At 41.0% G+C, this 72,089-nt stretch overlaps 1 protein-coding gene across 3 annotated transcripts; it reads left to right on the top strand.

Annotated features, from left to right (window-relative positions):
- Positions 1–29,366: 29,366 nt before the first annotated feature.
- On the top strand, positions 29,367–33,987 carry LOC145159355 (bZIP transcription factor (DUF630 and DUF632)). 3 transcript variants are annotated; one of them, XM_079078299.1, is made up of 8 exons: positions 29,367–29,621; positions 29,981–30,051; positions 30,351–31,450; positions 31,549–31,620; positions 32,240–32,472; positions 32,674–32,897; positions 33,046–33,467; positions 33,546–33,987. In XM_079078299.1, exons 3-8 carry the CDS (start codon positions 30,415–30,417, stop codon positions 33,725–33,727), a joined length of 2,169 nt encoding a protein of 722 aa, XP_078934425.1. In that variant the 5' UTR covers positions 29,367–29,621; positions 29,981–30,051; positions 30,351–30,414; the 3' UTR covers positions 33,728–33,987. The 3 variants fall into 3 exon arrangements, with proteins under 3 accessions (XP_078934425.1, XP_078934423.1, XP_078934424.1); XM_079078297.1 differs by having other exon boundaries at positions 29,368–29,621; positions 33,046–33,987; XM_079078298.1 differs by having other exon boundaries at positions 29,368–29,594; positions 33,046–33,987.
- The last annotated feature ends 38,102 nt before the right edge of the window (positions 33,988–72,089 follow it).

The raw sequence follows: 72,089 nt of genomic DNA on the forward strand, positions 1-72,089 counted from the left end.
ACCTCCAAGGCGTGCCCAAACTGACGTAGACTCTAGATCCGCACGAAATCCTTGATGCAAGCCTCTTGATCTACAAGTTTCCTTCACAAAAATCACTTCTCAAAGCTCCAAAGCACACTCCAAGCCCACACTCACGGAAATTAGGGTTTCTGGCTCTCAAGGGGTGATAGAGGACAGTGGGAGGCGCTAATGGTCCAATATATAGGGTGCAAAAAATCCTGAAATTTAGGGTTTCCACTGTCAGCTCCTACTCGTCGAGTCCCCCATGCCGACTCGACGAGTCACTCATTAAATGATGTCTCCTGGCCCGCTGCTACTCGACGAGTCACAGCGTCAACTCGTCGAGTAGACCTTAAAACATGAAATCTAAATGGAATAATAATGATACCTGATGGTTGGGTTGTTACAATTCTCCCCCACTTAACTTAGAATTCGTCCTCGAAGTCTGCTGTAGCGAATAACTCCGGGTAATGCTCCCGCATCTCCGCCTCTGGCTCCCACGTCTACTCGGACCCTCTCCGATGCTCCCACTGTACCTTCACCAAAGGTATCTCCTTGTTCCTCAGAATCTTCACCTTTCTCTCCAGTACGGCCACAGGCCTTTCCACGTAAATCAGGCGCTCATCGACCTGAATATCATCCAGCGACACCACCACCTCATGATCCATGATGCACTTTCGCAGCTGCGAAACATGGAAAGTGTTGTGGATCCGACTAAGCTCTTCCGGCAGCTCTAACCTGTAAGCCACCTTGCCAACCCTGGCAATGATCCTGAACGGCCCAATATCGGGGACCAAATTTTCCCCTCTTCCTGAAGCGGATCACACCCTTCCAGGGCGAGACCTTCAGGAGTACCATGTCACCGACCTGAAACTCTAGCTCGAATCGGTGTCGGTCGGCGTAACTCTTCTGCCGACTCTGAGCGGTCTGCATCCGCTACCTAATCTGCTGAATCTTCTCGGTAGTCTGCAAGACCACCTCCGTCCGACCCATCACCCTATGACCAACCTCACCCCAACAAATCGGGGTGCGACATGTCCGCCTGTATAACAGCTCGAATGGCAGGGCGCCAATGCTGGAATGATAGCTGTTGTTGTAGGCGAACTTTGCAAGCGGTAGGTGGGAATCCCAGCTCCCACTAAAATCAATGACACACGCCCTCAACATATCCTCGAGGGTCTGAATGGTCCGCTCGCTCTGACCATCAGTCTGCGGATGGAATGCTGTGCTGAAGTGCAACCGCGTGCCCAGTTCGTCGTGGAACTTTTGCCAGAAACGGGAGGTAAATCTAACATCCCGGTCGGAGACAATGGAGACCGGAACCCCATGGCGAGCCACGATCTCGCGGACGTACACTTCGGTCAACTTCTCGGCCGATGAACTCTCCCGTATGGCCAAGAAATGGGCACTCTTGGTCAATCGATCCACGATGACCCAAATGGCATCAAACCCCTTCGCCGTCCTTGGAAGCTTGGTGATAAAGTCCATCGTGATCTGTTCCCATTTCCACATTGGAATCTCCAGGGGCTGCAGTTTGCCATGCGCCCTCTGATGCTCAGCCTTGACCATCCTACAGGTCAAGCACCTCTCGACGTACCAAGCGATCTCGCGCTTCATGCACGGCCACCAATAGCTCAAACTCAAATCCTGGTACATCTTGGTGGCCCCCGGGTGAATAGAGAAGTGAGACTTATGAGCCTCCTCCATAACCGTCTGCCTAACCCCACCAGACATCGGAACCCAAACCCGACCGCATTGGGTCAACAATCCCCGACTATCCTGCTCAAACCGGGTATTCTCACCCTTGATCCTCTCCAGCTTCCAATTCTCCGGTCGCATGCCCTCAACCTGGGCATCTCTGATCAGACTCACAAGCGGAGAGTCCACTACTATCCTCATACATACCGCTGGGGTGGAAGACCCAGCTGACTTGCGGCTCAGAGCATCCGCAACCACATTCACTTTACCAAGGTGGTAAAGGATCTCGCAATCGTAGTCCTTGACTACATCCAGCCACCTGCGCTGCCTCATGTTCAGGTTCGGCTGATCCATGATATGTCCCAAGCTCTTGTGATCCGTGTAAATGGTACAGCGGACCCCATAAAGATAATGTCTCCATATCTTGAGGGCGAACACCACCGCCCCCAACTCCAAGTCATGCGTAGGGTATCTCGTCTCATGCGGCTTCAACTGCCACGACGCATAAGCTATCACTCTCCCCCTCTGCATGAGGACCGCTCCCAAACCTGTGATGGATGCATCATAGAACACCACAAAATCCTCAACTCCCTCCGGGAGTGTCAAGACTGGGGCCTCGCACAATCGCTGTCGGAGGGTCTCAAACGCCCTCTGCTGCTCAGGGGCCCACCGGGAGTCCACCCCCTTCCTCGTCAGACGAGTGAGGGGTACCGCAATCTTGGAGAAATCCAGAATGAATCTCCGGTAGTATCCTGCTAATCCCAAAAAGCTTCTGATGTCCGAGGGAGATTTCGGAACCTCCCACTGCATAACCGCCTCGATTTTGGCCGGATCGACCAAAATCCCCTCCTGGTTAACGAGGTGTCCGAGGAACTGGACCTCTCATAACCAAAACTCACACTTCGAGAACTTAGCATACAGTCGTTCCCGTCTCAGAATTCCCAGTAACTCCCGCAAATGCTCCTCGTGCTGCTCTCGAGTCTTAGAATACACCAAGATATCATCTTTAAACATGATGACCGAGCGATCCAGCATCGGTCTGCAGACCCGATTCATTAGGTCCATGAATACTGCTGGCGCGTTGGTGAGCCCAAACGGCATCACCACGAACTCGTAATGACCATAACGAGTCCGAAACACGGTCTTCTCCACGTCCTCCTCTCTGACCCTTACCTGATGATACCCAGACCTCAAGTCTATCTTGGAAAACCATGACGCACCCTGCAATTGATCGAAAAGATCATCTATCCTCGGGAGTGGATAACAGTTCTTCATCGTTAACTTGTTCAACTCCGGTAGTCAATGCACATCTGGTGCGAACCATCTTTCTTCCTGACGAAGAGTATCGGTGCTCCCCATGGAGAACTGCTCGGACGAATGAACTGCTTTCCCAGCAGCTCCTGCAGCTGTGATGACAACTCCTGCATCTCTGGTGGTGCCAATCGGTACGGCGCCTTGGCGATAGGGGCCGCACCTGGCACTACGTCGATCCTGAACTCGAGCTGCCTCTCCGGAGGCACTCCGGGTAACTCCTCCGGGAACACATCAGCAAACTCCCTGACCACCGGAACCTCTGAAACTGGAGTCTGATCCCTGACCCGCGTATCCACCACATACGCTAAATAACTCGCACACCCGTGCTGAATGTACTGCCGAGCCCTGACAGTTGAACAAAACCCTGAACCCACTCTGGTGCCCTCGCCATAAACAATTAGTTCTCCTCCACTTGGGGTTCGAACTACAACTCGCTGACCCTCGCAATCTATCATGACACCAAAACGGCTAAGCCAATCCATCCCTACGATTACGCACACCTCCCCCATGGGAATCGGTATCAAATCTATCGAAAAGGATACTCCGAAGATCTCCAACTCGCATCCTCGGTAGACCGAAGAAGCAGAAATTCCATGTGTGTTGGCTATAGAGACTCGCAATGGACACTCTAGCTCGCCCACTGGCACTCTAAACTCCCTACTAAATGTCTGAGATACAAAAGACCGACTCGCCCCCGAGTTAAATAAAACCAGTGCAGGTAAGGAGTTCACTAGGAACATGCCTAATCACAAGTACAACATATAAGCATATAGCAGATATAGTAAATGAGATAAAGGATAGAAACATACCAGCAACCACATCCGGTGTTGCCTTGGCCTCCTCGGCCGTAAGCTGAAATGCGCATTGTTGGAACCTGAAAGTGAACCTCTAGCAATCCTAAGTACAGATTCCGAAGTGTGTTGGTTCCGAAAGGAAATGTGATCCAGAACCTGTCCGGAGCTGGAGAAAAGAAGAGTGAAGTATTTTGAAGAGGAACACATTCCAGAGCTGATCCTGAAGTCCAGAATGTATGCTGATCCGGATCAAACCTTCATCTCCGGAACAATACTTGTCCGGATTGAAGTCTTTGTGTCTTTAGTGCATTTATTACTTTTGTCTTGTATTTTATGTAACGTTTCATAGGACTTAGTCTAAAGTTACTTTAGGACAATCAGAATGTCAGACTTATGTCTTTTGTCCGGTCCTATGTAAACATCAGGGTTAATTCGTTGTAACATTCTCTCCTTTAAATAGGTGCTTTTAATACAAGTCAACGACGGATCTTTCACTCACTTTTGGCATTTACTCTTATCACATTAAAAACATTCTTCTTGCTCTTCATTTATTAACTTTACCTTGATCATTATCTACTTGTTCTCAATTAATGTCTTGATCATTTGTTGAACTGATCATCTAAGACTTGACTGGTCTTTCCAGTCTCGACTTGAACATCCATTATCAAGCAGACATTGATCTCAAGCATTCACTCAAGGTTTGAGTTCTCAAACCTTGTCCCTGCGCATAGATCTTGTTCTCACAATTGGTATCAGAGCTCGAGTGGTTGTCCTTTGAATCCATAAGATCAGATTATAGTTGGTTTGAATTTACCTTGGTATTTCAACCATTTATGTGTTAAGGATAAAAGTTCTTCTATATGCCACTTAAGCTTGAAGATATCTTGACTTCAATGGCTGCTTCAAATCCTCGGCAAATGATTTCAATGCAAATCGCAAATAGCGTGGGTGGCCCTACACGTGCCCCATTGCTAGTTGTGGAAGAATACGATCATTGGAAAGTTAGAATGGAAAGGTTTTTACTAGCCAAAGAGAAAGGTGAACAAACTGGAGATCCGTCAAAGAAGGCCCTCATGTTCCTGTAAGAACAGTTGTAAGAGATGCAGCTGCTCAGCTCATGCGAGAGGATGAAGCTCGTCCAGCCCCTCTAACTGCAGATGATATTGAGAAGCTGCATGCTGATCAAGTTGCCTTCTCAGAAATGGTGTTTGGTGTTCCTCCATCACTTTTTGAGCACATCAAGCTATGCAAATCAGCCAAAGAAATTTGGGACACTCTTCAGGATCTGATTGAAAGTTCCGAAAATATGAAGGACAAGCGCCTCACCTCGGTTGTCAATGACTTTGACACCTTCACCACTACTCCAGGTGAAATTGTAGCCTCAGCCTCCAACCGATATCGAATCGTTGTCAACAACATGACTGCTCATGGGATTGTTCGAACTCCTCTCGAGTACAATCTCAAGTTCATTAACAGCCTTGGTAAAGGATGGGGAAATGTTAAGTCCTGTCTTCAAAGCAATGGTTCTTTAAAAAAATTGAAACTCTATCAACTTTTTGATGAGCTTCAAGGACATGAATCAAACGTTGCTCAAACCATAAGGGAACTTTCCGGAGGACCACTTGCTCTAGTCAGTTCTTTTGAATCAACCATTCCGAACCCACCTACTCCGGAACCTTACAAACCCACTGTTCCATTAACTCAGTCATCCTTAACCTCCTTACCCACACACATCTATCCTGACGATGATTCCGAAACCTTGGATTCTGAACTTCGTTTCCAACAAGAATTTGCCTTACTCTCAATAAAATACAAACGACCTTTCAATCCCTCTTACAAGCCATACCAAAACCGATTCAGTGCTCTTCACCAAACCCATCCTCAACCATATTCCACTCCGGAACCAAAACAAACCTCTGAAAATCCTCCTGCATATAAGCCCAACCTCACTAAACCAAACTCCGCTCAGGAATCTTCTCAAAATTCCAAATCAGACAAACCAAAGATCTTGTGTCATAAACATGGTCATGCAAACCACTTTACCAAAGATTGTCTAGCTGATGCTCCAAAAAAACCAAAAGTCAAAGATTCAGCTTATTATGTCCGAAGAGCACAAGAAATGGCTGAAAGTGAGAAGGCATTTGTTACTACCGTTTCAAGAGATGTCGAAGGATATTGGTCATCCGGAGATGATGACGATTTAGTGACTGGAAGAAACATGTGTTTGATGGCAAGACAAACGGTTGAATGTGACGAAGGTTATTGGTCTTCTGGGTTTGAAGATGAAGATGATGTTGCTGAACCTCACTACTGCTACATGGCCACTAACGATCCACCAGGTCGAAGCATTGTTCAGTAGGTAAAATCCATGATCTCTGATAATAATTTTGATTTGACTTTATGTGAACCTTATCTGACCCAGATCCAAACAGATATGAACACCATCTATAAAGCCTATGAGTCTGCCATAGAAGCTAGTGAGAAGAAGGACTGTAAATTAAGTCATCTTAGATTACGTTTTGAGGATAAGAAATTGAAAATCGAGTCTCTAGAGCATGAACCTGTAATGTCAAAAGATGAATGTATCATTTTGAAAGATAAATGTGAAATCACTTATTCTAAACGAAATATTTTCATTTCTGATAACAAACGTTTCAATGCTAAAATAGATGCTTTGCATAACTCTGTAGACATGCTTGAAGCTGACATTCGGATGACTCATAACTTTCGTCATCCATCGTCTCGGAAGCGAGTTTCCGAAACCAATTGTTAGTCCCCTGAAGGAATTGCAAAATTTGACATTTATGGGAGAAGTTCCGAACATCAAACATTCGGACAGCCCTGTTTCTCCCTTATCACCTCTTCCAGAGGCTAAAAGACCTTTTGAGTCCCTAATTCCTGAGTTCCAACCAATAGTTGTCAAGTGTCCTGATTCCACGCCTCTTCCGCCTCTGATAAACCTGGACCTGAATCGGACCACGGAATATCATTATAGTCTTCCAAATTGTGTAGACTATGTTCCTAAAAGTAATCACGTAAACAACTGTGTGATTGAGGAAATTATTCCGGAAACAACTGAAATCAATGCCTCGGAATTTGTATGGGAATCTCTAGATGATAAAGTTGAAATCTCAAGCCATATGTCCTCTGATTCATGTGAATCTGACTCCTTAGTGCTTTTAAAGACCAAATTGGTTCCCATTACTCCTGAGTTTACAAATCCATCCAAAGGACAAACTTCTAGATCCTCTCCTCATCCTAAGAGAAAACCGATGTTGAATAGAAATGATGTTGTAGATCCCAAGGTAGAAGCTAGAAATGCTTACAAAAAGGAAGTTAAGACTAGACAAAATTCTAGGTTCCTTGCTAACTCTAAACCAAATTCATCCCGGAATTCTCATGTCTCCACTCATAGTCAAAATTCTCTTGTTCCCACTAGGATACTAAAAAGACCTTCTGAACCTCTTGTTCATCCGGAACCTAAGGAAGTCCTTAACTCCAAATCACCTTAAGCTCATGTTAATGTCAATGTCAAAACCATCCGAAATACTTCACCAGCACCTCGAAATGTTTCATCTGTCTTTATTGCAAAATCTGATGGCACAATTTTTAAACCGAGAATTTCAAAAAACAATGTGTCATCAAACAAATCCACAAGTTCAAAAACCACTGTTTCAAAATCTTCAAACAAAATGCGTGGAAAATCAAAACATCTGTTAACAAAACAACAATCACGGAGGAAACAAAAATTGTCAATTCTTCGGATATCAAAGGTCCGACGATGTCAACTCCGATCCCACAAGTAGTTGAATATGACTACTGGATAGATGAAAAGACATTAGCATTTTGTCTGTTTCCAAAGAATTCCAGTAATATCACCCAGAAACACAAAGTTGTTCCCAAGTCACAATCAAAGTCCAAAGCCCATGCCTACGTCCCAAAGTCTAACTCGGAGCCTAAAAACTCCGTTGCTCACTAATTTTGCAGGCACTTTGTGCTTCGGAGCAAGAAACAATATGGTATATTGATAGTGCTTGTTCCATGCACATGACGGGGCAGAAGGATTTTCTGCGAGATTTAAAGCTTTCTCCCAATGCTGGTTACGTAACATATGGCAACAACTCCAATTCTCAAATTCGTGGTTATGGAACTCTCACCAATGGAAACTTCTCTATTTCACATGTTGCTTATGTAGCTGATTTGAAACATAATTTGATAAGTGTTGCTCAGCTCACTGACTCAAGTCGACGTGTGGAATTTTGCAAAAAGTATAGCTATGTGATGACTGAAGACCGAAAAGAATGTTTGATAAAGTCACTTTGCAACAAGAACATTTACCCGCTTGACATCAACAAGATTATTGGCAAACCGCAACTCTGCCTTCTCTCCAAAGCTGTTCCTGACGTCAGTTGGTTATGGCACCGAAGGCTCGTTCATCTGAACTTTTGGTACATGAATGATCTTGTATCAGGTGAAATGGTAAGAGTTTTACCTCTTCTCAAGTTCGAAAATGATCATTTATGTGCTGCGTGTGAGTGTGGTAAGCAATCAAAGAAGGGTCATCCTGTTATCATAGAAAAGTCCATCTCGGATCCACTGGAACTTCTACACATTGATCTTTGTGGACCATCCACTATAGAAAGTCTTCATCATAAGAAATACATTCTTGTGATTGTTGATGACTTTACAAGGTTCACCTGGGTTTTCTTCCTAAGGCTGAAATCCGAAACAGCCTCTGAGCTCATCAATTTTATCAAAGGAATAGAAGTTCTTATCAAACTCCCAGTCAGGAGAATCCGAAGTGATAATGGTTCGGAATTTGTTAATTCCACCATTGAGAAACTTCTCACAGAAAAAGGAATCGATCACAACTTCTCAGCTCCCTACACTCCACAACAAAACGGTGTAGTTGAAAGATGCAATAGAACACTTGTTGAAGCCGCTCGATCAATGCTGAACTATGCAAACTTACCACTCTATCTTCGGGCTGAAGCTGTATCCACTGCTTGCTTCACTCAAAATCGAAGTATCATCAATCGACGCCTCAACATGACACCATACGAAGCAATGAATGGTCGAAAGCCAACAATCTCATTCTTACATGTCTTCGGATGTAGATGCTTCATCAAAAACAACCGTGATCAGCTTACTAAGTTCCAACCCAAAGCTGATGAAGCCATCTTTCTTGGGTACTCTTCAAAATCAAAGGCTTACAGAGTTCTCAACCGAAGAACTCGTGTTCTGGAAGAAAGCTTTTATATTACCTTTGATGACAACTTCATTCGGAATTCCGGCCCCACTCACATCACAACTCACATCATGGAGTCTGATGCTCCTCCGCCAGGATGTCCGAACCCTCAAACCATTCTTGAGGTTGACTTTGAAACCCTCTTTGGTCCTTCCGAAACCGCTCTTGATTCCAAATCACGATCGAGACCTTCTCTAATTCCAATTCCTCCTTCGGAAGCCCCAGTTTCTCACAACCTCTCCGGTCCACTTCCGAGCCTACCTCCATTTGATTCCGAACCGTTTCAACCTTCTCAGGTTGAGGGGGAGAATAATGCAAATCCATCTCTTGAATCAAATGTGGATGGCTTCCAAGATGCAACTGCCGATTTCGATGACTCTAATCCTCTCAACATTGATGAAAACGAAAATTTCTTTGAGTTCCCTTCTGATGATGATGTCAACCTCTCCGGTTCAGAAGTTCAGGGGGAGCAAATCAATTCCACTGTTGATGTAGGATCTTCGGTTGCACAAGAACTCCCTCGATTGCATGTTTGGACGAAGGATCATCCTCCGAACCAAGTGATAGGCAATCCGAATGTTGGTGTACAAACTCTCTCAGCTACCAACATCCAAAATGAATGTCATTTTTCAGCATTCATGTCCATGGTTGAACCCAAATCCATCAAGGATGCATTAGTGCATGTTGATTGGATTACAGCCATGCAAGAAGAACTAGCAGAATTTGACCGAAATGAACTCTGGACTCTCGTACCTCCTCCTCAATATCACCCCATTGTCGGTACAAGATGGGTGTTTTGCAACAAGCTAGACAATGCAGGAGTTATCATCCGAAATAAGGCAAGATTGGTAGCTAAAGGTTTTACTCAAATTGAAGGTGTTGACTACGACGAGACATTTGCTCCTGTTGCACAACTTGAAGCTATCAGAATCTTTCTTGCTTATGCTGCCCACAAAGGCTTCAAAGTTTACCAAATGGATGTTAAGAGTGCCTTTCTTAATGGTGAACTTGACACTGAAGTATACCTTCAACAGCCCCTCGGATTTATTAATCTTTCCTTTCCAAACTACTGTTATAAACTCCGAAAGGCTGTCTACAGACTCAAGCAAGCTCCTCGGGCTTGGTACGAGACTCTCACCAATTTTCTCAAACGCTCAGGTTTTCAAAGAGGTATACTTGATCCCACTCTATTCCGAAGATCAAATGGAAAGCATCTCATGTTGGTACAAATTTATGTGGACGACATCATTTTTGGATCTACGGATTCATCTATGGTTGCTGATTTTGCCAAACTTATGGTCAATCGATTCCAAATGAGCATGAATCGAGAATTAAGCTTCTTTCTTGGCCTTCAAGTCAAACAGACTAATAAAGGTATTTTTATTCACCAAGAGAAGTATATTTCTGAACTTCTCAAGAAATACTCAATGGACACCTGTGCCTCAGCCAAGGTACCTATGGGCTTCGGTCACAAAATCTTTGCCGACCCTTCGGGTGTTTCCGTTGATGAAAAGAAGTATCGTGGAATGATTGGATCCTTAATCTATCTCACTGCAAGTCGCCCGGACATTATGTTCTCAACATGTTTATGTGCCAGATTTCAAGTCAATCCGAAGATGTCTCATCTTTTGGCTGTGAAACAAATATTCCGATACGTCAAAGGTACAAAGAGCCTCGGAATCTGGTATCCAGCAAATGAAAGTTTCCTTCTGCAAGCTTATTCTGATTCAAACTATGGTGGTCTTCAACTCGATAGGAAAAGTACATCAGGAGGATGTCAATTCCTAGGTGGTCGATTAGTCAGCTGGTCATCCAAGAAATAGAACTGCATTGCTCTCTCCACAGCTGAAGTTGAATACATTGTTGCTGCCAGCTGTACCTCTCAAGTTCTTTGGATGAAATCTCAACTCTTGGATTATGGTTACCGATTTCAACGCATTCCTATCTACTGTGACTCTCAAAGTGCCATTGCAATCTCTCATAATCCAATTCAGCACTCCATGACGAAGCACATTGACATCCGTTCATTCCCTTCATCACGACTATCAAGATCAACCATCATCCGAATCTCTATTTCGGAACTCTCTCCATAAAGGAATTCCGGAAAATCCTCTCCGGAAAGGCGAATTTTCAAGTTGCTCCGGAATTTCAAATTTACTCCGGAATTTTCAAATTTGCTCTGGAATTTTCAAAGTTGCTCCGGAATTTCTAAAATGCTCCGGAATTTCAAATTTGCTCCGGAATTTTCAAAGTTGCTCCGGAATTTGAAATTTGCTCCGGAATTTCCAATCTTGATCCGGAATTTTCAATATTTGCTCTGGAACCTCTTTTTTATCATATATGTTCCGGAACATATCCTTTATCCTCCGGAATACCAAAAGGTAATAAGGCGTCAACGGTTACTTTTCAGGAAGATCCTTATCCAATCTTCCTCGATTTGCGTGACACGATTGCACGCCCTCTAAATTAGAAATCGAATTGACGGTTACATTCTCCTCTTTTAGCCCCAATTGCCTTGCCCTTTCACCTCACCTGTCTAATCTCATTTCCCAACATTAAATGCGACCCGATGGATCTCAAACCCTCATCATTACCTTTTTCGACCCGACCCATCTTTCTATACCTATAAATACTCTCTCGCATTCACTTTTACCTCTTTACGCTCTCTTAACTCTCAAACCTCCAAACATCCCTCACTGTTCTTCGTGTTCATCAAGCTTCTTCTTTGTTCATCAATGGAGTCTTCAAAGAACCCAACTCAATCTACACCACCTCCCAAGAAATCCATCGCCAGAAAGAAATCATCTAAAGGATCAAAGGGATCATCCTCATCTGCCGATCAAGAACCCTTTCTTAGGGACACAACTCAACCGTTCTCCTTAAACCCTCTTGACTATGATGAATCAATCAGAATAATGATTGAGTTCCTTGTAAATCATCCTCTCTCCATTCCACTTACCAAAATTCCTGATCCTCCACTCCCACTCTCTCATCTTCATCGTGCCTTCACTAGCATCAAACTCGAAGATGGTGTTCTGTTAACCACCATTATCGGCGATCGCACCATTCCTGTCTACAAATCGACATTCCTCAAGGCGATTGGAATTACCCCAAATCCTACTGGTTTTGAAGTTGTCGAACCAACGACTGAAGAGTTTCAGACGTTTCTGAACTTCATTGGGTACACGCAAGACTATAGAGCAAAGGATTTCAAGAAGACAGCTGTTTCTGGGCTCTGGACCGTTCTTATGCATCTAATGATCCGTGGGTTATCGGGCAAGCATGGCGGTACCGATACCTTGAGCAAAGATTGGCTGAATGTGGTTTTCAGCATTTACTCCGGACGCAACAATGTTGTCGATCTTCCGAAAGTCTTGTGGCAATACTTCTGCAAGTTCGCCATCAAAAGGAAGCCGAACGAGATTTCGAGCCCTAGATTTTGGGCTCTGACGATTGAACAGATCTTCAAGGAACTCAACGTACCCATTCCGGTTAGCACTATTCCTCCGGAGGTATGTGTATCTTTTAAACTTGTTAAGTCTTACAGAATTCCGGACCAATCATCTTTTGGTCCGGTCAGACGTCTTCCGGACAATATGTTGGCCATCATTCCTTCCGACTCTCCCTATTTAAAACACCATATTGAGACTTCGGTTGTGTTCGACCCAACACAACCTGCCCCGGTCTCAGTTGAGCCTACTCCGGAAGAGGCCATTCATGCTAAGTCCGGACCTAAAGTTAAGCAACCAGCCAAACGAAAGGCTTCACCTACCAAGCCTAAGGCCAAAAAGAAATCCAAAGTCAATGCCCCCTCTCAACATGAGGGCACCCATGACATTCTAGTTGATTCTGGCCGTCCGCACACCCCTCCTGCCCACTCATCTGAGGTTCCCCTCAATGTTTCATCATCACAAGCACACACTCACGAGGAGTCTCCACATATTCCACCCTCACCCTCCTAAAAGGGTGATGCCGGTGTTGAACAAAGTTCCTTGCAGCCCCGTGGAACACACCCACGTGTCAAATTCGATATTCCCATTATCTCTTCCACACGCACACACTCCGGAACCATTGTTCCGGAACCCAAGCATCCGGAAGGAGGAGCAGTCTCTCCAACTTTCGATGCCACAACTGGTCTGATACCCGAAAGGCATACAGGATGACCAGGCTCTAATGATCCTTTGTGGGAAGATTATGTGAACAGGGCCGCATCTCGACGTCCAGATCTTTCTCGAGCTCAAGTGGAGTCCACTCTCATCTCCATGAGGAACAGGGCCATCCAAAGCAATCTGCCCTTTGTCCCTCCCACTGACGATGACGCCATCAATGAGCTCACTACGGAGCTACCCCCAATCACCACTCATCAAAGCATCTTCCACACTGATCCGGAAGAAGAAATCTCTGAAGAAGTTATGTTGGAGGAAGAAGCAACAACTGTTCCGGATGCTCATCTCATGACCTCCATTCACTATCAATCCAAAGCATCCGTATCCAAGTCTGCCTTTGACTTCGGATCCTCCTCCACTACCACTCCGGACGACGGCTCCAACTCAAACCTTCAAGAAGATGATGATGCTACCAAACCGGGTCCATCCTCAAATCCGGACGCTCACCAACCTCCTCCGTAACACTCTGATTCTAATTCAGAATCCTCAGCTGGTGACCACGTTGACCCGTTTGCCCTTCTGGAGATCCGCAACAATGTTTCGGACACTATGAATAAAGTGTCAACTGTAGAAGCATCCGTAACAGAGCTGAATTCTAAATTGGATCAAAAAGTCTCCGGACTTGATTCGAAACTTGATGCCATTCTCCAGTCCCTCTCCCAACAATCCAGACCATCAGTGGCAGAAAGGGAAGCCCAACTTGATCAGCTGATTTCCATCCGGCTGAAGCACACTGTTGAGCAACTTGACTCCAAGTATGACGTTCTTGTTGAAAACTACCTCAATACCATCTCCTCAATGCTCAAGGTTCATGACGATCTTGTGTCTGCCACTAACGACCTAATCAAGCAGACTCATGTTCGTCATGAGAAACAAATTCAAAGACTGGAGAAGGAGATCCGGAAGAAGGATGAGATGAACCTCATCATTCAACAAGTCCTCATCAAACTCCTGCGCTCAACTTGGAACATTGTTGATGTTCCGAACAGGAAGTTTGATGAGATGATTGCCATCCTCAGCAGCACATTCAAGCATCTATCCGAACAAGCTCCCACTTCCGAAGCCTATGACACTCTTACTCTTCAACTCTCCACAGGTCTTCAGAAGGTGTTTTCCAAACTTGATGATATCAAGGAAGACTTGACGCTTGCACCGGTCTCAATGTTCTCCGATGCAAGAGGGGGAGAAGGCCCAAGTAGGAGATGGCAACTAGCCTCAAAATTCACTCTTAGGGATGAGGACCTCGATTCCGAAGATGAAGATGTTCAATTTGTCTCCGGAATCTTGGGAATCACTGAAGGGAGCGAAGGTGATGAAGACTATGAAGCCTATATTCTGGATGAAGCTCCCAAAGGAGTTCTTGGTCTTCAAGCTCCAAAGCTGACTACTCCAAAGGTGTTAACAGAGGAACAAAAGAGGATCTGGCCCGCTGTCTCCTGGCCATCCTCTCTTCCGGATGCCTTTGAAATGGCCGTCAAAATGGCTAAAGCAAAATCATTCCTTACAGCTCAAGCCTTCCGAGCCACTCCCTCTGTGCTGTCCCCCACTCCCATTCCGGAACCAAAAATAGCCCCAATTGATCAAGGCTCTCCTCTCCGGACTCCATATGAAATTCCGGAAGAACCGCTTCCAACTCCCACTCCGGAATTCATCATTGATGAAAATATGAAGATGGTCATTGATGCACTTCCGAAAGACAAAGGGAAGAAACCAATGACTTCCGAACATCAAGCCTTCCACTCCGGACCTCCTCTCAAACAAAAATATGGATGGTCTGAGGAGGAAATTCACAAGGCACTGGAGGACAGCATCCGGATTTAAGCTTTAAAAGACCATCCCGATCCGATGCGTGGTATCTCTCCTCTTTGCCGTGAAGGCATCCTTCAAGCAAAGGAAATCATCCCAACTCTCTACTATGGCCTTCCCTCAAACGACACTGATCAACTGGATCTTCCTCTCTCTCCTTTTAGCAAATTCTACACGAAGTTTGCTCCGCTCCACCCAACCGATAATCCGGAAGTGATCATTCGGACAGAGCGTGAAAGGCTCAAAACCTTCTATGCTAAAAATGCTCAACCCTTCAAGGAAGTATGGACAAGAAAGAGGATTACCAAAGTTCATGGCTTTGGAAGAAAAATTTTAGTAAAATTTGAGCTGAACTGTCCTCTGTTCCGTTTCCATCTCCTCCGGAACAAGCCAACTCCCCGGACCGTTACTGATGCGGATTTTCCTTCAATGAATCCGAACGACATCCTTACCCTAGCTGCTTACTTCAGAGAAAATCAAAAGGATGACATCAGTATGGGTGCCTACCACGCAACTCTCAGCTTTCTCAAAGACTATGTTGCTGAGTTCTGCCGCTGTGATTACGAACTTGCTCACCTTTACGGAACCGAACAATTCGTTGCTAAAATAGACTTTGTTCTTCCGGAAGCTGAAATTCTTGCAGATGGTCCGATCGAAGAACCGGTTCTAGGGTTTGTCTACACCACCAGAAGAACAAACAAGAAGGACTTCTTCCGAGTCCTTGACAAACACCTAGTTCCTACCAAAGCTCTGCAGAAGTTCATATCCCGGGTGTCCAAGTCTGATGCTCCGGAACAGGTTAAGGCAAAGTTTGTAAGTCAACTGACTTGGTACATTGCGGTGCGTGAATGGTTGTTCCGAGCATACTTTTATTAAGGAAGAAATGAACTAAGCTTGTTGGATTGCTAAGTTCACTTAGGGGGAGATTGTTGGAACCTGAAAGTGAACCTCTAGAAATCCTAAGTACAGATTCCGAAGTGTGTTGGTTCCGAAAGGAAATGTGATCCGGAACCTGTCCAGAGCTGGAGAAAAGAAGAGTGAAGTATTTTGAAGAGGAACACATTCCAGAGCTGATCCTGAAGTCCAGAATGTATGCTGATCCGGATCAAACCTTCATCTCCGGAACAATACTTGTCAGGAATGAAGTCTTTCTGTCTTTAGTGCATTTATTACTTTTATCTTGTATTTGATGTAACGTTTCATAGGACTTAGTCTAAAGTTACTTTAGGACAATCAGAATGTCAGACTTATGTCTTTTGTCCGGTCCTATGTAAACATCAGGGTTAATTCGTTGTAACATTCTCTCCTTTAAATAGGAGATTTCAATACAAGTCAACGACGGATCTTTCACTCACTTTTTGCATTTACTCATATCACATTAAAAACATTCTTCTTGCTCTTCATTTATTAACTTTACCTTGATCATTATCTACTTGTTCTCAATTAATGTCTTGATCATTTGTTGAACTGATCATCTAAGACTTGACTGGTCTTTCCTGTCTCGACTTGAACATCCATTATCAAGCAGACATTGATCTCAAGCATTCACTCAAGGTTTGAGTTCTCAAACCTTGTCCCTGTGCATAGATCTTGTTCTCACTAGGAGATGGCAACCAGCCTCAAAATTCACTCTTAGGGATGAGGACCTCGATTCCGAAGATGAAGATGTTCAATTTGTCTCCGGAATCCTGGGAATCACTGAAGGGAGCGAAGGTGATGAAGACTATGAAGCCTATATTCCGGATGAAGCTCCCAAAGGAGTTCTTGGTCTTTAAGCTCCAAAGTTGACTACTCCGAAGGTGTTAACAGAGGAACAAAAGAGGATCTGGTCTGCTGTCTCTTGGCCATCCTCTCTTCCGGATGCCTTTGAAATGGCCGTCAAAATGGCTAAAGCAAAATCATTCCTTACAGCTCAAGCCTTCTGAGCCACTCCCTCTGTGCTATCTCCCACTCCCATTCTGGAACCAAAAATAGCCCCAATTGATCAAGGCTCTCCTCTCCGGACTCCAGATGAAATTCCGGAAGAACCGCTTCCAACTCCCACTCCGGAATTCATCATTGATGAAAATATGAAGATGGTCATTGATGCACTTCAGAAAGACAAAGGGAAGAAACCAATGACTTCCGAACATCAAGCCTTTCACTCCTAAACTTTTTCTACTCCTAACCTGTTCCACTCCTTACCTTTTTCAGCTTAACTCATTTTCCTAAGTAAATCCATTTTCATTATGGATCCACCTCCTAACCCATTTTTTTTACTCCGATTTTTTTTCTCATTCCTTTTAAGTTTTTTTTAAACCAATTTCCATTTTTTTGTTATAACAAATTTATTCCTTCATTTTTTTTAAAACCAATTAATTTTATTTAACACCCATTACTTTTTTTAATACCAATTATTTTTTTAAAACCAATTATTTTTATTAAAACCAATTATTTTTTTAACACCAATTTTAGTCCCATGGTTCAAGACTTCATTCTTCTTGCTGATTATTAGTGACGACACAGTTGATTCAGAGATTATTATTTTTGTGTCTCACTTCTACCGAGCTACTCGCATTTTTACTCCCTTCGGACTATTTATATATGGTTTCGGACCATCATTTGGGAGTTCGAGTTTGCATTTCGGTTATCGGCATTACTTCGGTTTAACATTATGATTTTTCAGCAACGAGTTTTATGATATATTCTACAGTGTTTGTTCAGTTCAGCAATGCATCACCATGTCTACCCATGACCGAAAAATAATATCCTCATTTTTACGGGTAGATGCTCACATCAAGGGGGAGCGTGCGATGCTCCATCATATCCGACATATTTTCTTTCCCGGTTTCATGATTATTTTTGATCTTTATTGCATGGTCGATCAAAAATAGGGGGAGAATCATGAGCATCCATTCTGGTTTATTATTGGAGTTTTGACGTTAGAGACATTTGAAGACGAAGATTTATTTAGTAGTGTGATGTGGCACTGATTTTTGGTCTTCACGGATCAAATTTTTGGCATTACTTGATGTTCTTCGGATTATGATTATTTATCTTTAGATCTACACTTTGGGATGTCTCATTTGTGTTTGCATCCGGTTCCGATCTTATGATTGCTCGAGTTTGGATTTGCGATATTTTGAAGACGATGATTATTTTAGCGATGCGGCGTGACACTTATTTTTGATTTTCCAATCAAATTTTTGGCATTGCTAGACCATGTCTTCGAATTCACATTATTTATTATTCAGACTTCACTTTTGGATGCTTCACATTTCAGCAGGTTATTCTTCAGAGATTATTTGGTGCATTATTATTCGATTTCGGAATATTGAAGACGTTGTGTGATTCGAGATTGTGCTCTTCAGTTCTACAGTCGAGGGGGAGCCTGTGAACATGATTAGTTTTGGGGGACTGATCACATTCGAAGATTGGGATTTCATACTTTTATTCAGAGATTGGGGTTTCTCTGTTTGTTCTTTGATGCTAGAGATTCCATTGCCAGATTCCGAGATCACGACAGCTTCAACACTTCCGAGACGCTTCAGCACCAGACCTACCGGACCTGCCTGTCGAATGTTCTGCCTTTTATCACTGCTTTACCCTCACCATTTCCGAGCATTTAGGGGGAGATTGTTGGAGCATGAAAATGCTCTACAATGTTGAGTGTTTATTAGGTTAGAATATTCCCTTGTATGAAAAGCATATTCCCTCCACTAGTATATAAAGTGGAGGTGATGGTCATTTTATTGGTAAGAGTGCACTATGTAGACTTTGTAGTTTAGAGAGAGTGTGGTGGGATCTCTCCCACCATGGGAGAGTTATCTCTCCTAACCCATGAGTGTTCTTGTAATATTTTATATCTCTCTATTTATCTACTACAGTTTTACTCACATATATTGTTCATCATGTTCATACACGATTATCTTCTTGGTAATATATTCCGCACCGATCCAATCGATAAAATGGGAACCTACAAGAATGCGCATCCCTGAGCCTTCGGAGGCTCTGCTCTACCCTGCCTCCCATCGGTAATCCTCAACGTAGTCGGCGCAGGAGCCTGTGCCGGCTTGGCAACAAGTAGTGGACAGTTGGCCCTCATGTGGCCAACCTGATCGCAGTGATAACATAACCTCATACCCTGAACTGGGGCAGCCTGGCGACAATCCTTCGCGTAATGCCCCTCCTTGCCACACCTGTGGCACCCACTACCAACTCGACACGCACCAGAATGACCCTTGCCACACTTCCCACAAGCGCGACTCTATTGACCCCCGGTCCTAGTATCAGCGGTCTTAGACCGCTTCGGCGCCGGCTGAGACTGTGTCGGGGCCTGCCGCTGCTCTCTCAACTGCAGCTCAATCTCCAACTCACGCCGTCTGGCGGCCTCCTGCAACTCTAGAAGAGTATCACATCGCTGGGTAGACACAAACTGACGGATATCCGTCTTGAGCATGCTCAGATAATGGGTCATCTGAGCCTGCTCTGAAGCAAACTCCTGGCAAAACATCGCCCTCTCAGTGAACATACGGGTGATCTCCGTCACCGACTCCCCATCCTGTCTCAAACTCAGAAAATCCTGTGCCAAACGTTCCCGCTCAACCCGCGGAATGTAACGGGCGCGGAACATGTCCCTGAACTGCTCCCAAGTAACAGCAGCTCTCTGATCATCAGTGTACGACCCAGTCGCAAGTCTCCACCAGTCCTTGGCCCCGGACCTAAGCAGGTTCAGAGCACACCTGACCTTCTGGTCGGTAGGACACGAGCAGGTGAAGAAACACCCCTCCACATCTGAAATCCATCTCATAGCCTTGATGGGATCCTGCGTCCCATCAAAAGTAGGGGGCTTCGTGTTATCGAATTCCCTATACTGAAAACCCCTACCAACTCCTCCCCCTGCCGTGGATACAGCTGATGCAGCTGTTGTGGCGGCTGTCTCTGCAAGGGCTGCGTAGCACTCATCAAAATACTCCACCATGGTGGTATTAATCGACCCGAACATCTCCGGCAGCTGTGCCCGGAACGCAGCAGCAACCTCATCATGCAGGATCTCCCGAATCCTGGCATCCAACTCCTCTGTACTCATCTGCACCACCGGCTCAGGTGTTGTTGGCCCCTCCTGGCCTCTGTCTCCTGATCCTGACCCCGAACCGGATCCAGCCACAAAGCGTCTCGTCATCACCATTCTGAAACATACCACAAGTTGTCAGATAATCCACATAAATATCTGGGAGCCAACTCCCGACTAACCCTAGGGGTTGTGACTTCCTTGCTACGCGTATGGGTCCTGTGCTTTCAGTAGTATGGGCCCCAACTACCTTCCACACCTACCCATATTTGTCTCAAGTATCACCACAACGCCCTGACTGAATACACGACATGGCGAGCGCTCAATCCTCACTCCTAGAGGAATGCTAAATATCTCATAACTGGCCGCCCGGCCTCTCACATCCCACCCATCCATGAAGCTTTCACCAACCCTGCAGCACTAGTGTATGCTAGCCATACATAATGCTGGACCCTGTAGACTTTCGAATATCCAATCCTACCCTAAGCTCCCAATCAGACAAGAACAGAACATAAGGCTAAATCAAACATTCTCAGGCTATAAGATCTTAATTATGTATAACCATAATGCATACACTGAGCAACTACAATAATGATGTCAATTTCATATAAGGAAAACCCTAGGCTAGCAGGCATCATATAATTAGGCAATTCTATCATGCAATTCCTGAAGATCCCTAGCCTACCTCTAGCATGCTGTTCTAACATATCACATAATCAAATAACTGTATGGTATTTTGGGGTCTACTTACTGGCTCCGGCTGATCGTACACCCTGCATCCTCCTTTACTTATTTTGAAAACCATTTAAAACCATTTTGAAAATCTTTCCTTCATTTGAGACTGGATTCACACGAATATTCCTCCAATTCACTCAAACCAAGGCTCTGATACCAACTTGTAACATCCAAAAATTTCGAACCAATTTAAACTTTTATAACATGTCAAGTTCATCAAAACATTACAACTTTGTTTTCAAAATATTATTTATCAGAGTATTCCCAGAAACATAAATATAATATGAGGAGTTGTACGATCATGCCTTCGCCTTACCTCGATCCCCAGATGTACCTGAAACAATAAACTGAAACTGTAAGCCCGAAAGCTTAGTGAGTTACCCCCAAAATACCGATACACATACAATCCACATAACGATATCAGCAACATCATAACATAACAACCTGAAATAGCATGCAATGGGTCCACAGCTTTACGAGCTGGATTACCCCTGGGCCCTCAGTACGAGTCTGGAATGCCTACCGGGCCCTCAGCTCGTATCTGGAATGCCATCGAGCCCTCAGTACGAATCTGGAATGCTCTCGAGTCCTCAGTATGAGTCTGGAATGCCTTGCCCGGCCCTCAGCTCATATCTGGAATACTCTAGGGTTTGTTGGCTACCGCACGGAGCAGTACAACCTCAACCCATCCCACATAACATGTAACGTATAACATAACTACTGAGCATGCAATAATCATATAACATCATAGGTAGTCCTACAGATCTACCTAACTGGAATAACCACTAACATGCAACACTAACTCATACTCAACATCTAAAACTGCTAGGATGACATATCCAATGGGCCGGCCTTGGTGCCTTAGACCCCTTAGTATAGTGAGGATAACTCACCTCGCAACTGCCGTCTGAAATTAGAAAGATCGATTCCTGGATCACCAACACGAACTCCACCACCTATAGTTACCATACAACCCTTTTTCATAAATTTCCAAATTACCAGAATAACCTCAGAAGTCAACTGGTCAACCCTTGGTCAAAGTCAAAGTCCACAGTCAAAGTCAACAGTCCATGTTGACTCGACTCGTCGAGTGTAGTTCACCGACTCGTCGAGTCCTTCCTGAACTCAAGAAGTCGTGAAATCCTTGGTTGACTCGTTGAGTTTTCCTTTAACTCGCCGAGTTCATACGTGTCCAAAGATTAAGGGAAACCCTAGCCGACTCGCCGAGTCCAAGGCAATCTTCAACGGACTCGCCAAGTTGTTCATCCAACTCGTCGAGTACATGGCCATCTTCATGTGGCTCGTCGAGTCGACCTTGCGATTCGCCGAGTCCCTTCAGTCCTTCATCCATACAGACGCTTTTTAAGCCATGCAGCGGCTCCATATTGTAGATCCAAGCTTCTAAGGCATGTTTATCACGTAAAGTTGCAAACTTTACGTGCATGCAAGGCCCTAGAGACTCTAAATGACCAATCTAAGCTTCCAATGGAGCTTTACACCTTAGGAGAGTCTCATCCTTGCAAGAGCTGGAAACTTTATAAATTTAGGACTTAAAAAGGTTCAGATCTGAAGTTTCAGCTTCAGGTCTAGCTCCCAAACTAAAATCCCTTAATGAATAACTAAAGAAATCCCTAGCCTCCACATATGAATGATTCAAGAAGAAAATAGGTCAAGGTAACAGCTTATTACCTCCAAGGCATGCCCAAACTGAAGTAGACTCTGGATCCACACGAAATCCTTGATGCTAGCCTCTTGATCTACAAGTTTCCTTCATAAAAATCACTTCTCAAAGCTCCAAAGCACAATCCAAGCCCACACTCATGGAAATTAGGGTTTCTGGCTCTTAAGGGGTGATAGAGGATAGTGGGAGGCGCTAATGGTCCAATATATAGGGTGCAAAAAATCCTGAAATTTAGGGTTTCCACTGCCAGCTCCTACTCGTCGATTCCCCCATGCCGACTCGACGAGTCACTCATTAAATGACGTGTCCTGGCCCGCTGCTACTCGACGAGTCACAGCGTCAACTCGTCGAGTAGACCTTAAAACATGAAATCTAAATGGAATAATAATGATACCTGATGGTTGGGATGTTACAATTCTCCCCCACTTAACTTAGACTTCGTCCTCGAAGTCTGCTGTAGCGAATAACTCCGGGTAATGCTCCCGCATCTCCGCCACTGGCTCCCACGTCCACTCGGACCCTCTCCGATGCTCCCACTGTACCTTCACCAAAGGTATCTCCTTGTTCCTCAGAATCTTCACCTTTCTCTCCAGTACGGCCACAGGCCTTTCCACGTAATTCAGGCGCTCATCGACCTGAATATCATCCAGCGACACCACCGCCTCCTGATCCATGATGCACTTTCGTAGCTGCGAAACGTGGAAAGTGTTGTGGATCCGACTAAGCTCTTCCGGCAGCTCTAACCTGTAAGCCACCTTGCCAACACTGGAATATATCAGGGACCCAATTTTCCCCTCTTCCTGAAGCGGATCACACCCTTCCAGGGCGAGACCTTCAGGAGTACCATGTCACCGACCTGAAACTCTAGCTCGGATCGGCGTCGATCGGCGTAACTCTTCTGCCGACTCTGAGCGGTCTGCATCCGCTACCTAATCTGCTGAATCTTCTCGGTAGTCTGCAAGACCACCTCCGTCCGACCCATCACCCTATGACCAACCTCACCCCAACAAACCGGGGTGCGACATCTCCGCCCGTATAACAGCTCGAATGGCGGGGCGCCAATGTTGGAATGATAGTTGTTGTTGTAGGCGAACAATGCAAGCGGTAGGTGGGAATCCCAGCTCCCACCAAAATCAATGACACACGCCCTCAACATATCCTCGAGGGTCTGAATGGTCCGCTCGCTCTGACCATCAGTCTGCGGATGGAATGATGTGCTGAAGTGCAACCGCGTGCCCAGTTCCTCGTGGAACTTTTGCCAGAAACGGGAGGTAAATGGAGACCGGAACCCCATGGCGAGCCACGATCTCGCGGACGTACACGTCGGCCAACTTCTCAGCTGATGAACTCTCCCGTATGGCCAAGAAATGGGCACTCTTGGTCAATCGATCCACGATGACCCAAATGGCATCAAACCTCTTCGCCGTCCTCGGCAGCTTGGTGATAAAGTCCATCGTGATCTGTTCCCATTTCCACATGGGAATCTCTAGGGGATGCAGTTTGCCATGCGGCCTCTGATGCTCAGCCTTGACCATCCTACAGGTCAAGCACCTCTCGACGTACCAAGCGATCTCGCGCTTCATGCACGGCCACCAATAGATCAAACTTAAATCCCGGTACATCTTGGTGGCCCCCGGGTGAATAGAGAAGTGAGACTTATGAGCCTCCTCCATAACCGTCTACCTAACCCCACCAGACATCGAAACCCAAACCCGACCGCATCGGGTCAACAATCCCCGACTATCCTGCTCAAACCGGGTATTCTCACCCTTGATCCTCTCCAGCTTCCAATTCTCTGGTTGCATGCCCTCAACCTGGGCATCTCTGATCAGACTCACAAGCGGAGAGTCCACTACTATCCTCATACATACCGTTGGGGTGGAAGACCCAGCTGACTTGCGGCTCAAAGCATCCGCAACCACATTCGCTTTACCAGGGTGGTAAAGGATCTCGCAATCGTAGTCCTTGACTAGATCTAGCCACCTGCGCTACCTCATGTTCAGGTTCGGCTGATCCATGATATGTCTCAAGCTCTTGTGATCCGTGTAAATGGTACAACGGACCCCATAAAGACAATGTCTCCATATTTTGAGGGAGAACACCACTGCCAGCTCCTACTCGTCGAGTCCCCCATGCCGACTCGACGAGTCACTCATTAAATGACGTGTCCTGGCCCGCTGCTACTCGACGAGTCACAACGTTAACTCGTCGAGTAGACCTTAAAACATGAAATCTAAATGGAATAATAATGATACCTGATGGTTGGAATGTTACATAAACCCATGGAGTAACCCATGGATACTCCATGGAGGTTTTAACCCATGGAGCATGAAGAATATGGAAAGACATGAGTTACATGGTGTAACCCAAATAGCCACAATATATAAGGACCTCATGGCTCAAGAAATTGGCACTAAGGTGTGTACACATGAGGGCTAGCCGATTTGAGCATAAGAACTTCTCTCTCAAGTTATTCCAAGTTGTTGGTGGTGTTGTGTGAACCATTTGAGGTGTCACACTTGAGGCACTAGGCTCTTAAGCTCCATGGAATCAAGATACAACATCAAAAGGTATGTCATTATACTAGATTCTTGTAGTATGGTTGCTTCATATTATGCTAGTTAGGATGTGATGATATATGGTCCATTGGCATGGCCTAGACTGCTCTAGCGCGCCAGCCTGGCCTGGCGCGCTCCTGCCAGCCCTGCCTGGCGTTCCCTTGCGAGCCTTGCTGGGGACTCTCTTGCCAGCCCTACTGGGGACTCTCCTGCCGGCCTGGCCGGGCGCTCCCTTGTCATCCCTTCCTGGTGCGCGCCCGCCAGCCCCGCCCGGCGCCTCTGGGCGGCCTTGCCCAATTCCTTGCTAGTTGGGCCTGAATTGGGCTGGCCCAAGGCCTGCCCTAATTCCCCTTGACCTAATTGTCCACTATAAATAGAATAGTGCCTCCTCCATGAAGGAGGACTCTCTCCCAAGTGGTTCAGCCACCACTAGACTCTCTCCCAAGTGGTTTAGCCACCACTAGACTTCCCCTAAGACCTTTCCCCTAGATCTTCCCCATGGCTCAGCCGCCACTATACTCCGGCCGGGTGGCTCAACCACCACCCGCCGCCGTCAGCCACCATACACCACCACTAGCACCAAGATGGTTCTCTACAGCTATGGAGGACCATCTCAGATCTTCTAGCTGATCTAACTGGACCGTCGGAGTCCGCTCCCGGGGCACAGTCCCTGGGACGGCTCTAACGACTTTGCACTGTGATGTCAGATCTCCGCCGCAGCAGAAGACCAGAAGATATGCCGGAGTTTGATGTCGCATCAGGATGAAACCTTGGAATATCAAATATTTGCATGTATAATAGAGAAAACATAGATCCAAGGTTTATAGGGTTGCATGTACTCCATAGGAGTGTTAGAATGCTCAAAACCCATCAGATGTATTGGGATCTTCGCCCTGTTTATTGGTGGCCCTGCATGAAGCGAGACATAGCTTGGTATGTGGAGCGATGCTTGACTTGTAGGAAAGTCAAGGCCGAGCACCAGCGACCTCACGACAAGATGCAGCCGTTGGAGATTCCCATGTGGAAATGGGAAGGCATCACCATGGATTTCATCACAAAGCTTCCCAGGACTGCACGTGGAGTGGTTTCGATTTGGGTCATCGTAGATCGGCTGACCAAGAGTATACATTTCATCCTGATCCAGGAGAGTATATCGGCTGAGAAGCTAGCCGAGATCTATGTACGCGAGGTGGTGGCACGTCATGGAGTGTCGGTTTCGGTTGTGTTAGATCGAGATGTTCGCTTCACTTCCAGATTCTGGAAGTGGTTTCATGACGAGATGGGCACTCTTCTTCACTTTAGTACAACTTTTCACCCTTAGACGGATGGGCAGAGTGAGAGGACGATTCAGACTCTGGAGGATATGCTACGCGCATGTGTATTGGATTTCGGTGGGAGTTGGGATACGTATCTTCCGTTAGCAGAATTTTCGTATAACAACTATTATCACGCTAGCATAGACCGACCTCCCTTCGAGATGCTCTACGGGAGGAAATGTAGGACCCCAATCTGTTGGGGCGAGGTCGGTCAGAGAGTCATGGTGAGTACTGAGGTGGTACTCAAGACCACTGAGATGATCCAGCAGGTTCGGAGCAGGCTCCAGACTTCTCAAAGTCGGTAGAAAAGCTATGCCGACAAGCGCTGGTCAGACTTGAAGTTTCAGGTGGGAGACATGGTTCTCCTGAAGGTGTCACCCTGGAAAGATGTCATCCGGTTCAGGAAAGGGGCAAGCTGGGCCCCAGGTACATCGGTCCTTTTAGGGTTTTGGCTCGGGTGGGCCGTGTTGCTTATCGTCTTGATCTTCTGGACAAGCTCAGTCATATTCATAGCACATTTCATGTCTCCCAGTTGCGGAAATGTGTGGTGGATGATTCCGCAGTCGAGCCTTTGGAGGATATTCAGGTGGATGACCGCCTGAATTATGTTGAGAGACCGATAACGATTCTTGATAGAAAGGAGAAGACCTTGAGGAACAAGGTTGTGGGGCTGGTTAAGGTAAAGTGGCAGCATCGAAAGGGTTTGGAATGGACATGGGAGCCCGAGGAGAAAATAAGGGAGCATTACCCCGAGTTGTTTGAGGCGACAAACTTCGAGGACGAAGTCTGATTCAAGTGGGGGAGAATTGTAGCACTCAGTCGAGGTATTATTTATATTTTGGTCCCTTAGATGTTGAATTATTACTTTTGGACCTTATGTTTGCAAGTTTGAGGGAAGGAGGGACCATTTCTGCCAATTTTGGATTTTTGGAGGCGGAGCCCGAACGCGGGGCGTTCCCCTGGGGAACGCACTGCATTCACGTGCAAAGTGTAAACCCTAAAATTTAGGGTTAACCCCTATATAAAGAAAATTATGCCCTAAAGTCCAGCCACCCTCTCACCCTTAAGCAGATCCCACGAAACCCTAATCCCTTGTTTGTGTGTTTTGAGCCTAGAAGACCATTTTGGAGTGCATCTTGGTGTTTTGAAGGAAGGTGGCCATTGTTGAAGCATCATCAAAGGAGCGAAGACTTATAGATCTAGAACCTTATCAACATTTGGCACTCATATAAGGTATAAAGCTCTAAACTTGGTGTTTATTTACTTAGATCTCTTGTGTTAGGTTTTATGGACCTTTTTGGTCCTAAGGATGAAGCTTTATGGTCCAAATCCGTTTCCTAGGATTAGGGTTGCCACCCTTGGTGCTATTTGAGTCCCTAAGATAGAAAGTTGCCATCTTGAAGGTCTTGATGTGTTCATGCATGAGATAAGGCCATTTTCATGGAAGTAGAATGCCATTTTTGGAGTTTGGAGCTTTTGGGGGCATGCAAAGTCACCAAGTCCGTGACTTTATAGTTCTAGAGGTCCTAAATGGCTTGGATCTACGTTTTGGGTAGTATAGATTAAGCATTAAGTGCTTAATGGTCGGTTTTTGGAATCTGGACGCGAACGCGCTGCGTAAGGTCCGGGAACGCCCTCGTTCCCGTTGGGGCTCGCGATCTGGACTGGTGAGGAACGCTCAGCGTTCCACAAGGGAACAGCCTGCGTTCGTTACGACAATGTGCTTCCTTGGGCCATTTTCTTGGACTTTACTACTATAGGCCTTAGTGGATCGTCATTTTGGTTTTTATTGGACTATGTCTTATTTTGGGTCTAGGGTAAGGCCCATTAGAGGGGATTGGGACCAATTTAGAAAATTGGGCCAATAGTGGGCCTGGGAAGTTTACCTAGTATTGGGCCTTTCATGTTATGGTTTTGGGCTTTAGGCATAGACCAAATTAGATCAAGGGTAAAATGGTTATTTTACCCTAAGAAGGATTATTTGGTTTTGACTAAGTGTTATTTTATACTGATAGCTCGGGGAGTCGTCGGAGCAACCGTTAGAGATTTCTTACCGTGAGATTCAACATTCAGGTGAGTTACCTTCCCGGTATGCGTGGGTCGAAGGCACCAATGCCAGCCCATTAGTAGTTGTTTGTAGTAGAGATAATTGTCTGGTATGCCACTATCTGATGAGATTTATGTGCTTATATGCTATGTTATTATGTGGTAGTGGTAGGGGGTGAAATAGACCCCGTATTCGGTTGAGATAAACCGAAGGGTAGGTCGAGCACCCAAATATGCTTGGCAGGGTAGGTTAGGCACCTAGATATGTCTGACAGGGTAGGTTGGGCACCCATATATGCCTAACGATATGTTTATGCTATGTTATTATGTGGTAGTGGTAGGGGCGAAATAGACCCTGTAACCAGTTGAAATACACCAGAGGGTAGGTCGGACACCCAGATATGCCTGACAGGGTAGGTCGAGCACCCATATATGCTTGACAGGGTAGGTCGGGCACCCATATATGCCTGACAGGGTAGGCCGGACACCCAGATATGTCTGCCAGTATGTTGTTATGTGGTATGATGAGAGAACTCATTAAACTTCGTGCTTACGGTCTTCAGTTTTGGTTTCAGGTACTTCTTCTTCGAAAGGAAAAGAGTCGGCATGATCGCAACGCATCACACTATGATTTTTCTGCATATGAGATATTCGGGAGTTGTACTCTGATAGTACTCTTTTATGACATGTTTTGGTTATTTGATGACATTTAGTGATGAAAATCACAACAAAAACATCAAATAGACGATCTGAAAGAAAAAAAAATGATAAAAACAAAACTTATATACCAGACAAAACCATATGAAAAATATAATTTTTTTTACTAATTTAATTAAAAGTTAACATAAGTGATATAATTAATTATTCAAGGAATCTTAAATGATGTTATTCTATTTGAAGTTAAAAATCCATTCCTAAAAAGTAAAAGAGAAGCTCCAATCCCACGGCGAACCCAGCAAAGCACCCTTTCCTCCTGATCCGATCGATTCTAATATTTCTTTACGTTTACCAATTTGGACCTTTGCATATGGCGGACCCCACGCTTCACATTCACACACTTTCGTCCCCTTCCTTCTTTGCTTTTGCATGAACGAACCACACTTTTCTCGAATCGATTCTCTCCGCCGCTCACCGTCACTCAATTTCTCTACCCTTCTTCTATAATTGTAACCTATTGGTCAGGTGAACTTCAGTTCTTCTTGGTTTCAGGTTATTCCTTTTCCGTTTCAAGCAAAATATTTAGCTTTTCACTTTAAGTTTGTCATATCTGAATTATGCTGTTCACAGTACCGTGTTCTTACATCTTAACTCGGAAGTTTTCGATCTCTTAATCATAAAATATGTGGGTAATTATCGCTTTATTCCTTTTGTGCTTTTTTCAAAAGTTAAATTCATGGTTGAAGAGCTTCAATTTGATGTGTAGCACGATTCATCAATTAGGTCGCCAGTATTGATTTTTTGAATTTGGGTTTTATTTTGTGTGAAGTGTTCTTTTAATTGGAATAGAAGAACTGATTGGATTTGAGAATCGTATCTGATAGTAAATCCTTGTCTTCCTTTTACTACAGTTACAGCTTGTGAAAGCTCATAGAGCTTGTTTTGCAGCTTGCAAGTCTGAGGTTACTGTGTATCTTCTACGGTAAGTTGGAAAGTTATAATTATATATTCTGGTTGGATTAACAATTTTCTCAGTTCCTAGTTCTGATTGTTAACTAGTTCTTTTTGAGGGGTGTGCATTTGGGGTATCTGATTCAGATTCCCTTTTCCCTTTACCAACTCAACAAAAAAGGATATTGATGAATACATTTACATCTACATGTCAATATTTCTTAGAACATCTGTATCTACCCTTCCAATCTGCTTTCTAGGAAATGCCTGATGCTTCAGTTTGAACAGTGAATAAACAAATCACACTATATAAAATTTGTGAACTTGCAGAAGAAGTCCATGTGATGTGTGGATAGATAAGCAGTAAGGCAATCCAAGAAGAAAGATCGGGTTAATGGGTGCCACAAACTCAAAAGTGGAAGAAGATAAGGCTCTTCAGCTATGTCGTGAAAGGAAAAAGTTTGTTAGAAGAGCACTTGATGGAAGATGTTCACTTGCAGCCACTCATTTTACATACATAGAGTCTCTAACAATTATAGGGAAAGCATTAAGTAGGTTTGTTGAACCTGAAGCTCCAATGGAATCCTCTTTATACACATCCACTAATGCAACTCCTGAGCCACAAACATTCATCGAAAAATCCCTTTCTCAATTCTCTTTCTCTTCAACCATGTCACAACATATAAATGCACCTGGAAACCTATCCCCATCTCCTTCCCCACCATCCTCTAGTAGGTATTACACAAATCATATGAAGATTAGAGGCTCATTTTCTAGAAAAGTTGAAGAAAAGCCAGTTATAGCTGTCATGGGTTCAGTAACTTCTTCAAGTACCCCAAGAAACATCATAGATGAACCTGAACTGGAACCTGAACCTGAACCTGAAACCCCATTTGGTGGTCCTGAAAGTCAACCTTGGGATTATTTTGGTCTTTCACATCCAATCGATGATGGGTTTTCTCCACATGAAGTGAGGGAATTGAATGAAGGAGTGGAAAATTACAAAGATGAAAAGATTTCAGAAATGGGTCAAGAATCAGAAGATGAGTTTGATGAGCCATCAACAGATGGGTTGGTTAGAAGTTTTGAGAATGTTAATAGGGTAGCAGATAATGTTAGTGGGACTGGTAATGGTTTACATTCAATGTCATCAGCAGAAACTGAAATCTTGAATGGGGACAAGTTTAATTCTCCCCAAATTTCACCATTAAAGCGAAAAACTTCTGGTGTTAGTCATGTTGGTATCTCTCAAGATGAAAAGATTGAAGTGGTAAAAGGTCATGAAAGTAAACCTGTACCTAAAGATTTTATTTCAAGTATGAGAGAGATTGAGAATCTTTTTGTTAGAGCTTCTGAGTGTGGAAGAGAAGTTCCTAGAATGCTTGAAGCCAACAAGCTCCATTTTCGTCCAATTTTCCCTGGAAAAGAACGTAAGCTCCACTTATAAATTATTATATTGTGAGGAATTTGAAGATATTATAAGCTTTATATTCAGCCAAGATTTTTTTTATTTTTTTTAATGTGGCAGGTGGGTCATTCAGTTCAAAATTTATAAAAGCATGTCTTGCGTGTGGGGATGATCCAAGCCAAGTGCAGGAAGGTAAGCCTCCCTGTTGTAATAAGTGTAAATCAGCATATTTTATGAGTTATATTAAGAATTTGGTTCATGGCACTGCTGTTTGAACTTTGAAGATACATTTATATAATCCTGTTCATGTTTCTAGTAATTAGTAAATAGTAATTATTATATTTCCCATCTAGTGCTGTCAGGATGAAGTGATTGATGTCTGGATAAAATTAAATGATGCTTAAAAAGTAATTGAGAAAATCAAGGCAAACTTAGGGAAATGGAAGGAAAAAATAAATGAGGGCAGATCTGTAAAAAGTAAGGCCTTAATGCTTAAAAAGTAAGGCCTAGTGATTCTGATCATCCCAATTCTTGAAAAACAGAATGGCTCAGAAAGATTGTTGTAAAACATGTTGTGTTCTTATTTATTTGGCTAGCAGATGTGAGATTTTTGGGGAAGTTGGATTATATAAATTACAGAATGAAAAATAGGAGGTATACAATGTACATAAATAAACAGGGATCACAAGCTATGTTTATTACTGATGGGAAAATGAAATTTTACATAGAATGCCTGAAATATTACATTATAAATCATTAGGGTATATTTATTTATTTAATTTTCTGATTTCTATATTATTTTTTGAGTTAGAACCTGCTCAAAATGACACCAAGTACTTAACATGGCCTCGGACAACATCATCTCGTGGTTCATCCTTCAGACATGATCCGAGTCCGAATGCCAACACGAGTCAAAGTCAAAATCAAAATCAGGAGGACATTAACAGCAGCCTCTTTGATAACTTCTACATGAATGCAGGAAGCCATGCTTCCACTTTGGATAGGCTTTATGCATGGGAGAAGAAGCTTTATGATGAAGTTAAGGTAGGTATTCAATATTCTTCTCTGGACTAGATGAAAGAAAATCGCAACCTATTTTGATTGATTTGGGTGGTTAGTTATATCATCCGACTTTGATTTCTTTCTAGAGATAAATGCAAGATGTACCTCTTATTAAAGTATGAACATTCATTTTTTTTTTTTTTATGATTTATATTTAAATTTATTTATTGACAACACTTGCAGGCAAATGAGATGATCAGAAAGGTGTATGATCAAAAGCGCAAACTTCTACGGGAATTAGAATCCAATGGAGAAAGTAACCGCAGAATAGACAAGACTCGTGCCATAGTTAAAGATCTTCATTGGAGAATTGGAGTTGCTATCCACAGAATCGACTCCATATCAAGAAGAATCGAAGATCTTAGAGACAAAGAACTTCACCCACAACTCGAAGAGTTGATTCAAGGGTATGTTATCTTCCTTCTAAATTCTAACTCACTATGCTTAATTCAAGAGGATGGGAAGGGCATTCACGTCTTTTTTCTTATATCCCATCTTTTTGGACGAAACAAAGTACAACCTATTAATAATTATATATATTATATTTAATGACAGATTGAGGAAGATGTGGGAGATGATGCATGAATGCCATAAGAGCCAGTTGTCAATCATATCATCAATACAAATAAATTCACACACAAAAATCTCACTACAATCAGACTCACATCGCCAGATCACCATCTACCTGGAAAGCGAATTAAGAACTTTATCATCAAGTTTTACGAAATGGATCGGATCCCAAAAAGCGTATGTCCAATCCTTAGACGGATGGCTTCACAAATGTGTCCCACCACAACAATCCACCAAGAAAAAAAGACGACAACAGCCCTTGTTACGTGACTATGGCCCACCAATATACGTCACCCTTGGTATCTGGCTAGAAAAGCTTGAAACTTTACCAACAAAAGAAGTTGCAGACTCCATAAAAGATTTAGCTGCTGAAATTGATCACTTTATCCCCCAAGAAAAAGCCCAGGGTAAATTCGCTAGCCCTTCTTTACCATGGCAGAAGAATGTTGCTAAAAGTGATCATCATCATCATCATGATCCTGCAGGGGTGAATTTGTTAAATGATGAACTTTTGGAGGACCGTTTTGATCGGTTAAGGTTGAGATTGGAGGGGTTTCTTGGACAGTTGAGTAACTTTTCAGGCTTGTCTATGGAAATGTTTACGGACCTTCAGAAGGCGATTCAAGATAGGAAGGCCATGTATGCAAGAGTTCACTCCCTATCATGATATGTATAAATCCTTGGGACAAAATAAGATTTTTGGAGGTTTTGTATATGGAGAAGGAATAATGGAATAAACGTCAAGTGAGTTGGAGTAAAATATTATTTATATAATACTTGATTTTATTTTTAAAATTTTTATTTTCAGCTGTTAAACGTAGGAACTTGTACAGCTTGAATGGAGTCTCGGGTACAATTTCGGCCCTGCCGGTGGGGAACACTTTGTAGTCGGTTTATTTATTATTGCATTTTATCAAGTTTTGTGTATTGTAGCGTCTCAAATTTGTATATTGGAAGCATGTTGCATTATGAGTTTGAAAAGAAAGGACTGAAAAAGGAAAAAGAAAAAGTTTTGGCATTCTTTCAATTTTATTAGTTACAGAATTAAACAATAGTATCTATTAATTTTGTTCCTATTTCTTCATAATCGTACCAACACATTGTTTTTGTTTAAAATAAGAGAAATTTACAAAAATAGCCAAAAATATTAATGACTTTTTTAAAAAATATCTAAAAATTTAGCATTTTCGTAAAATAACCAAAGGAAATCGTAGTTTCACGAGATCTAAATATGAAACGTTAGATCAAAATTAAGTCATTAAGGACATGATCGTCATCTTACCGATCTCATTTAATGTTTAATTTTTTTTGTTATTAGAAGTATTAATAAAATGTTCTAAAAATTAACATAATAAATCAAATTTCAGATTATTTTTTTTTTAAATGGAGATTTTTTAATTTTTTTCAGAAAACATGAATTTTTAAAAAAAATTGAAAAAAAATATTTTTTTTAAAGACTGTACTTTTTTTTTTAAAAACTGCATATTTTTTTTTAAAAAAAACTACAATTTTTTCAAAAAAAAACTGCAATTTTTTCAAAAAAAACTGCAATTTTTTTAAAGAAAACTTCATTTTTTACAAAAAAAAAAAACTGCAATTTTTTTAAAAAACTGTATTTAGAAAAAAAACAGCATTTTTTTTTTCAAAAAACTGTAAATTTTTCAAAAAAATGCAATTTTTTAAAGAAAACTGTAATTTTTTTCAAAAAAAAAACTACAATTATTTTTTAAAACACTGCATTTTAAATAAAAACTGCAATTTTTTCAAAAAAATTACATTTGTTTTAAAAAGTAAATTTTTAAAAATCAATAAAATACTATAATATTCATGAGTAAATCATAAAAAGAACTCATTTTTATTAATTAATCTATATACGTAATAGTACAAGTATTTTATTCGATACAAAATAAAATATAAAAAATAAAAAACATACTACAAATTTCAAAGCGTTTTAATGTTTTCGTGTCAATATTTCATTATTTTCTTCAATTTATCATTTTCACCTCTTCAATATTCACCACGATTTCTTCCAAATCTACAAGAAAATTTTAAAAAAATTATTGATGCAAAAACACTCACAAAAATACATGTGCATAACATATGAATCACATGTGATTCACATATTAATCATATGCGATTCATATATAAATCACATGCGATTCACATATAAATCACATTTACATATGACATTATATGTGAATTACATTTGATTTTCATATGAATCACATATGATTCATATGTGAATCACATCTGATTCACATGTGATTTACATGTGAATCAAATATGATTAATATGTGAATCATATGTAATTTACATGTGAATCACATGTAATTCATATTTGACTCACTTGTGATTTACATGTGAATTAAATGTGATTCATATGTGAATTACATGTGAATCACATGTAATTTATATATGATTCACTTGTGATTTACATGTGAATCACATGTAAATCATATTTGACTCACTTGTGATTTACATGTGATTAATATGTGAATTACATGTGAATCACGTGTGATTTACATGTGAATCACGTGTGATTCATATATGATTCACTTGTGATTTACATGTGAATCACTACATACCTAATATTATAGTAAGTAAGAAAACCAAGTTGTATAAAGGGAACAGAAATATGAAAATAAAACATACTTGAAAGCCAACTTTGTATGTTGAAGGCGATAATAAAACATAACAAGTCACCATAACTTTTCATGGTATCGGGATGATCCATGAAAAGTTCTCTCTCATTGATGTCTAAAGCTTTCTGTTGGTAGATTGTGGCCTGCAATTCAATCCAATGAATTTGAGAGCTTGAAAGACAGACAAAACAGCAAAATAGTATATCTACATTATGTATTAATAAAAATAATAAATCAAGACCTGGTTGAAGTCTCCAATGTGATACAAAACCACAACAAGAAGAATGTAAGCTACTGCAGTTATTCAATGATAATTTAAAACAACTGCAAACATTAAAGTAGCATGATAATGGAAGTAATGAATCCCAAGCCATGAGAAAAAAAAGTCAAAAGTCAAAAATCTAATATTAAATCAAGAAATGAATAAACATGTAATGAATGTAGTCAAAAATCTAATATTAAATCAAGAAATGAACAAACTACATAAATGTTAATGTTGCAGCAATCTACGGTATTCATTTTGTATAAATAAAATCTTGATTTAGAGTTTGAGATCACTTACAAACGTTAGAAAAAGAGGCAATGTCAAATAAAAAAATAAAGAAAGTACATGAAAGAAAGTTTTTTTTGTCATTGCCTTGCTCTTATGCTGCTTTAGCTGTAATACAAGCAATATAGAGCTTTGAAAGCAGACCACATAGTTGAAGATATGAACCAACTCCCTCACAAATCCTCATATGTGCAAATCTAGTTCCCTTCAATTTTTTATATTTTATAAATAAAGCTTTTAACATTTTTAAAAATTGAAGTTGTTACCTTCATAAATTTCGGCTACAAATACTCTGCGATGTCATGATTCTTTATGATTCTGAAAAGGGTAGTGGTGAAATCAGTTGGTGAATATCCCAAATCATAAAGTTGCTTCATACCAGAACAATCATCATTAAATTGACCTTATACAACATTTCATAACATATTCACATGTAAAAGATGAGGCTGATCGCACACCTGAACACCTAATAAAATAAGAATAATTTTTAATCAACATTTTAAAAACGATAAATATGATTTATAGTTTCATTTTTCATGATCTGACTACTATGGCATTTTAGGCTTCTAATACATCATCAATTAGCCATGACATGGAATGTCATTTAATCTCTCTGATTCCTAGTATCATATTATGAACTCCTGTCTCTTTACTTGGATTTCAATTAATATGTATTCCTATAAAACATAAACACAGATCATTGCACATTACTAGAGCTTAAAATTAAAACAACAACCCAGTACCAATGGTTAACATCAAGGTAACGAATCTGAGAAATTTTAAAACATATAATCAAGACACATAGACATTTTAACATCTAAGCTATCGAGTTTTTTCCAAAATAAACTCGATAGAACACAAATAATCAAGAAACAAAGACATTTTTACAGTAGTTTGTGTATACCTGATGAGGTGGAGCGGAGGAGCAGACGACTGAAGTAGAGGATCTGGTAGCCAATTGAAGATTCATTCTATGGGGGAAGATGATTGACGACAACGAGATCAAATGAAACTGAAATCATGAATCAATTTTAGTGGAGATATAGAGAGAGATAGAGAGAGAGAGAGAGTTAGAGAGAGAGAGAGAGTTACTGATTTCACTATAGCTTTTCAATTTTAGAGATTGCAGTTGATCTGATCGATGTAAACTTCTGTCGTTCGGAATATACACAAGAGATCATGAGTTTGACCTCGAGAATAACTTAGATCTGATTGCTATAAACTTTTGCAGATCGTTGGATTCTTGTGAACTTCTATTTCTGGAACTACCAAACAAATCCATAACTCGTCCAACCTAGGGTTTGCTGCAACAGATTCCAGTAGGTGAAGAACGGAGGATTTTTGAAAAGAGCTTCTCCGAATAGAGAAGACAACGATGATCAATTCGCCGGAGGCCAAGTCGTCGGAAGATGATGGCAGATCGTGTCTTGAGAGAGAGAGAGAGAGAGAGAGAGAGAGAGAGAGAGAGAGAGTGTGTGTGTGTGTGTGAAGACAGAAGAGGAGATTAAGTGTTTAATCTAATTAAAAGGATATGAATTATATTGTTCCTTAAATGTCCCTTGTGCCATTTTATAAACATAACCCCGTTTCTTTTTTCTTCTATTATTTACAAAAATGCCACAAGACATCTTGACCTTTTATTATTTTGATCTGACGATCCTAATTTAGTTCTCGGGTTCTCATGAATATATAGGTTCTCAAATGATCCTTCCTCTCTCTCTCTCTCTCTCTCTCTCTCTCTCTCTCTCTATATATATATATATATATATATATATATATATATATATATATATATATATATATATATATATATATATATATATATATATATATATATATATATATATATAAAAGGTGAGGTTCAATAGAGAACCATAATTAACCAAGGAACCAATGAACCAATCGTGAGCGTCGGAAATCATAACGATCAACGGCCAAGGAAATAAATGTACACTTTTACATTGGACGCACACACACCAGATTATACCAAAAAATCCACCCTTTACAAAAAAACCCACCACTTTTTTTCGTTTAAATTTTTTTTAGGCTATGTTTTTTATCGGAAAAAAACCGAATATACCGTTGTTTATGATTTTTCGTCATCTTTCCATAGAGATCCATGATAATATATAAAAAACGAACTTTTTTTTTTCGAAAAAAACCCACTTCATTTTCTTTGATGAAAAAAGTTAAAGTCTATTTTTTTATAGAAAAAAATTAATAAATATATCAAAATTCATATTTTTTTGTACTTTTTAAACATAGATTCATATTCATGTTAAAAAAAACGATATTTCAGTTCAGATTCACATTGTGAACCTGTTCAGATTCACATTGTGAACCTCCTCAGATTCACAGTGTGCATAATAATAAGTCAGATTCACATTGTGAATCTGAACTGATTGGAGCTTTTTCACATTGTGAATGTTAAAATTTGAAATATTTACAGTTTAGATTCACAGTGTGAATCTATACTGATCGAGTTATTTTATTATTATTATTTTTTTTGTGAATCTTCTCAGATTCACAGTGTGCATAATAGTAATTTAGATTCACAATGTGAATCTGAACTGTTCGAGATTTTTCATATTGTGAATGTTAAAAATTGAAATATTTACAGTTTAGATTCACAGTGTGAATCTACACTGTTTGAGGTTTATTTATTTATTTATTTTTTATTTTTTTAATCGGTGTTGATGTTTATTAATAGAGTACAAAAAATTAATATTTTTGGTATAATTAGTTTTTTTTTTATAAAAATAAACTTAAATATTGAAAAAACTAAGAAAATTAAGTGAGTTTTTTTCGAAAAAAAAGTTCGTTTTTATATTATCATGGATCTCTATGGAAAGATGACGAAAAATTGTGAACAACGGTATATTCGGTTTTTTTTTCGATAAAAAACTTGGCCTAAAGAAATTTTAAACGAAAAAAAGGAAATGAGTTTTGTTATAATCCGGTACATGTACGTCCATTATAAAAGTTTACAACCATTCCTTTTGCCGTTGATCGCTTTAAATTCCGACGCTTTGGATTGGTTCCTTGGTTCCTTGATTAATAATGGTTCTCTATTGAACTTTTCCCTATATATATATATATATATATATATATATATATATATATATATATATATATATATATATATATATATATATATATATATATATATATATATATATATTGGAAACCCTCATTTTTGCTAGTTTGAAGATTAACGAAAACTCTCTCAACCTCTTAAATGGTCAAAAATATGTACTCTCCCAAAAACTTGGTAAGATCTCTACTTATTTAGTGTTTTAATCATCATTTATTAGCTTTTTTACAATTTAGGATATGTTTATTTGTAAAAAAAATAATAAAAAATATATGATTTTTGGTAGAGCAAATCGCATATAGAGGGCATAGAGAGAGCAAATCGCATCCTGACATGATCAAATAGTAGATCTATGTGTTTTTTTAGAGCATTTCATAGATGGACGTTTTTTTAGAGCATTTCATAGTCGGACGTTTTTTTAGAGCATTTCATATGTAACGCCCTGTCCCGAATCGTTACCCATTTGGGTGTGGGTGATGTAATGTAGATGATTCGGACGTTCAGATTTGGTTTTGGAGCCAAGGGGTATTTTGGTAAATTGACAACGGGCTTTTATGGAAATTGGATTTTTGTTTGGGAAATTTTATAGCAAGTATGAGTTGATAAAAGTGTAGAGCTCCTCGTTACCTTTTCATGGATATAAGGATCATCAAAATCGGATTTATAACGAAGAAGTTATGGCATTCAGAGTATTTTAGGGTTTAAGAGGAAACCCTAGTATGCGGGGCATACATAGGGAGTACGCAAGGAGTACTAGTGCGAAGGGCAGTACGCTGGGTGTACATTGGTGTACACTTAGCTTACCTAGGAGGATGGATCGCGAACCACGGCCTCGTACGCTGGGCGTACGAGGGGTGCTGGAACCCTAATTTTTGAGTTAGTGTACCCTATTTAAGCATCTTAAGTCTTTAGGGCTGGCCTCTTTACCAGCCCCCAAACCTCCTAAAACCCTAAATCGACCCCTTCGCCTCTTGGTGGTGTTCTTGAGCTATTAAGAAGACTTTGGTGCCCATTTTTGCCTTTGTGAAGGAAGTAGAGAAGCTTAAAGTTGCCTTGCTTGGTGAAAAAGCTTTGGATCCAGATTCATCATCTTGTGGGAAAGCTTTCTGAGGTATCAAGATCTGATTCCTAATAGCTTCATAATGGATAAAGTTTCCGACTTTATCCATTAGGATGGTCGAAACCACCAAGATCTAGACTTTAAGTCTTAAAGGGACAAACAATGCATTGGTTAGGGTTTCTCTTAAGGGGTTCTAGATATGATGGAGGTTAAGAACATGCCTTCAAACATGAATCATTACCTTTAAAAACCTTGAAACCCTAAAAAATTCGAGGGCTTGGGCTGCATAGTTTTCACCTTGTGACAACCTGCTTGTCACCTCGTGATGGCTCTCACATCGTGACAACATTCCCGTCACCTTGTGACGATGGGTTTTCACCCAATTTCACGCAAACTTCAAACAATCACAACTTCTTCATTTTAACTCCATTTTCGGAAATCTTTATATGCACAGAAAGGTATTGATGAGCCCCGCAACCCTATCTAATTACTTTTAACTTAAAACATACCGAACTAAAGTCATTAATTCATGCAAGAGGTCTGAAACATAACTTTTTCCATTTTACCCTTGGCTCCAAAACACAAACCGAGGGATTAGATCACTTAACCAACATTATCGACATCCGATAAGGTCAAACCTCTATTTCCTTGAAGCCCAAGGCCTTCACATGATCGAATTACAATCCAAATTCCCAAAATAAGAAACATCCCGAAACTGGATGCTATAACTCTCTCCCACTAAAACTGGATTTCATCCTCAAAATCCGTCTTGGTTAGGATCTCTGAAAACAGCACCAACACAGTCCATATGTTCCCTACAACCATTTTATAAAATTAAATCATCCATAATGAAAACTCGAGAGACTGCTCGGAACCCTACTTACGCCAACAAATAGCCTAACAATTGGAAACACTCAACTGCAACAACTACCTCTTTCTCTCCAACTGCAAGACCCAAATCACAACGACAATCACTCAAGGGGGGAAACTTCTCAAATACTGGAACTAAAAACTAACTCCATCAGTTAACTCCCCAAAACCGGGAACCCATCAGTCTAAACTCCAGAAACCATACCCTAAGACTGATGATCATCTATTAGACGTACCTACCCAGAGTCCCTGACTAGGAACACCACCAAACCATGCAGAATGAATACCCAAAACATCTCGATCGTGAATTTAAAACAAGGCAAATCCGGAAAATTGTGCCGAAAATCTTGAAACATACCCTTGACTTCTTGACAAGTCATTCGAGACATTATCAACGACCTTCATGACCCGAAGTTTCAGATCCAATACCCATATCTGGTAACCAACTCCTAATAATAGCCCACAAGCAACCAAATACCCACAAATGCAAACATTCAACAAGAGACTTCCGATGGACCACTAATACTCCCAACAAACTTTTATTGTCCACATGATCCAAACCAGCTGGTCACTGAGTCTCCCGACTCCCAAAATGTACTAGTACCCAACCATGCCAATAATACGAACGATCCAAGACCTAAGAGTCTCAAAAAAATGACTACCGGGTCCCACCTATATGAGTCATACAACCACTGGTTCACGATACATCCTGACACCCTCTAACCACTAGAATGATAAGCTCACGGTGCTATGCCGATCTTACCATCATTCCATCACATGCCTGAAGACTTACGACCAACACCACACAAGCCTAAAGGTATTAAACCATCAATCCACCGACTTGTAGGAACCCAATCACCATTCCAATCAACACTAACCAACACAACACACACCATACCTTTCTATAATGCATAATTCCTTTCACACTATAGGCTGCTACCATTGTAAAATCAGATGAAAACATGGTCGCACACGACCAGAGAATGAGATAAGCAGTGGTACTCTTGTTCCAATTCAGCCCACATACACCCCTCGTGACAATATCTAATGAATTTACCACAATACACACCCTCAAGGGAACCCATAACCAACCCTAGATCTACTACATTCCTTATTCCTCACATCCTTATCCAAAGGGTGAAGTACCAGTAAATCTAACGAAATGACGAACCTGAACCGTTAACAAAAACATCCTTAAGAACGACCGAAACAAGATCCCATACCTTGATTGAGATTGAACAGATCCCACCAATATGTAACTTGCTAGATAAAACTTCCAAAGTTATCCAGAAATGCTATTAAAACCATGGTCGGATCAATACAAATACCAAACCTGCCGACACGACATGCCAAAATTGGATTCTACGTAGATCTAAAGTCTCACCTGGAGAACTGAACAACGATGCCCTAACATCCGAACTTCCAATAACCAAGGACATCTTCCAAACTTGAGCCTGCTATGAACAATAATTCCACAACCAACAATTAAGGGTAATCGTACCTAGAAGCCAAAATATACAACGTAAAGAACTTGACGATAGCTTGACCCATCCATTGAAATTCAACTGATACAACTCGAAACCTTCGAAGAACCTCCACTATTGACGATGAACGAAATGACCAACGATCAAGAATGCACTGAAAACTAATCCAATGATCCAATACAATACTGAACATAGCCCATGTGGAACTAAACATACCAAAATCTGAAGTTGATTGACCGATCAACAACTGCCATCCTAGAATATAGATAAAAATCTACACAACAAGCTGAAAAATCCCTCAATAACTGATACTCAACCTGAGCAACCCAAATGCCTCTTGACATATTCATCGACGTTTCTGAAAGGAACCACTATTTACAACGAGCTCATTGTCCAACAACTTCCTTCCATGAAGACAATTCACGCATTCCTGAGCACATACATCTGATGGAAACTTGCTCTGCACTCCCATCTTGACCAAATCTTGAACCAAAGTCTTGCATACCCAAACCGCAGATTCCTATGACCCATTATTATGAAATCATAACTCGAGTAGATCGATGATCCTCCATCAGAATACCTAGTTCTCCCTTACTTTGGGTTTGAACTACCACCACCTGATGTTTCAAACAAACCAAATCTTAAACTAGCTCAAACAGATACATACCATCCCTGACTCTTGGAATATATAACACAACGCAAGATGATCTTCCAGATAAAGACCAACGAAACTCAAAGAGATCCCGAATCTCATATGGAAACCCCCAAAACTTCTTAAGCATAACCGCCCCTAACATCAAAATTCCCATCCAGATACACAAGCATTGGACTACCACACACCTTGCCTATAAATCCCAAACCATCAATTCATCGTGAGAATCATTCATAAATACAAGATGCATCATTCTCATAGTTAGGATACATCAAAGACAACAAAATTTGTCATTCCTGATTCCCTTCCCCTGATCACTTTAAACAATCAACTAGCACCTGACCTAACTAAATTCAAAGAAAGCAAAACCTTAATCTCATCTCAAGGCAGCCATACCACAAGAATCCTCTTATGTAATCCCACACTGCCATACTTGCCTCCAAAAACCGCAACCATCTAGCCCCATGTTGGGTCTACATCCCTACTCTGAAAATCAAATATCTGCTCTCTCTTTCCTTAAAACACGGAAAGCTGGAAGAACATAACCCCTATCGTAGATAGTGACATCATAATGCATCTGGCAATCACTCAGCCTCTGGCTACAATCCTCAAGTTGATCATCATAATCTCTTGCTTATTGAGTCTCGCGACACAACCAACACTACATCGAGCAAGGTCCTCACGTCTTTGGAGTCGACTAACTCACACATGTCTGCACTAATCAAACCCGAACTACGACGACCACTAAGGCCTGGATAAATACCAGACTCATTCTGTTTCCGAATAACCAAAACCGAAAGGTCGATAAAGACATGAATACATTGCAATGAATCATGTTGGAAATCATGCCATCTACCCTTAACCAACTCCCTATAATCCCCATAATTTTCCTCGATTCAATTACGGATCTTGTGCTTCCAGTAGTACGGGCCAATTACTACCTTCCACACCTATCCGTACTTTCCTCAAGAATCATCCCGAATCCTCTAAGTCACTTTACCTTAGCAACTCTCATAATCCATATGCTAAACATCATATATGTCCCACTACAGCACTCCCTAGGCTCTCCTAGGAGTCCCCGTCTCACTTGATTCCGCAATACAAGGAACCTCTAGCAACACCGCCGGTTGCCTTATGCATGCAAATTATACAAAATACGAGATCAAATAGACTGTCGAATAAATGATTCTACACTAAGTCCCCAATAAGACAAGGAATATAAAAAAAAGTCTAACTCAATCATTCTAGGGCTATATGATCCTACTCATATATAATTTTTAAACATACACTTAATAATTAACTTCGCCAATATAGATTCCAGGTAATACATAACATCGTATTCCTCCTAGGCTACAAGGTATCACAAATAAGACAATTCTTTCATGTATTTCTTAAAGGTATCCTTATCCCTATCCTAGCATGCAATTCATATAAACACATAATACTCATGTATGGGTATTTTGGGAATTACTTACTTGAGCTCGGTTGATTGCACGTATCACACCACTTTCTTTGTAAAAATCATTTTAGGAAATTTATTTTCTTTCAAAAAGATTATCAATTCTTCAGTTTGAGTTCAGACACACCGAGAGTATGCTCGAAACCCTCCAACCAAGGCACTGATACCAACTTGTAACATCCCAAATTTCAAACCAAAATTTTCATTAAAAATAAAAGTATTTATTCAAATTACAACTTCAAAGATCTAGATAAAATGATTTGATTCAAAAACATTTATCAGAGTATCATCAAAAGTTATTGTGTGCGTGTAACACCCATAAAATTCAAGCCAATTGAAAACATTTTAATCCATTCAAAAACCATTAAGTTATTACAACTTGTTTTCAAAATAGTTTAAACATCAGAGTATCCCCAGAACCAAATCACAAAATCATGAAATATGAGGAGCGGTACGATCACGCCTTTGCCTTGCCACGATCACCTGATGTACCTGAAATAATAAACTAAAAACCGTAAGCTCGAAAGCTTAGTGAGTTCCCCCAAAATACCCGTACACACATAACCATAGACATACAACAATGAACATCATACTATGGGTTCAATCAACCGAAAGGTTGGAATACCCCAGGCCCTCAACCGTCGGGTTGGAATGCCAACATACTACGAGTCCAATCATCCTCGGGATGGAATACTCTCAGCCCACAACCATCGGGTTGGAATGCCCACACACCTATACATACAATAACTACTATGGGTCCAATCATCCCTCGGGATGGAATACCCCAGGCCCTCAACCGTCAGGTTGGAATGCCCACCTACTATGAGTCCAATCATCCTACCGGGATAGAATACTCCTGGCCCTCAACCATCGGGTTGGAATTCCCACCTACTATACATACAATAACTACTATGGGTCCAATCATCCCTCGGGATGGAATACCCCAGGCCCTCAACCATCAGGTTGGAATGCCCACCTACTATGAGTCCAATCATCCTACCGGGATGGAATACTCCTGGCCCTCAACCATCGGGTTGGAATGCCCACATACTAGCAAACATGTGCACCTATCAAATAACCATATAATAGTCTACAAGACAACATACTAGGGCCCATTCATCCTACCGGGATGGAATACCCTCTACTACTGCTCAACACGTGCACATATAACAGGTAATCTCCTACCAGCATACAGACTGTCAGACCAACTATAGGTCACTAAGCATAACCACATCCAATCTACCAGAATACCGATCTAACAGAGCATACCACCATATAGCCATCTTATCTACCAGGATGCCAACTAACATATCACAAGAGTAACTATCTCAAATAACAAATCAAAGGGCCGACCTTGGTGCCTTAGACCCTTGGGTATAGTGAGGATAACTCACCTTGCAACTGCCAAACCGAACCACGAAAGCACAATCCCGAAGCACTGCCCCAAACTCCAACACCTATAGCCATCAATGATCCATTGACATAAATATCCAAATTACCATAATACCCTTGAAGGTCAAATTGGTCAAAGTCAAAGTCCTGGCCAAAGTCAACCTTCCTGATTGACCCTACTCGCTGAGTCAACCCGCTGACTCGCCGAGTTCCCAAACTTCGGAAAACTCTTATATCACGACTCGACTCGCCGAGTCACCCCATGACTCGTCGAGTTTAACAATCTCTAAGTCCTATCATGTCCAACTCACTGAGTCACCACTCAACTCACTGATCTGAGTCTTAACCAGAAGAGGTTGGGGTTTTGCGTTCTGACTCGCCGAGTCCAAGAACAGACTCGCCGAGTCCACGTAAATCTTCAACAGACTCGCCGAGTTGTTCCTCCAACTCGTCGAGTCCATGCCTATCTTCAACAGACTCGCCGAGTCCAAGAACAGACTCGCCGAGTCTCTTCAGTCCTTTATTCATACAGAGGCTTTTCGTGTCATGCAGGGGCTCCAAACTATAGATCCACTCTTCTAGGGCATGGCTCTCACGTAAAGTTGCAAACTTTACGTGGAAACAAAGAGCTATAGGCCCAAATCAATCTAGGACTAAGGTTTAAGACAAGGATGCTTCACCATCAAGCCAAGGGCTGATACTTTGTGAGTCTCTGGACCAAGACAAGTCTAGATCTAAAGTAGCAACCTCAGATCTAGACCCCTAACCCGAAATAGATCCTTAACATGCCAACATGGCCCCAAATCTCATTCTTGAATAGATATATATGCAATCGAGTCAAGGTAACAGCTTGTTACCTCCAAAATGTGCCCAAGCTGAAGTAGATTCTGGATCTACACCAATCCTTTGATGCTAGGCTCTTGATCTTCAAGTTTCCTTCTCAATATTCCTCCCCCCAAAGCTCAAATCTCTTTAACAATGGAAGCTCACACGATTTTAGGGTTTACTGACTCTCAAGGGCAATAAGGAGGCTGAAGGGAGGACATATGGTCCTTTAAATAGGGTGCAACCCTTAAGATTAGGGTTTTCTCTTTTCAGCACCAACTCGTCGAGTCCAGCTGCCGGCTCGGCGAGTTGGTCACTTAACTTGCGACCAGAACCCGCTCCGACTCGACGAGTAAGCATACCTACTCGTCGAGTACCTTCTTCAATTTACACTTAAGTCCTTCAACCATACTTCTAAATTTTGGGATGTTACAACTCTCCCCCAAAGTATCACATCTCTGTGTGGACACAAACTGTCTGATGTCCCTCTTGAGCATGCTCAGATACCGGGTCATCTGAGCCTGCTCCGAAGCAAACTCAGGGCAGAACATTTCCCTCTCCGTAAACATCCTGGTGATCTCCGTCACCGACTCTGAATCCTGTCTAAGCTCCAAAAACTCATGAGCCAATCTTTCCCGCTCTACCCGCGGAACATAACGAGTACTAAACATATCCCGAAACTGATCCCAAGTCACTGCAGCTCGCTGCGCGTCAGAGTATGATCCCATAGTCAACCTCCACCAATCCTTCGCCCCGAGCCTCAAAAGGTTCAGAGCACACCTCACCCTCTGCTCAGCAGGGCATGAACACGTGAAGAAACATCCCTCCACGTCCGACAACCATCTCATCGCAACAATCGGATCCTGAACTCCGTCAAAGGTAGGGGGCTTCGTATTATCGAAGTCCCGATATTGGAAGCCCCGACCGGCTCTTCCCTCTGCCACTGCTACAGCCGCTGTAGCTGCCGCGGCAGCCGTCTCAGTAAGAGCTGCATAACGATCATCGAAGTACTCCCTCATAGCGGACTTAATAGTCCCAAACAACTCCGGAATCTGACCCTGGACAATCTCGACCACCTCCTCGCGGATGATCTCCCTGACTCGATCCTCTATCAACATTGGCCCCTCCTGACCGATAATCTCAGGTGCCACTGGGGCCCCCTGATCACCCTGACCTGATCCTGATCCGGATCCCGTCACGACACGCCTCGTAACCACCATACTAAAAATAGAAGAGGAAGATATCAGACAATCCGCCTAGATAACCGGGGACCAACTCCCTTCTAAACCCTAGGGGTTGTGACTTCCTTGCTACGCGTATGGGTCCTGTTCTTTTAGTAGTACGGGCCCATACTACCTTCCACACCTACCCATATTTGTCTGAAGTATCACCACAACACCCTAATAAAATACATAACATAACGAATACTCAATCCTCACTCCTAGAGGAAGGCTAAATATCTCATAACTGGCCTCCCGGCCTCACACAAACCACCCATCCTTGAAACTTCCACCAACCTGCAGCACTAGTGTATGCTAGCCATACATAACGCTAGACCCCATAGACTTTCGAATATTCGATCCTACCCTAAGCCCTAACCAATAAGAATAGAACATAAGGCCGAATTAAACATTCTCAGGCTATAAGATCTTAATTATATACAACCGTGATGAATACACAAGTAACTACAGTAATGAGGTCAATCTCATACAAGGAAAACCCTAGGCTAGCAGGCATCATGTAATCAGGCAATTCTATCATGCAATTCCTGAAGATCCCTAGCCTAGTACTAGCATGCTATTCTAATCATACCACATAATCAAATAACTTGTATGGTATTTTGGGGTCTACTTACTGGCTCCGGCTGATCGTACCCTCTGCATCCTCCTTTACTTATTTTGAAACCATTTGAAAAACATTTGAAAATCTTTCCTTGATTTGAGACTAGATTCACACGAATGTTCCTCCAATTCACTCAAACCAAGGCTCTGATACCAACTTGTAACACCCATAAAATTCAAGCCAATTCAAAACATTTTAACCCATTCAAAAACCATTAAGTTATTACAACGTGTTTTCAAAATAGTTTAAACATCAGAGTATCCCCATAACCAAATCACAAAATCATGAAATATGAGGAGCGGTACGATCACGCCTTTGCCTTACCACGATCACCTGATGTACCTGAAACAATAAACTGAAAACCGTAAGCTCGAAAGCTTAGTGAGTTCCCCCAAAATACCCATACACATATAACCATACACATACAACAATGAACAGCATACTATGGGTTCAATCAACCGACAGGTTGGAATACCCCAGGCCCTCAACCGTCGGGTTGGAATGCCAACATACTACGAGTCCAATCATCCTCGGGATGGAATACTCTCGGCCTACAACCATCGGGTTGGAATGCCCACACACCTATACATACAATAACTATTATGGGTCCAATCATCCCTCGGGATGGAATACCCCAGGCCCTTAACCATCAGGTTGGAATGCCCACCTACTATGAGTCCAATCATCCTACCGGGATGGAATACTCCTGGCCCTCAACCATCGGGTTGGAATGCCCACCTACTATACATACAATAACTACTATGGGTCCATTCATCCCTCGGGATGGAATACCCCAGGCCCTCAACCATCAGGTTGGAATGCCCACCTACTATGAGTCCAATCATCGGGTTGGAATGCCCACCTACTATACATATAATAACTACTATGGGTCCATTCATCCCTCGGGATGGAATACCCCAGGCCCTCAACCATCAGGTTGGAATGCCCATCTACTATGAGTCTAATCATCCTACCGGGATGGAATACTCCTGGCCCTCAACCATCGGGTTGGAATGCCCACATACTAGCAAACATGTGCACCTATCAAATAACCATATAACAGTCTACAAGACAACATACTAGGGCCCTATCATCCTACCGGGATGGAATACCCTCTACTACTGCTCAACACGTGCACATATAACAGGTAATCTCCTACCAGCATACAGACAGTCAGACCAACTACAGGTCACTAAGCATAACCACATCTAATCTACCAGAATACCGATCTAACAGAGCATACCACCATATAGCCATCCTATCTACCAGGATGCCAACTAACATATCACAACAGTAACTATCTCAAATAACAAATCAAAGGGCGGGCCTTGGTGCCTTAGACCCTTGGGTATAGTGAGGATAACTCACCTTGCAACTGCCGAACCGAACCACGAAAGCACAATCCCGAAGCACTGCCCCAAACTCCAACACCTATAGCCATCAATGATCCATTGACATAAATATCCAAATTACCATAATACCCTTGAAGGTCAAACTGGTCAAAGTCAAAGTCCTGGCCAAAGTCAACCTTCCTGATTGACCTTACTCGCCGAGTCAACCCGCTAACTCGTCGAGTTACCAAACTTCGGAAAACTCTTATATCACGACTCGACTCGCCGAGTCACCCCATGACTCGTCGAGTTCAACAATCTCTGAGTCCTATCATGTCCAACTCACTGAGTCACCACTCAACTCACTGATATGAGTCTTAACCAGAAGAGGTTGGGGTTTTGCGTTATGACTCGCCGAGTCCAAGAACAGACTCACCGAGTCCACGCCAATCTTCAACAGACTCGCCGAGTTGTTCCTCCAACTCGTCGAGTCCATGCCTATCTTCAACAGACTCGCCGAGTCCAAGAGCAGACTCGTCGAGTCTCTTCAGTCCTTTATTCATATAGAGGCTTTTCGTGTCATGCAGGGGCTCCAAACTGTAGATCCACTCTTCTAGGGCATGACTCTCACGTAAAGTTGCAAACTTTACGTGGAAACAAAGAGCTATAGGCCCAAATCAATCTAGGACTAAGGTTTAAGACAAGGATGCTTCACCATCAAGCCAAGGGCTGATACTTTGTGAGTCTCTGGACCAAGACAAGTCTAGATCTAAAGTAGCAACCTCAGATCTAGACCCCTAACCCGAAATAGATCCTTAACATGCCAAAATGGCCCCAAATCTCATTCTTGAATAGATATAGATACAATCGAGTCAAGGTAACAGATTGTTACCTCCAAAATGTGCCCAAGCTGAAGTAGATTCTGGATCTACACCAATCCCTTGATGCTAGCCTCTTGATCTTCAAGTTTCCTTCTCAATATTCCTCCCCCCAAAGCTCAAATCTCTTTAACAATGGAAGCTCACACGATTTTAGGGTTTACTGACTCTCAAGGGCAATAAGGAGGCTGAAGGGAGGACATATGGTCCTTTAAATAGGGTGCAACCCTTAAGATTAGGGTTTTCTCTTTTCAGCACCAACTCGTCGAGTCTAGCTGCCGGCTCGGCGAGTTGGTCACTTAACTTGCGACCAGAACCCGCTCCGACTCGACGAGTAAGCATACCTACTCGTCGAGTACCTTCTTCAATTTACACTTAAGTCCTTCAACCATACTTCTAAATTTTGGGATGTTACAGTGCGGAACTTTCCAATGGATGCGATGCAATCGAGCCGTGCTCCTCCTTTAATATAAGAAAAACCTGAAAATATTTAAACCACAAACCGTAAGCACAAATCTTAGTGAGTTCCCCAAAACACCACATACCATACATACATTGGCATGGGCTACCGCCATGGTCTTGCATACATGATGGGCTACCCCCATGGTCTTTTCTCAAGAATGCCATGGGCTACCCCTATGTTCTTAACATCCAAGTGCCATGGGTTACCCCTATGGTCTTTCCTTAAAATTCCATGGACTACCCCATGGTCTACAATCCAAGTGTCATGGGTTACCTACATGGTCTTTCATGCAATTGCCACAAGCTGCCCCATGGTCTTTCATACAAATGCCACGAGCTACCCCTGGGGTTTTCCATACAAGTAGCATAAAGACAACTAGCATCCTATACAATCCAGTGGGCCGGTATTGGTCCCTTCAACCCACAAGTACAATGAGAAGACTTACTTGAACTACTCAACAGAAGCTCAACAGCTACCTCAACAACAGAACAGTCATCCCAAGCTTCCTAAATCCAAACTGAGATCAATCCTTAGTCAAATGCTCAATTCTACCGAAGTTTGACAAAAAGTCAAATGGATAAAAAAGTCAACGGTCAAAGTCAACTTAGATAAACCCCACGTCATGGAAATTCCTTTACCACGTCGTGGTCACGTCCAAACAAAACAGACACAATAAGTCTCACCACCACGCCATGGGCTTTCTTTGACCACTCTGTGGTTTCCGGTCAGAAAAGCTTTTCTTCAATAAGAGCTTAATCCATAAGGACCAAAGCTAAAAACATCAGATCTGATTCCTAATGGATTTATAATGGATAAATTTTACAAATTTATCCATTAGGATGGTCCAAACCACCAAGATCTTGACTTTAAGTCTTAAAGGGACCAACAATGCATCTTTCTCAACTTAATCCATTAAGTCTAAGTCTCCAACCTTCAGATCTGAATCAACATGATGATTAGATGGATAAAGTTTCCAACATTATCCATAATAATGTCTCAAACTTTCAACATCTAAACTTTAATATACCGACCTAAAGGACCAAGATAACTTGCATGGCTAAAAGGGAATGTAAAAGGTCATAACTTTCCTAGTGCATAAGGTCCAAGAAGCATTATAAACTGATCAAAAGATGTTGAAGTCCACTCAACTCCAGGATCACTCATAAAATGGACCAAAAGTGCCAAAAAACATAAATGAAGAGATCTAAAGAACTAAGGAGCAAGATTGGAACTTTATACTCATAATAGTCCATAAATGTAGTGCCTTTGATGGATCCAAACTTGAAACATCATTCCTTGCAACCAAAAGAACCTTCTTGATCTTAAAGCTTCATCAAAATATCATAAAAAAAACATCCAAAAGAGGAGAGAGAAGAGGGGAGGAGCTCAAATCTTGAAGATGGAGACTAGGGTTTCTCCCAAGGGGTTCTAGATATGATGGAGGTTAAGAAAATAGCCTAAAACATGAATCCTTACATTTAAATACCTTGAAAACCCTAAAACAATTCATGGGCTTGGGCTGCATAGTTTTCACCTCGTGACAACCTACTTGTCACCTTGTGATGGCTCTCATGTCGTGACAACATTCCTGTCACCTCATGACGACGGGGTTTCACCTAATTTCAGTCCAACTTCAGACAATCATAACTTCTTCGTTTCAACTCCGTTTTGAGCGATCTTTATACACACAGAAAGGTATCGACGAGCCCCACAATCCTATCTAATTACTTTTGACTTTAAACATGCCAAACTAAAATCATTAATTCATGCAAGAAGTCTGAAGCATCACTTTTCCCATTTTACCCTTGGCTCCAAAACACAGATCAAGGGCTTAGATCACTTAACCAACATTATCGACATCCGGTAGGGTCTAAACTCTATTTACTTGAAGCCCAATGCCTTCACATGATCAAATTACAGTCCACTATGCCGAAATAACCAAAACATCCTGAAACTGGATGTTACAAATTTTTAAAGAACAGATAAACCATTAAAGAATCTAGTAGCAGAATAGCATCATTGCATTACTTATCTATTAGAAATTAGGCAAGATCAGATAGGGTGTTTGTCATGATTATCAATTGGATCATTTATGTTTGTTTACTTTCCTTACAACAATTCAACCCGATACATGTTTGGATATCACAAATTTGGTAGTAGGATCAATAATACATACAAATGAAACTTAAATTAAAAAACATAATAACATATTCGTGTATGGTCTCTTGAGAGAGCCAAAACAAGTCTGCACCTAGCAGTCTGCACCACATGACTTATATAAGATCATTGTCTAAGTCCCATTTGACACTCATATAATTCCAATTACCTAAAATGACTTGATGACACTAAAATAAGTGGTATAGAGCAAAGGAAACTGCATGAAAGTTTAACACTATTCTAGCATAATGTTATGTTGACATGCTAGATAGATATAAAGTCTCCAAAAAAATGTTCTTATACCAATTTAGATGATATTACAACTATTAATTTTACTAATAAGAAAGCAACATAAACTCCCATAGTATAAGTTGTATATTCCAAACTTTTTTTCACCTTACAGTTAGACCTCCTAAACCTAGCCTTGGGGAAATATATGATTCTAAAATTACTACTTTTAGTCGATAAATTACATACAATACGACTGATATTTTGTACCATATGAGCCAGAAAATCAAAATATCATTCGTTTAAATACTTTAAATTTATAGACTAAAATGATTGCACGCGTGTTTTGGAGCTCGAATTCCAGGGTTGGAACTGAAGTTGAAGCACAATAAGTTGAAAGTTCTAGTTTGCTCACAAACACTAAATTTTCAATCGAAAACCGCACGAAAAATATTGATAGTTTTTATTCATGTCTATAGAGATTACAAAGAAAAAAGAAGAAAACAAAAATGATGTAAAACATACACGAGGGATCAAAAGTTCTCACGAATTTCTCCATGGATTTGCTCCATTTGAACGTTCATTTGCAAATTCGGATTCACCATTTTTAAGACCTACTCCAGCTAGAAATTCAACTCATAGCCTTGAAAGAAACCCTCAACTTCAATTTACTAGATCGTTAAAATGTAACATTGTATGCTTGTCTACCCCACTTCACCATACAAAATAAAATAAAATAAAATAAATCCAAGGAAGTATCTTGTTGGTATTTTTGTGATAAACAAGTTGAAAATATGTATGGGTATTTTCAAGAAAAAAAGAATGACATATATTACAGGAAAAACATGTAGATGTAGGTATGTCTTCCTGGGGTTTCACAAATACATATTTGGGGAAGTGATGAAAGCAGGAATTCTACACAATCAAAGTGCAGAAGAAAAGTGATGAAAGTAGGAATTCTACCCAACTACATTGCATAATTACTAAATTACCAAAATAAACTTCATGAGCTTAATAATAAGTATCAATTTCCAAATTACCACATCACTAAATACCAATCCAGAAAAGTCGCATAATAGGAATTCAAAAATACCATTTTTGGAACTTCACAACTCAAATTACTTTGTAATTGTGTATGAGAGAGGGAGAGAATGAATTATCAGGTGAAATTTAAGTAGGGTTTGAGTTAAAGCGATAAGTTAGAGATTTTCTCACTTACAATAACTATTAGGAAAATAAAGACGACTCAACGGGAGAAAATGGTGGAGAAAAGAAGATAGTCGTCGTCATTGACGTCCTTATGGTTGTAGAGCTCCAAAAACTACGAAACAGAGAAGATTGACAGTCGCACAATTCTATTAGGATTTCTTTGGTAGAGGATTTTACAACATACGAAGGAGAAGGAGGAGACACATCATGCATGGTTTTTTATTTTTGGGGATTTCATTTCCCCCCTCGGCTAATAAAAAACGGAGAACGCGCGTTCATGAAAAAATTATGAAACGAAACGTTTAAAAAGCACACTTTTTTTGATAGGTGCCCTCCATGTTTTTTTTGTGACACTAATTTTTAGGAAACGCAAAATTTCGTGTCCTAAATCCTTCAAATTTTGGGAGAGTTGAAATTATTTTTAGGACACACACTTTTGTGTATCATAAAACAGTGTGTCCTCGTTTGCATGTCATTAAAGAGCTATTTTCTAGTGGTATGCCAAACAAAAATACTAGTTTGTCGAGGAACATATCGGTTCCACCTCGTTTCACGAACTTCATTTGGAAGACTCATGTCATCAATAAATTTTCTAAAAAAATTAACACTAAAGTTATTATATAACAAGGTTAATGTCATTCTATATCTAACAAATTATTAGTTTTTACTCGATAGGTCCATAAAAATTATTTCTAGACAATTAATCCGCTGGGGTAACCTGATAGTTATGTCAATATTATTTAGTTAGCTGGTGAAAAGTCATTCATCTTTCAATTATGTCACATCAACTTTACAATTACATCTCACACCACTGCAACAATAATATTCTTTCAAAAGTGGCCCCAACTTACACCTCAACAATTATATATATATATATATATATATATATATATATATATATATATATATATATATATATATATATATATATATATATATATATATATAATACTTTCGACTAGAGGTTTTGTTTTGAGATGAGAACCCACAATCATCAAATTATCCTTCTTCTTCTACAATCTTCCAATAAAAGATTCCAAGATCCTCAAAATTTGCATGGAAGGAAGGATGAAGAACATGGGGACTAGGGTTTACTCAAACGGGTCTGTTTGAGGTGACGAGGGATGAAAATGACCTAACACTCGAAAACATAACCTTTAAATAGGGTAAACCCTATCTCATGGGCTTAGGCTGCACCACTCTCCGCGCCGCGAGAGCCTAACTACCACGTCGCGAATGGCTTGATCCAACAAGTCCTAAAATTGAATTAAGCCCAACTGCTTCTTATCTCAAAACGAAACCTCTATTTGAAAGCCTTATACTCAAAACCAAAAATTCAAATTCCTTTTAGACCATGGTATGATACAAAGCTTCCACCTTTATGCTTATTTGGTGCTAGATATACATTTTGTGTTTGTAAAATTCCAAAACCATATGAGTGAGCTAACCAACCCATGGACTTGTTTTGGTATAGGAAAGATATTTATGCATGCATGCTTGTCTTTTCCTCATGCATTGAGTTTTGACCTTAAAAGCGGACTCTTAGACTCAGGGTTTGAGATTTTGAGTTATTCCCTTAGGATGGAAGAGTTGGAAACTTTATCCATTGAGTCATTGGAATGATTTATATCTTAAGAACCAAGTCTTGATATGTCATGATTAAGCACTTAATAGAGTAGTTTTCTGCCAGAGCAAACGTGGTGCATACAAGGATGGTCAGTGGCATGGTTATGCGTTGCGATCACGTTTGTTTTGTCTGGTACTTTCCGCAGCAAGGACAAGGTTTCTGGTCATGACGCAGAGGTTGTTTACCATTGACTTTGACCATTGATCTATTGAACACTTTGACTTTTGGTTAAAATAAAAGGTTTTGAGTTATAGACTGAGGCTTGAGTCTCTGTTGGTTTAGGCAATTCATGTAGCTGATTCTTTGAGACATCGAGTAATGGATTCAACTCTTGATTTATGTGAGTCTTCTCACTATATTGTAGGACAATATGTGTCATCAGATTTCTTGTTGTTTTTGTGACTCTTGCGTTAATTTTTTGGGGGAGGCCCGTTTGTATGTTTGTTGGGTGAGGCTCGTTTATATATGTAACGCCCACAACTTTGGGCTAGATAGTTAAGGTATAATAAGCAATAAAACGACATTGTGATAGAATATCATTTTGGATAAAAATTCATAACCAAAGTTTTAGTATATGTGACAAGGATTCCATACATATAAAGAACTTTGAAATCCGACTTCGTATGAAGAAGTTATGCTTCTTCTAAGTTTTACGATTAAACCGACACGACTATGAACGTCGTAGAAACTGAGTTTTAGATAGATTGGTTATTATCCTAAGTAATCTAAACGAAAGTCTTAGTAATAGTAAAACCAAGAGCATGCATATAGAGAACGTTCAAATCTGACTTCGTAAGAGGAATTTATGATTTCTCTAATATTTCAGCGTAACAATGTTAGCACATAAATCGAATTTTGGACCGGTTGATTGTTAGCCAAAGCAAACTAAATGAGACTCAAAGATCTCTTTAATAGGTGCCCGTAGATAAAAAGACAGTCAAGAACGGATGTCATATGAAAAAGATATGAATTTGAAACGGAGTTTAGCAGTCTAAGCCTTCTAAAATAATAAATTAAAAATAACATGAGAATTAGTCGACAAAGTGTAAATGGATGTTGTAAATCTAGTCGATAGCTACGTGTGGATATAAAGAACGTCAAAAACGAAGCTTATATTAAGAAGATACAAAATTTTGAAAATATGAAAAATTCGAGCGCGTGGGGTGTGCGACGCGCACGCTTCTAGAAAGTGCCATGCTGTGCCACTCGTTGAAGCACTCATGTCAATAGGAGAGCGGCCGACCAGAGCCAAGTCGCGGCATGCACCTGGTCTGGGCACGGTGTGCATCCGCTGTTTTCTTCGTATAAATAGTTCAGCCCTCCTATTCTAATCCCACACACTTCTTAGCTCTTTCTCGAGTTTTCACTTCTCCAGTTCGAATATTCTTAGTATTTAGGGTATTTTAGCGAAGCTCTGGGCTCCCTGAGTGCCCGACATTAGTAGCTATCAGGCCAGACTTTTGGGAGTGCAAATTCTGGACTTTTGTTATGAAATATATGTAAGTTAAGCTACATTCAATATTTTTTTGTGTAACTTATATTTATATTCATACTAGTCGTTATGAATTTATAAATAAGATTTATCAGTGATTCCAAGTCATTATACTGATTGATCTACTTACGAGAATGATGTCTAGGATGGATTTAGTGAGGTGTTTAAAGTGAGATTTCCAAATAGTATACACTGTATACCAAACGGACCGTACCTCCGATATGATCCTACCTAGTTGTTCCATACTTGATAGATATTGATGTAGACATTGGGATTAGTAAGTAATCTAGACTATCATTGTTTGTCAAGAATATAAGACAAAGATAGTGACATTCATACCGAGGTCACCTCAAGGGAAGAGTCAAGGTGTTAGGCGGAGCGCTGCCGGATTCTCTAGTCACCCACCTAAGTCAGGTTAGGGCATAGAACCTTTAATGAATTTGATTTAATACAAGCATTAATTAAAGTATTAAATATTTGTAGAGCTTATATGTGAGATATATGCTTATTGCCTAGAATGTGTTAAAAACATATTTAATAATATAGGATATGCGAAGTAGTTATGGTTCCATATATGTTAGTGGATATATATCTATTATTACGTTATATTATTAACAAAAGTATTAATAGAGAGAGATAGAGATAAATGTATATTAATATGTAAAGTACTCAGTGTCAACTAAATACACAAGGGTAGGGTAGTGTTTCCTAAGCAGAGTTGGTATTAGGAGTTGAGCGTTGTAGTTATACCGACAGATAAGATAAGATTTCCAAAGAAGGATTAAGTTTAATTAAGTTGGATATTGCGTATCATCTTCTTAAGAGTACGTCTGAGGTGCGAACGAAAGGTAGAATTCTTACATTTATGATCCGATATTATGTATAGTCATTCATTCTTGATCTGAGAGTATGGATAGTCATTCATTCCTGATATGAGAGTATAGATTAGGTATAGTCATTCATCACTAATCCGAGAGTACGGATAGTCATTCAATCCTGACCCGAGAGTATGGATTAGACATAGTCATTCATCACTGATCCGAGAATATGGATTAGGTATAGTCATTTATCACTGATCCGAAAGTATGGATTAGGTATAATATTTCGAGTATTCCATTTTTTATCTGTTGTCTCTATTGATCTTCATCTATTTCTAAGGAATACCCTAAGCAGAATAGTCAAATTTGTGTTCACATTAATCCTTCTGGATAAATGTCGCAAGGTCGTATAGGATCAAGATGTGAGGATTGATGGGATGGGTAGATTACTTATATGAGATATATTTGTGTTAATGTTAAAAATTGATCTTACAGGTTTTTAAGATATATATATATATATACATATATATATATATATATATATATATATATATATATATATATATATATATATATATATATTAAAACATTATGGGATTGAAAACCCTATGTATCTCACCAGGTTTCCCAACCTGACCCACTTAGTTTCTTTGTATCATAAGTAGCGGTACGGAGGTATATGATGTTTGGACCAGATGAGAGATTCGAGGAAATGTAGGCCATTAGATGTTTCATGGCCAATTATAACTACATTTATGCTTATGTTTCTTGTATCAGTTATGACATCCCAAGTTTTAATAAATCAATGAAAAACATTTCCTCGGAAATACTTTTTATGGGACAAATTCCGCAACATAAAGAATACTTTGTTTTAAAATAAGCATAAATAAAAAGGTCTTTTCTGACAGTGAAAATGGGGATGTCATAGTTGGTATCAAAGCATTAGTTTAAGCAAACTAGGAATATTTTAGGATTTCTAGACGTATACAAAGAATGCTAAACAATGATCATGAGATGCGTGTCCATTAAATTTTAGGTATTGTACCTGAATTAACACTAGCACCAGCTTACTTTAGAATAAGATTCCTAATTTCCTGTTATCTTCAAAATGATTTATATTACAGCATGCCTTAGGTTGCCAAAATGCTTTTACTTAAACGAAAGGTCTATTTCCGACCATAACTTGGGTAAAGAAATCTTATGTGTTCAGGATTATAAACATTTAATTACGTTATTAGAACCGACATATAAAGTTTTGGAGTGATAAGGAGTATTAAGCGTGTAAACATAATTAAAATCTTCCCTATCACAATATACTCGTGATTCCGGTACCCTGAATGATTGTTTTGGTGTACAAAACATCATGATAAGAACACGAAGTGGAATAGGAGACGGTAATGGAAATCGACAACCCGAGCTTGAGCGAGTAATGGGTCGTGCACCAGTCGTCGCACCTGTACTCGAACATATCACAATGTCAGGAGTCAAGCAATGATGCAAGCCATGCTAGACTGACAGATAGAGGAAACAAGGCGACTAATTTGGGAGAATAGGGAAGAACCTACTACACCAGTTGTGTGACCTAAGCTAAACGAGGAACAGTCAGAGGAAGGAAAATATACCTGGAGAGTTAGCCAAGCTGAACCACGAAGGGTTAGGAGTAACTACATTGATGAGGAAATTAAAAAAGATGGATGCCAGTACAAGGGATTCATGGCTTCCAAAAGCCTTTCCTAGTGGAAATTACAGACTGGATCTATGAAAGGGAAATGGTATTTGAAAGTTGTGAATGCAGCAACAGACAAAAGCCTTTCCTTGCATTCAGACAGTTAAAGACCGAGGTGTTGAGCTACTGAACCTATTGAATCATACTATGGCAAAGGGAGAAGCCCTTAATATGTATTGGGAGAACTTCCTTGAGGAGTTAAAAATGCATTACTGCTTCGAAAAAGACCTTCTGGAGATCAACAACGAATTCCAGAATCTAAAGAAAGAAAAAATGAGTGTCAGCGAGTATGCTGCATGTAACGTCCCAAAAGTTATGAGGTAAAAATTTCATTTTTAATTTAATCAAAACATTAATTTATCTTTAAGTCAACACTCAGTATTCTTTTTTTCCAAATATATAAAAGTAATTTATAAGAAAACAGTTATCAGAGTACAATCCCAAAATCATCACAATGCGGAAACATGGGTGGATGAGTTGCGATCAAGCCGGGCCCTTACCTTTCAAACCAGAAGTACCTGAAACCATAACCATAAAAATAGTAAGCACAAAGCTTAGCGAGTTTCCCAAAATACCACATACCATACATAATAAACACATAATGGGCCCCACCCGACATTGAGTCCCGCTTGGTATAAAGATCTGTCAATCATCAGGCCCCGCCTGGCATCGGGCCCCACCCGGTAAACATATAAACATATAATCATACAAACACATGCGATAATCACAAAGACAATAACATATAATACCGTTATCGGGCCCCGCCCAGCATCGAGCCTCGCTCGATATACATACCAACGCATACACATGCAAGAGTGACACATACATCTAGCATCCTAACATAATAAACCATGGGCTGACATTGGTGCCTTCGACCCGCTAAACACAGTGAGGAAAGTCACCTCGAACTGCTGAATCGCTTAGATAAATCCCTACCTGCTGGTCTGACAAATCCTCGTGCTATCAATACCAACAACATCCAGTTATTAACTGAATGCTAAACCATAACCACAAGTATAATATATTGGGCTCACCACCAGGGAAAAAAGACCATTTTACCATTTATCAAGCTTGGCCCAAGGCCAAGACCCAATCCAACTTCTATGAAGGCCCAAATTCTACTTGACAACCCAAGGCCCAAAATATGGCCCAATCTTCCAAATTGGGCCCAAACCCATCATGGGCCAAAAATCCAAAGAAGCCCAACATGCTAGTCCAAGGTCCAACACAAAAGTCTGATGATCCAATAAGGCCCAAACCATGGAAACCCAAACTTTAGCCCGATACCAAAAACACCAAGTCCAAGGTCCATCTGCTGAGTACGCAGGGCGTACTCAGCTCGTACGCTTAGTGTACTCCCTCTGGGGCTAGTACGTGCAGTATACCAGCTGGGTACCCCCAACGTACTCTCCAATGTGCCATCCTTCTCTATTAAGAACTTAATTGGTTAAGCCTTTCCACCAAACTCATAGATCTAATCCCTAAAGGCGACTTATCACATAAAGTTTGAAACTTTACATACATGCATGGCTTAAAGGGGTTTAATAGCTCAAAAAGTGCTTAACAATTGTCTTAATACATGCATGGGTTAAAATACTCCATAAAGCTTGAATTTTTATGAACAAGGGGACCAAAAGAAGTCTAGATCTAACACCAATACTTCTGGAGTGAGTCAAGAAGCTCATCAATCACTCCAAGGACTCAAAATGCATAAAATAACAACAAAACTAGCTCTAGCATCATGGATCATCAAGATGTGAGATTTTTACCTCAAAAATTTTGCAAATGATGAGCTAAACCCGAATCTTCAAGCTCAAGACACTTCTCCAAATGGTCTTCTTCTTCTTCTTCTTCTTCTCCTTCACAAATCACCAACAAACACTGTTTAAGGCTCAAAACTCACAAACACACACTAGGGTTTTGATTTCTGGATAAAGGAAGGTGGAGGCTGGCTAAACATGACCAAATGAGGCTATCATATGGTTTAAATAGGGTGCAAACCATAAAATTAGGGTTTTACTCAAGCTCACGTATGTCATGCGTACTCCATGTACGCCCCGCATACGTGGTTAAGACCTGCGATCCCGAATTGCACCATTACGCCCAACGTACAAGGAGTACGTACAGCGTACTCCAACTTTCCTGAAGTTGAAAAATTTGTCCCCTAGGGACCAATTCTGCAAAACATTAACACCCCCAAGGTCCAAACTGAAAAGTACTTTGAATTGAATGTTATAACTCTCCCCCACTTAAATTAAATTTCTTCTTCGAAATCATTCTTTTCCATCCCCGACACGCCAGACAGCTTGAACAATCCAACCACAACCCAATGCGGACCGAGTAAGAAACCCTGACATACGACAATTTTCCAAAAAAAATGTAACCGAACCCAGCCTTAGCAGGGCTCCCAAATCCCGACGATGAACGGATCCTTACTCAACTTAAATTAACCCTTGAAGAATAACCAGTTCTACTCTGCCCGCAATCTGAAATCTTAAAACTTGTCGAACTCCTCGATAGACAGCCCATACTGAACCACTGCTAGATAAATCCACTTTAGATTCCAAACTGATCATCCCACTTCTGATTGCCTTGATGTTTCTACTGGAAAACAGAATCACCGACCATGCGCTGCTGCCGGAAACTTTTCACTTGATAAAAGGGACTAGATAATCCTTCGAGTAAGAGACTCATCCTGAAGTTAAAGAATCCATGAATATAACGAGCAATAAGAGGCAATCATAGAGTCAAACCTTCTAGTGCTGAACAAGTCACTGATTCCTTAACTGGCGAACCAATACACTACTGCTATATTTATGAAACCCATAACTTGCCTGATCTACACACAAGTAGAACCATTCCAAAGCACAATCACAAGGCCTTTTCTACCATCAAAAATGAAAATATCCTTTTGACCCTGATCCCTTCAGCTAATGCCCCCATCATATAGATTCCTTAATTAATAACTTGCTTAAATAAAGCTCTTGCACACAAACACTAACGATTCCCAACGCGAACCTTGACCCAAAAGCCAACTTGGCCACTCATAACCTGAGATCCAATGACTAGTACTTTGCATTCCCCCGATATCTTCTAATTCACGGCAACCAATCACTAAATCGGGATATGAAAATCCCCAAAACACCGCTGAGACTGCCAGTCTCACACCTAGTCTAGCCACCAGGTTCCTGAGAGTCCAACTGATAAGGCTACCCTAGCCTATGCATCACTCTATCCCATTTACTAACCACATACTCATCCTACTAAATCCATGATCCAATACTTGACCCAACCAGTCTCTACCAGGTCTCACCTGCTCTGCCATAATCGTACGGGCCTCGCCTACGGGTCTCACCCAGTCTATAACATCGAACGGGCCACGCCCACGGGTCTCACCCCATCGAGAGCTACACAGGCCCAACCTCGCCTCAAACCCCAATGGTCCTCCTCCCATAACATAGAGATGCTCTCCGACCTTACTGTACGCCTTGCTTAAGGCACGAGCTGATCCTTCTTTGTACTCAGGACCACCCCAACGATGGTCTACCTCAATCTGGTGAATGTTATGATCCTATCGCATACTTACAACACTCCAATATTATCTGACAATCCAGTGAATGCTACGACCACCCCGTAGTCTTACGACACGTCTATCCCGCCATGGTTACCGCCCATAGTCTTACCACACCTATACCATATCAACCCCAATCATCCTGAGTTGAACCCGCATCCAGCTGAATCCCAATCAGGTGTTCAGGTCATGCTTCGAACCCCAAAGCCTTCATCAAACAAGAATAGGCAGTGAGGCTCTAACACAACTCTTAACCTGGATCCATCCACATGCCTGCTATACACCAGAAAGAAGACGCAAACCAGCTGTTGGAAGTTTCCCGGACTCCCAACTTACACAACTTCAATCCAGATGGCGACTTGAGTCGTCTTCCCTCCCGACTGGGATGTGAAAATCATCCTAGTTTCACACCTGATTCAGCTCCCGGAAAATCTGAACGATTCTCCCCCACTTAAATTTGTCAAAGCTCTCCCACCCCACAAAACATGATAGATTCCCAACCCATCTTACCTCCTTATAATTCGAACCGCCGACGACCTGTGATTATCAATGCTAGCGTTCCATTACTAGCCAATCTCGATGATCACACAACTCATGGAATTCAGATGAATATTCCCCGAAATCTTAGCAAGCTCGATAACCCCGATCGATTTCCATGATACAACACCAAATCCTTAAGTCCTTTATGCTGGTGACAAAGACCATAGAACCTGCTCTGAACTGGTGAATCTTCACTCCAACTTCCCATCCTCAGAAGGATCTCTGAATTCTAACCCTCTTCTACCCTTGCGATAATAAAAATCCCCTGACACTTCCAATGACCAAACAAACTCATGCGGTTTCCACCTTCATCTTCTTGCTACCACGCCTTCCCTAACAACGGTAGAGATTTGGAGCCAAAGGTCTTGCCATAGACGACTGCCGATCCTACCTGAACAAATACTATCACCTCCAAACTTCGAATTCATTGAAGAACTAACCAGCTGATCCAACCATAGACCTTCCAAAAGATACCCCCAAGTTGACCCCATCAAAGAACCAAAACGACAACCGAAAAAACTAAATTCCGCTCAGCTAGATATGACCTACTAATGACTCTTGGCATGTAAAATGACATATAATAAATATAGAGAGCTAAACCAAAGAGAATGCTTACCCAAACCCAAACAAGATTCCAAGGCAATATAAATACTGATAATGATCAAGAAGAAAGCAAAAGACAACATACCCACAATAGCAGCTAATGAAGCCCTAGCCTCCCCTTCCTGCCGAAGCACCTGTGATGGAACCCGAGTTCCCCTAACCACTAATCATGGGCAATTCGCCCTGATATGGCCAGGGTGATGACAACGATGACAAAATTCTACCTCCAGGGTGCATTCATGGCGGAAGTGGCCCTTCCATCCGCACATGTCATATTTAGACTTGGCGCACGCACGCTCAGGTGCTCCTTCATCCTTCGCATAACATCGTGGCCACTCGGGCCTTTAACGCTAGACATGGAAACATCCAACTCCTCAGATGTTGTTAGCCGAGTCAGACCATGAGTCCGCTTCCTCTTCCCTAAATGCCTCTCCAAACCAATCTCCTGATACGGAGTCACCTCGACCACCCCATCAACCGCCTGAATAGCCAAGATCCGACCCTCAAACCTGGCGACCAATCTATTAGTGACACCACCAATGATGTTGGGAAACTCCTCGCGTAAAGCTCTTGAAGCCTCTATGACAATCCAATCATGGGATCGATCTCCTAGAAGGCATGATGCATAACCCACCTCCGATCCCTCACGACAAGAGCTAGCTGTAGGATCCTCCTTCCCAAAGGATTCTAGAGCTCTACAAGCTTTGTGGTCCTAATGGGCCCCCAACTGTCCTACTACAATATCTGTCTGAAAATCCCCAAGACGACCATCCAAGAGTTCCAAAATCCTTTCCTTGAGAAAACCAAATATCACAGGAATCCGATCCAAAATACCGTGAGTAATCTCCGACGAGATGAACTCCCGCATTGGCTCATCGTTCGGATCAGTACCTGCACCTGAGCCTAAACCCGAACCCGAACCTCCTTCTTGAATCAAGAAGGAGGTTCGGGTTCGGGTTTAGGCTCAGGTGCAGGTACTGATCCGAACGATGAGCGGATGCGGGAGTTCATCTCGTCGGAGATTACTCGCGGTATTTTGGAGCGGATTCCTGTGATATTTGGTTTTCTCAAGGCATTACATATCAGGCCAATCCATCATGAAATTCCTGAAATTGTCCCTAGACTTATCCTAGCATGCAAACATTCATATAATATAACATATCATCATGCATGCGTATCTGGGAATCACTTACTTGAGCTCGACTGATTGCATGCATCACACCCTCTTTGCCTTTAGAAAATCCTTTTATAAGCTTATTCTCTTTCTCAAAATCTTTTTAGAAACTCATTTTCTTTCAAAATATTATCAATTCCTCAGTTTGATTTCAGAAATACCTGAGTGTGTGCATGAATCCCTCAAACCAAGGCTCTGATACCAACTTGTAACGTCCCAAAAGTTATGAGGTAAAAATTTCATTTTTAATTTAATCAAAACATTGATTATCTTTAAGTCAACATTCAGTATTCTTTTTTTCCAACTATATAAAAGTAGTTTATAAGAAAACAGTCATCAGATTACAATCCCAAAATCATCATAATGCGAAAACATGGGTGGATGCGCTGCGATCAATCCGGGCCCTTTCCTTTCGAATCGGAAGTACCTGAAACCATAACCATAAAAACCGTAAGAACAAAGCTTAGTGATTTCCCCAAGATACCACATACCATACATAATAAACACATAATGGGCGCCGCTTGACATTGGGCCCCGCTCGGTATATAGATCTGTCAGTCATCAGGCCCCGCCTGGCATCAGGCCCCGCCCGGTAAACATATAAACATATAATCATACAAACACATGCGATAATCATAAAGACAATAACATACAATATAGTTATCGGATGCTGCCCGACATCAAGCCCCGCTCAGTATACATACCAATACATACACATGCAAGAGTCACATAGACATCTAGCATCCTAACATAATAAACCGTGGGCCAACATTGATGCCTTCGACCTGCTAAACACAGTGAGGAAACTCACCTCGAACTGCTAAATCGATATGATAAATCCCTTCCTGCTGGTCCAACAAATCCCCACGCTATCAATACCAGCAACATCCAATTATCAATTGAATTCCAGACCATAACCGCAAGTCTAATCTATTGGGCCCACCACCAGGGCAGAAGACCATTTTACCCTTTATCAAGCTTGGCCCAAGGCCAAGACCCAATCCAACTTCTATGAAGGCCCAAATTCTACTTGACAACCCAAGACCCAAAATATGGCCCAACCCCATCATGGGCCTAAATTCCAAAGAAGCCCAACATGCTAGTCCAAGGTCCAACACATAAGTATGATGATCCAGTAAGGCCCAAACCATGGAAGCCCAAACTTTGGGCCAATACCGAAAACACCAAGTCCAAGGCCCATCTGCTGAGTACGCTTAGCGTACTCCCTCTGGGGCTAGTACGCACAACGTACTAGCTGGTTATGCCCATCATACTCCCCAGTGTGCCATCCTTCTCCATTAAGCACTTAATTGGTCAAGCCTTTCCTCCAAACTCACAGATCTGATCCCTAAAGGTGACTTATCACGTAAAGTTGGCAACTTTACATACATGCATGGCTTAAAGGGGATCATTAGCTCAAAAAGTGCTTAAAAATTGTCTTAATACGTACATGGGTTCAAATACTCCATAAAGCTTTCATTTTTATGAACAAGGGGACCAAAAGAAGTCTAGATCTAATACCAATACTTTGGAGTGATTCAAGAAGCTCATCAATCACTCCAAGGACTCAAAATGCATAAAATAACAACATAACTAGCTCTAGCATCATGGATCATCAAGATGTGAACTTGTTACCTCAAAAAGTTTGCAAATGATTAACCTCGGATCTTCAAGCTCAAGACACTTCTCCAAATGGTCTTCTTCTTCTTCTCCTTCACAAATCAACAACAAACACTCTTTAAGGCTCAAAACCTACAAAAACACACTAGGGTTTCGATTTCTGGACAAAAGAAGGTGGAGGCTAGCGAAACATGAGCAAATGAGGCTATCATAAGGTTTAAATAGGGTGCAAACTCTAAAAATTAGGGTTTCACTCAAGCTCATGTACGCCATGCGTACTCCACGTACGCCCCGTGTAGGTGGTTAACACCCACAACCCAGAATTGCACAAGTACGCCCAATGTATAAAGAGTACGCCCAACGTACTCCAACTTTACTAAAATTGGAAAATCTGGCCCCTAGGGACCAATCTTGGAAAACGTTAACACCCCCAAGGTCCAAACTGAAAAGTATTTTGAATCGGGTGTTACACTGTAGCTTTCATTGAGAAGATGAAGCTAGTTCCTAACTTAGTTCCTATAAAACTTTCCATAGTAAACAAGTTTGCTATTAGACTACTAGCAGATTATGGGCCAACATTGAAGTTAGCAACCACTCTGAAAGCAGACATCTGGTCGGCTAAGAATGTAGAGACCCAGATAAGGGAAAAGGGTCTGGAAAGAGAATAGACAGGAAAGGAAAGGAAGCTTGAGGGTTCTTCATGGATGCAAAGAGGGATGAAACAGATGATGTCTGAGTAAAACAAGAGAAGGAAGCTGCTCTTCCAAAATCAATATATGAAGCAGTCATCCTATATATATATATATATATATATATATATATATATATATATATATATATATATAGTATTACGTAGCCCGAGGAAATAGGCATAATGAAGGGTGAACTTTATTAACACTGTAATCGTTTTTAAGAAATAATATAATCCTTAGTTATGTTACATTATCCGATGTGTTAGGTTGCTTTATTGTTTTCTTATGTGGTGACTTGGAAGAACCACGAGGCATTTCTTGGGACGAGTATGTGTTGGTGTGAAAGGTAGTAGAGGCACATACTACCGGAAGCACTAGACTCACACTTGGATCAAAAAGAGTCACAAGGTTACTAAGGCACTAGTAGTTGAGTTTGTTTTTTTCGTTACCTTTGTTTCGGTAATGAATAAGAAGATGGAACGCTATTCCGACCTTAGTGGTCATATTAAATTGAGTTTGACTAAGATAAAATCTACGAAATAAGTTATTTGGTTCAGAGAACCAATTTTGATATAGCATTCGACTTAAGTCAGGAGATTAAAGGAAAAGACAATCGAAGTGATCAACAAAAGTATGTCAGTCGTCGTTAATACTAAGAAGCTTGTAGTTAGAAGTACTACATGCTATGATATGATTATATCACATTAGAACATGCAGGAAGGTATGTTCCGTGTTGGAGTCTGACTCAAAGAGAACTGAGTCTAGCCATTACATCACGTAATGTAGAGTCATTAGAGAATGATCCTTCGGTCTGTTAGGGTAGTTAGAGTAAAGACCCTATCATGAAACTAAGTCTATTTAAGAAGGATCATGAGCCTCCAGTAAGGATCTAGTTTGTAACTCGAAGGTTATGATTGAAATTGCAACATAGAATGAAGAGCGGGTGCAAGGTTGAGCACCGCCAGCAATCAAGAAGTCCAAGGGTTTGATACTCGTTGGAAAGGCATAGGATTTATGGTTATTACCTACGTTGGAAAGGTAACGTACATAATAATTATACAAGCCTTGTTTTACTGATGATTTCAGGACGTAATCATCCTAAGGGGGAGATAATTATAACGTCTGCAACTTCGGGCTAGACAATTAAGGTATAATAAGCGATAAAACGACATTATGATAGAATATTATTTAAGATAAATAATCTTAACCAAAGTTATAATATATGTGACAAGGATTCCACACATATAAAGAACTTTGAAATCCGATTTGTATGAAAAAGTTATGCTTCTCCGAGGTTTCGTGATTAAACTGACACGGCTATGTACGTCGTAAAAAGTGAGTCTTAGATAGGTTGCTTATTAGCCTAAGTAATATAAATGAAATTCGTAGTAATTATAAAAGCAAGAGCGTGCATATAGATAACGTTCAAAACTGACTTCACGAGATGAAGTTATGATTTTTCTAATATTTCAGCGTAACAGTGTTAGCACAAAAATTGAATTTTAGATCGGTTGATTGTTAGCCAAAACAAACTAAATGAGAGTCGAAGATCTCATTAATAGGAGTCTGTCGATGTAAAGATAGTTGAGAACAGATGACGTATGAAAAAAATATGAATTTTAAACGTAGTTTAGCAGTCTAAGCCTTCTAAAAATAATAAATTAAAAATAAAGAGAGAATTAGCCGACATAGTCTAAAAGAAAGTTTTGGATCCTGTCGATAGCTACGCGTGGATATTATGACATAAAAAATGGAGCTCATATGAGGAAGATACGAATTTTTGAAAATATGAAAAATTTGCACACGGGGTTCACGGTGCACATGCTTCTAGAAGGTGCCACACTGCTCTACCTGCTGAAGAACAAGTGTCATGAGGAGAGTGGCCAACCAGATATAGGGCGCAACGTGACTCCCCTATTTTCGCCCCATAAATAGTACATCCCTCCCATTCCAATCCCTCACACTTCCCAACTGTTTCTCTCGAGTTTTCACTTCTCTAGTTCGAAAATTCTTAGCATTTAGGGTATTTTACCAATGCTATGGGGTCCCTGAGTGCCCAACATTTGTAGCTATCAAGCCAAAGTTCTTCTTGTGGAAATTCTGGACTATTTTCTGGAAGACTCTGTAAGTTAAGCTACACTTAATATTTTTTTTGTGTAACTTATATTTATATTCATACTCGTCGTTATAAATTTATAGATAAGATTTATCAGTGATTCCAAATCATTATATTGATTGATTTACTTTTGGGAATGATGTCCAGGCTGGATTTTAGAGTTGTTTAAAGTGGGATATCCAAAGAGTATAGTCTGTATACCAAACGGACCCTACCTCCGATATGATCCTACCTGGTTGTTCCTTACTTGATACATCTTGATGTAGACATTAGGATTAGTGAGGAATTAGATTATCATTAGTTATTGGGAATATAAGACTAATACTTAGTGAAATTCATACCTAGGTGTGACATCCCCAAATTCACGGTCATTTTAAAAATTTTATATATGTTTATTTAAAAATCAGAGTATTCATTTTAAAGAATAATATTAGGGAATCTGTTCCCAGATCACATGATAAAGATATTATCAAAGCATTTCCAAAGAAATGTATTTTGCTTATATTAAAACTTTGGGATGTCATTGTCAATACAGAAACATAAGCATAAACAGACCTTACATTCATTTACACTAATTATTTATATCTCCTTTAATCTCTCAGTGTAATGTGTCTTCGTATCGATACATGTGATACAAATAAACTGAGTGGGTCAGGTTGGGAAACTTGGTGAGTACATAGGGATTTCAATCGCACAATGTTATATATATATATATATATATATATATATATACATATATATATATATATATATATATATATATATATATATATATATATATATATATATGCTTTAGAACTCACAATATATACAATTTCTCCTCATATAAGCAATTTCTTACCCCACCCCGTCTATCCTCACAACGATACGATCTATACTCTCGGATCTAAAATTAACCTCTTTACCTAATCCAT

The sequence above is a fragment of the Lactuca virosa genome, chromosome 2 (genome assembly GCF_052849685.1).
Source record: "Lactuca virosa cultivar CGN04683 chromosome 2, Lactuca_virosa_CGN04683_v6, whole genome shotgun sequence".
Classification (NCBI taxonomy): Eukaryota; Viridiplantae; Streptophyta; class Magnoliopsida; order Asterales; family Asteraceae; genus Lactuca; species Lactuca virosa.

Excerpts from the sequence above, each read along its gene's own strand:
- LOC145159355 (XM_079078297.1), top strand. The coding sequence starts at position 30,415 with ATGGGTGCCACAAACTCAAAAGTGGAAGAAGATAAGGCTCTTCAGCTA. Across the intron at positions 31,451-31,548 it reads AATTTTCCCTGGAAAAGAAC|GTGGGTCATTCAGTTCAAAA; the intron begins GTAAGCTCCACT and ends TTAATGTGGCAG. Across the intron at positions 31,621-32,239 it reads TCCAAGCCAAGTGCAGGAAG|AACCTGCTCAAAATGACACC; the intron begins GTAAGCCTCCCT and ends TTTTTGAGTTAG.